Source organism: Hibiscus syriacus, unplaced genomic scaffold, assembly GCF_006381635.1.
Source record: "Hibiscus syriacus cultivar Baekdansim isolate YM2019G1 unplaced genomic scaffold, ASM638163v2 tig00117007_pilon, whole genome shotgun sequence".
In the NCBI taxonomy this organism is placed as follows: domain Eukaryota; kingdom Viridiplantae; phylum Streptophyta; class Magnoliopsida; order Malvales; family Malvaceae; genus Hibiscus; species Hibiscus syriacus.
In genome coordinates this window covers 801,750-873,838 of record NW_024063520.1, presented here as the reverse complement: position 1 = coordinate 873,838, position 72,089 = coordinate 801,750, and the positions used below count along the sequence as shown (strand labels likewise).

At 33.0% G+C, this 72,089-nt stretch overlaps 1 protein-coding gene across 1 annotated transcript; it reads left to right on the top strand.

Moving 5' to 3' along the window:
- Positions 1-59,689: 59,689 nt before the first annotated feature.
- On the top strand, positions 59,690-68,016 carry LOC120195168. The gene is made up of 11 exons (XM_039197259.1): positions 59,690-59,809; positions 59,972-60,058; positions 63,638-63,692; positions 63,972-64,045; positions 64,131-64,190; positions 64,843-64,939; positions 66,157-66,362; positions 66,456-66,611; positions 67,091-67,237; positions 67,453-67,801; positions 67,904-68,016. Exons 1-11 carry the CDS (start codon positions 59,696-59,698, stop codon positions 68,014-68,016), a joined length of 1,458 nt encoding a protein of 485 aa, XP_039053190.1. The 5' UTR covers positions 59,690-59,695.
- Positions 68,017-72,089: the final 4,073 nt, after the last annotated feature.

The following is a 72,089-nucleotide window of genomic DNA, read 5'->3' as shown; positions in this document are numbered from 1 at the left end:
AGCTCTCAAACTACCCATGTCACCATAGTTTTCAAGAACGAGTTTTAGAAGGGTTTAAGAAACCAGATGGTTTCAACCCATTTTTCAGATATTTCTAGCCTTAGAATGTGTTTTAAAACCCTCCTTAATGCCTAGCAACAGTTAGTAACCCTGCATTTGGTTTTGTTTAGTACAAGAGGTTGGAGAAGGCTCAAAACCTAAGGGGAAGGAAAAGTCTACTTTGGGATGAGTCTTTGACGTTTCCAACAGTATAACATCAAAGGTAACTCAATCTTGACTCAACTATACCTTATGTAAGTCATTTAGATGAAATGTAGTAGGTTGCATAAGCTTGAAGCATTCATATGGTAGATTTAATGTTTTAGAGTTATAAACATGTCTAAGGTTTGGTAGAGTAGAATATGAGTTTTTGCACCTATTTTATACTCTTTGCAGGTTGAGTTTCGATACTAGAGGGATAATAACTAAACTTGTTCTTCTTATTAGGCAAACTAGTGTGTTTCTGGGCAAGAGTATCGATACTCTTGGGATAGTATCGATACTTATATAAAGTATCAAGACTTTTGCAGGAGTATTGATACTCTTGGGATAGTATCGATACTTCAGTATATTTTGGACAAAGAGGCCAATTTTTAAGGGAATTAGACTTGAGGTACCCCAACACTTCAGTATATCCTCAAATAAGACTTCATGTGAGAAAAATAATTAATACCAGAATAGTAGAAATAGAAATAACTAAGGTTACATAAAACTAGCATTGGTTGACGCTAGGGAAACAAGCAGGACACCCGAGTTTCTTTTTGCAGAAACACGACAGTCAGTGGATCAAAGTCAATGCCATGAAAATATAGCAGCCGACTGGGTGCAGATGCCCCAAGAGTCGATAGAGTATGTCGGTGGTTTTATGTTCCGATGTAGAATTCTAGATCTCACCCAAGAGTACCCAATGGTGCTTCGGTAGTGCTAGAGGGGTGCGTGAGCTCTGAGATGTATAATCCCTCATTCGCACCATGATGTCATCCATAGATTAGCATATTAGTAGTTGTATACTCAAAACTGTACTACTCGCCATTTCAGTTAGTGAATGCATATAGTATAGTACAATTTTTTGTGAGGCACTGAGCTCGTAAGTTCATTGTTTAGAATGTGTTTTAGTGCATAGGTTCTTAGGGGAAGATTATGGGGAGCTATCATCATTAGATATTCCAGTACAACAAAGAAGATTTCCATAGACTTCTTATAGTACGTATTGAGTCATCTTTGGAGGGCATGTATTGTTATAGACCTTGTTATGTATTCATTTGTAACTCTTTTGAAACCCAATATTTTGTATTATTTTATGGATGTATTTTGGGAGTTCCCCATTATTTTAAAACCCAATTTATTATCATGTTTTTATATTAGATTATGAATCTCTAAATTTTAGAGATTTACAAGTAGTTTTAAAAGAAAATTTTGGGTCACTATTTCGGTAGTCCCGTGTAACATTGTAATCCATGGATCTTCGGGTATAATTGGATCAGGGTATTACATTTAGTGGTATAATATCGTCCAGGTTTAATCATTTATAGGACCTAAGGATTAGAGTCAGTCAGTGTCTATATATGTACATGCCTCTAGAGAGTCCAGAGTACATAAATGACTGTAATGGCAATAATAAACCCCTTTATTTCCTAATTTAAGATAGACTATATGACAGACAACCTATATTATGGACAGGATAAAAGAGACAAGAGTCATGCCCTACCACCACCAAATATCAATGAGGGATTTATCCCCATCAAGATCCAGCAGATGTGGGGTCGAGGAGGGTACCTTATTCAGTAATCTTACCTCCGTACTTAGACAGATAGCTAGGTCACTCCCTAGTTCTTCAGTTGCACCACCTCCCCCACCAGTACCTCTAGCTTAGCCAATGATCATTTCCCAAGAGTCCACAGTAGAGTGACTTCGCTGATATAAGGCCACCTAATTCTTTGGTTTTGAGGATGATGATCCTATTATAGTGGATTAGTGGCTGATAGAGACGCTCTATACCCTTAGACAGTTGTATTTTACCCCAGCGGGTAACTTGGAGTGCATCGCCTCCCTGTTTAAGGGTGATGCGATAGAATGGCGGGAGACTATAGAGTTGGTGATGCAGCCATAGAGGCCTATTTGGGAGTAGCTCACCACCTAGTCTAGAGACAAGTACATCAAACATATTTATATCGAGGACCTGATGTAGAAGTTCCTACACTTGACTCAGGGTGATTGCTTAGTGGGGGAGTACAAGCTAGAGTTTCTCCAGATTAGTAGATATACCATAGAGATGATCTTGATTGAGGAGTGTTGTTGTTTTTGATTTAGAGATGGACTTTGGAGTGACATTTTGACCCATCTTATAGCAGATCCTCCATAGTTTTTGCTCAACTGTCCCACCAGGTGAAGGCAGTTAATAGAGTCCTAGATAGGTAGACTAGGCAATCTAATGATCTTGCATGACAGGTCAAGAGAGCCACTAAGTCAACGAGGCCATCTCAGGCCCCATCCAAGAGGTCTAGAGATAGTCAGGGTTCATTGAGACCCCCAACAATACTATTCTTGAAGGTTGGGCAGAGTTTGAGTCATAGAGGCAAGTTTGATTCGAGGAGGAGGCCATTAAACTTAGCTTCTGGGGTATTGCTAGCGATCCAAGTGGAGGGTTCACCTTTATCCCGTGCTCTAGGTATCAAAAAAGGCACCCATAAGCATATTTGTTGGGGTGTGAAGGTTGTTTTAGTTACAAATTCATGGGCCATTTTGCTAGAGATTGACAGGAGCTCACGGCGGAACATCAGTGACGACTTAGTTATCAACACCATCAGCGTAGAGAGGCTAAGGACCAGCTAGAGGAGGTGACGATATGTCTGGAAAGTAGAGTCATGGGACGGTTAGCTGGAGCCGAGTCAAGAGTGGCCTCCGATAGTATGCGGTGTAAGCCAGAGAGGAGGTTGATCCAGTAAATGTGATTCCAAGTACATTTATAGTATTTTCTCTTACAGTTACCATATTAATAGACCCCTACTCTAACCATTCTTATATATTCTATGACATAGTTCAAGAAATAGAAATTATAGTAGAGGACCTAGAGATAGGTGTTCGAGTCTCAAGCCCTCTAGGTTTAGACATCCTGATAGATAAATTTTTTAGACGATACCGAGTGAGGATCCAGTGTCAGACTTTCCTAGTGGACTTGATGATGTTACCGTTTAGGGAGTTCGCCATGATCTAAGGGATACACTGGTTGATCGAGCACGATGCTAGTTTGTAGTGTAAAACTAGGCGACTTAAACTCAGAATAGTCGATGGAACTAAGATGGTGATGACTAGTGAGAGATCCCGCCAGATGAGGATAGTTTCAATTTTCAAAGCCCAAAGGATGATCGATCGTGAGTGTGAGGTTTTCTTGGCTCACGAAGTCGACACCCAAATCTCAGTTTCACACTCGGGGATATCTGAACAGTGCGAGACTTTGCCGATGTGTTCCCAGATGAGTTATCGGGTTTGCCACTCAAGCACGAATTGGAGTTTGGCATTGAGGTAAAGCCAGGTTAAGCCCCAGTGTCCATTTCTCCTTATCGCATGGAACCAATTGAGATAAAGAAGATGAAGGCCATATTCAAGAGTTTATAGAGAAAGGTTTCATCCGACTGAGTATCTCTCTTTGGGGAGCATCGATCTTTTTTGTTAAGAAAAAAGATGGGTCGATAAGGTTGTGCATCTACTACAAGAAATTAATTAAGATGACCATCAGGAATCATTACCCACTCCCCAAGATTAATGACCTCTTTAACCAGTTTAGAGGGGCATGTATCTTCTCAAAGATTGATCTGCGATAAGGTTACTATCAACTGAAAGTCAAGGACAAGGATATGGTGAAGACATCTTTCAGAATGAGGTACTATCATTATGAGTTCTTAGTACTGCTGTTTGGAGTCACTAACGCCCCGACAATATTCATGGACCTAATGAATAAAGTTTTTCACCTATTCTTGGACCAGGTCATGGTGGTGTTTATAGATGACATACTGGTGTACTCCCGATTGGAGGACGAGCATGATTAGCATCTCCGTATCGTACTTCAAATCCTCAAAGATAGGCAGTTGTATGCCAAGTTTAGGAAGTGTTAATTTTGGCTATCAGAGGTAGCATTCTTAGGGCATGTTGTTATAACTGACGTCATCAGATGCAACACTAAAAAAATTCAGGCTATAGTTGAATGAGAGTTCCCTAAGAATGTATCTGAGGTGCATAGTTTTCTCGGGTTAGCCGGGTACTATCATAGGTTTGTTTAGGTTTCTTAATGATAGCAGCCCCGTTAACCAAATTTCTTCAGAAGAGAGTTCCCTTTATTTCAGATGAGAGGCAATAGAAGAGCTTCGAGTAGTTAAATGTCATCTTGACCCAAGCCCCAGTGTTAACCTAACCAGAGGCTGGTAAAAACTTCACAGTTTTCAGCGATACGTCTTTGAATAGACTTGGATGTTTCTTGATGCAAGAAGGTAAAGTTGTAGTTTATGCGTCTCGTCAGCTTAAGCCTCATGAACGTAATTACCCTACCCATGACCTTGAATTAGTAGTAGTAGTGTTTGCTTTGAATATTTTGTGACACTATCTTTTTGGTGAGAAGTGCCATATCTTTACCAATCACAAGAGCCTCGAGTACCTTCTCACTCAGAAGGAGTTGAACCTCAAACAACACAGATTGATTGAGTTACTGAAGGACTATGATTGCATGATAGATTATCATCTGATAAAGGTGAATGTAGTGGCAGACGCCTTGAGAAAAAAAGTCAGTGACTGAGTTACGAGCCGTCATGCCATGTTTGAGTTTATCCAGTGATAATAGTTTGCTAGCCGAGTTACTAGTCGAGCTAGAGTTTGTAGGTGAAGTCAAGAGGCTACAAAGTTCAGACGATTGGTTTAGAAGTCAGTTCGAGAAGGTTCGCCAAGGCGAGCCCTCAGATTTTGAGCTTCGAGATGGAGATGTGCTATACTTCAAGGGTCCATTGTCCGTACCCACAGATTCCTAGTTGTTCAATAAGATTCTCTATGAACCATACTATAGTCCACTCTTCATACACCCAGACAGTAATAAGAAGTACCAGGAGCTTCGTAAATTGTTCTATTGGCCGGGCATGAAAGGGGAAGTATCAAATTTTATCGCTAGATGTCTAGTGTATCCACTTGTTAAGGCGGAATACCATGTCTCCTTAGGGTTGCTTCAGCCTATTCAGATTCCTTAGTGGAAATGGGACACTGTGACCATGGACTTTGACCGGGTTACTAATGACCAGGTTACTAATGACCAGACAGAGACATGACACAGTTTTGGTCATAGTAGACCACTTAACCAAATCAGCTCACTTCCTCTCGATTAGGATGGATTAATACCTTATAGAGGTTAGCTCAGTTGTATATCCATGAGTTAGTGAGGTTGCATGGTGTACCGACTTCCATCATTTCAGAAAGGGATCTTCATTTCACTTCTCGCTTCTGGGACTCCAACTTTCCATCCTCAGACAGATGGCCAGTCAGAACTAGTTGTCTAGATTCTCGAGGACATGCTCAGGTGTACTATCATCGATCTAGAGAGTAGTTGGGAGGACCACTTGCCATTAGTGGAGTTTTCCTACAATAATAGTTTTTAGTCGAGCATTCAGATAGCTCTGTATGAGGCCCTGTATGGGTGTAAGTTTAGTACTCCACTTTATTGGATCGAGCTCAGTGAGGGTAAGATAGTAAGCCTAAACTTAATCAGAGAGACCGAGGAGAAGGTTTGATTGATTCAGAATCGACTCAAGGAAGCTTGAGACAGACATCGAGTTTGCAGTTGGGGAAAAGATATTCCTCAAGGTTTCCCCTTGGAAAATAGTTCTCCGCTTCGAGCGCAAGGGCAAGTTGACTCCTCTTTTCATAGGACCTTACAAAGTGTTTGAGAGAATTGGATCAGTGGCTTACAAACTAGCTTTACCACCAGAGTTGGAGTGCATTCACAATATATTCCATGTATCTATGCTCAGAAGATACCACTTCAATCCTTCGCACTCCATACCTTTAGAACATGTTAGCTCAGACATGACCTATTCAGAGGAACCAATCAGAATCTTGGCGAGTGAAGTGAATGACTTAAGGAACAAGATAATTTCTTTGGTGAATGTGCTATGGACGAATCATGGAGTCGAAGAAGAAATATGAGAAACTAATGAAGACATGCAACGTCAGTACCGTCACCTCTTATACTAGGTAAATTTCAAGGATGAAATTTTATTTAGGAAAGGAGAGTTGTAACACCCCAAATCCAGGGTTAGAAGTATTGGGCTAACCCGAGATGGGCCTTGGCATAATTTCTTACCTTGTAGGAAGCCTTGACCCAAATCGGAGAGGATTTGGGCTTGAGATAAGCCCAATAGTGAATAAAAGGGTGTTTTTAATATGTAGAGGATTTTGTTCATCTTTGATTTTGGAAGGTGATAAGGTTCATGAGACTTGGTATCAAGGTAAATATCAAGTTTCACTTAGGGTAAATTAATAAAAATAATTTAATTTTAAGGGTAAATTTGTAATTTAACATTTAATGAATTTTAATTCATTATTTTATAAGATGAAGAATTTTCAAGGGAATTTGTTCATCTTCACCAGCTTTTCCATGAACCATGCCAAGATAAGAAAAAAATTTCTTTTCCTTTTTCAAGCCAAATTATTAGGAATTTGGATCATGTTATGAAATAGAAAATTATTCTATTTGAAAAACGCTATCATTTGGTACCATTATTCTTGCTAATTAGTGTTAAAATATCCTAAATTATAGGGTTTATGGAATTGATGATGAATCTTGATGTTTTTTAGGTTGTAGATTCATTTTCAAGCTTCTTTGATGATTAAAACATGTTCAATCTTCCTAAAAATGCTTCTTTCATATTCGACCAAATTATAAGTTGGGTAAACTTTGTGTTGTAGGTATAATGTACGGTTGGATGGAAGTTGATTTCATGCTTGAATCAAATCAAAATAGAGTAAATTCATTAAAAAAACCTAGTTTTGGAACTTTGAACCATTCGACCTTGGTCTTAAAAGATGAGGAAAATTCTACAAAAATTATGCAAGGGATGGAAATGATGTAGGAAGTATTCTACAAGCCTTAAAAAAAATTGGAGACCATTATGTAATTTTTGAAAAGTTAAGGGACCAAATTGGAAATTTTGGAAAAGTTGTGGATTGTTGTGTAATTGATTAATAGTTGACGTGATATGCTGGAAATTAATGTTTGAGTGTTGAAATTGAAGTTAGGATGTGAAATTTGATTATTTTGGAAAGCTTGTAAAATTGATGTTTAAATCACAAATATGAAAAGGTTGAGAGCTTAAGTGAAAATATTTTGAGAAGGGATAAAATGAAATTTTAGTGTTCAATTAGAAGATTAAGGTCAACATTTATGTTTTGACATGGAATTTTTTCAAATGAGCATCAGAACATTTGTTAGGAATTTATTTTCCAAAGTATGCCTATGTTAGTAAGATTCTAACATTTGGTTTGAATTTGTATATGTTTGGTAATGATGTTTATTTAGAGATTGAGTGCTTGAAAGCAAGATCAAATATTATTAAATATAAGGAGAAGCTTAAGGATGAAATGGGAAATTCCAACAAATGTTGTAAGCTAAGGACACCAGGTGAGTACAAATTTACTTTGTACTTATGTTATCGAATAAACATTGGCTTGCGATGAGATAGTGTCGGAGTTAATATGGTAAGGAGTGACTCCTAAAATTTTATGAGATTCGTGATGCATGCATATATGTGCATTTGGTGATCTAGTACAATTAGTGAACAAGTTGAAATTGCAAATTGGTGAAACCTGTTTAAAATTTATGTCCTGGACAGTAAGTTTAGAAAATCAACATAAATTCTATAAAAAATGATTAGAGGATTATTTTTATACTTTTGGATTAGTAAACCAGTCTAGTTTTGTTTACAAGAAACGAAAACTGATTTAGAGGTGTATAAAAAAAGATGAATTTTTAACCGAGGATATGTCAGAAAATGGGGCAGCAGATTCTGCTCAAAACAAATTATGTCGGTCAAATTTGAAAATTCACCATAAATTGTACAACTTGAAATAGAAGGAGTTCTTTATATGGATAGATGTGTATTTGAGTATAGTTTTCATTTTTATAAACAGAATAATTTTTAAAGGTGTATATTAATACATAATAATATTTCTTTAAAGGTAGTGCAAACTGCCAGGATATGAAATTATGACCACTTTTGGGATTTAACCTAATTAGAAGCAAAAGATCAAGTTAAAGATTAAGGAGGCTTATATTTTGACTTTCATATAATTTCAAAGTGAGTGCAATGAATACATAACATTATACATGGATGTTTTATACATCATTGGGTAGGACTTGCGATTAAGTCTATCTTGTTTATGTTAGCATGATATTTATGTCATATATCATATATATTTGACATATTCTAAATATGTCAAAGGTTGAATATAAAATGCATTGATAATTGGTTATTATATATATGATTTTTTATCAAGAATATATATATGACGTTTATTACGAATGTCACTTCGGGTATAAACAGTCCAAAGTTAAAAATATTTTAATATATATATATATATTTCCATGGGAGGAATAAAAATAGACTATATGCCCAAGTAAGTCATTAAGGGACATGGTATAGTTGGCATGCCATAGAGTCCAGCAACAGGTCGCATATTCGAGATTGCACTAAAGTATTAGTGCATATGGTGGGCACGACCTTATGTGTCATACTCAGGTTAGCACTACAGTGCATATATATGACTCGTGTACTCAAGGTCCTCAGGTTTTAAATTGGGCTATGTTTTATTGGTTAATAAATGGTACACATACAAATAAGCTTACGAGCTTATGGGATAAATGAAAAGTATATTGGTAAGAAACTTGATATCTGGTTATATCATTTTAATATATGGTAACATGGTTAAAATATATGGTAACATGGTTAAAATACATGTAAAGTGATCATATTGCATTGAATATAGTTATTCATTTAAATTTATTTGTTTCATAGTTTTAAATATTCATATGATTTCCTCACTAAATGTATACTTAGCGTGTGATGATTTTAACACGTAGGAAAAAGGGAAGAAAAGGAGTAAGGAGCTGAGCTTGGTAACATGGTTACTGTGTTCAAGAAGTCTTAGCTGGCATGTATACGGGAATGAAATGTCTGAAATTTCTTAAAATAGTTACTATTAAATATAATTGATAGTATGAATAAATATTATGATTTTTCTCAGAATAATTATTTTATAATAATTGTTTAATTATTTTATAATATTTGAATGAAACAAAATTTTACTCAGTTCAATTAAGGATATGTTTTGAATTTCTGATGTGACATCATTAACTCGTATTGGTTCGCGTATACGTGTTATGGGTGGTACATTTATTGGTATCAGAGCTACAAGTTTAACCGATTCTAGGACTAAACCGAGCTTGTTTTATGTGAAAATGTGTATGCATGCGACTAGGATGTCATGGTTACTGATTTGGTGATTATAAGGTTCATTGATGCCACTCCTTATTTATAGAGGTGAATAAATATAGTGTATGAAGATGATGTGTGTATTTGAGGGTTTGAAGAACGTGATCGAGAAAAAGGTCTAAAAATAATCTAATAGTGATAGTAATGATTTCAACCATTATTCATATGTTTAATCTAAATAAATTGACGCTTTGGCACAATTGGAAGCGTCAATGTATGTTTAAAAAACCCCTCGTTCATGCAAAAGTATAGCGTGAATTAGAGAATAAAACATTATGATAGAATTGATCTTAAGTGACGTGTGTGCCTAACCCTTTAGGTTTGAAGGCGAGGGTAAGTAGTATTTGTAGACAGTAACTGTTTAGTAAAGATTTAAAGTGTTCAGTTTTAATGGGCTTGATAAAATAACCCTTCAAAGGTAATTTTTTTCAAAATGAATTGATTTCCCCTAGCATGTAATGATGAATTATCGCTTAAAGTGATTGATTTTAAAGAATTCAAAAAGTTTTGAGATATTATTGGTAGGGAAAGAGAGTAAACATGGTCCCTAGTGGGATTTTGGGAGTAACTACTATGAGTTATTGCTATAAGGTTGTTAAGCCTTCTTAGTGGATGAGGTGGATAATTAAACTTTTATAGTTAAGTTGGATGATATTCCAACAGTTCAAGGGTATCCAATTGTGTATATGCAAAAGTTACATGGATTACCTCTAGATTGAGATGTAGAAAGTAAAATAGAGATGATTCTTGGTATTGCGTTTATTTCTATAGGTTGAATCAAATGGCTTCAACTGAGCTTAGAGAATTAAAGGCATAGTTAGTAGAATTATTAAGAACGAGAATTTACAAGACTAAGCGTGTCATTGGGACTCACTAGTGTTATTATGAAAAAGAAAGACGAGTCTATACAATTATGCATGGATTATCGTTCGTTAAATAAGTTAACAAAGAAGAAAAAGTATCCTCTTCCGTCGATTGATAATCTTTTGATCAGTTAAAAGGGTGCATTGGTGTCTCCCAAGTTGGATCTTCCTAAGACAATTTTCAGAATTTGATATGAACACTACAAGTTTACGATACTATCATTTGGTTTAACGAATGTTCCTGCAAGACTTATGGATTAGATAAACCAAGTATTTCAGTTATACTTGGATTAGTTGGTGGTAGTGTTCATCGATGTTATTGTGATATGTTGTAAGACCAGGGAAGAACACGATGTCTGTTTTTGTAAAGCTCTTCCAACTATTCGGGAGAAAAAATTGTATGCTAAGTTGACCAAGTATAAATGTTGGTTATCTAAGGTTGTATTCCTTGGCCATGTTGACCAAGCTAAGGGGATAAGAATATATATATCAAGGAAGCACAAGATATAGTCAAATGTTGAATTCTAAAGAATATTTTTGAATTTCAAAGCTTCTTGGGATTTGTTGGTTACTATCGAAGGTTCATAAAGAAATTTTCAATGATTATATTCCTTCTGACCAAGATACTGAGGAAATACGTGTTAGTCATTTGGAATGTTAAGTTCCAAGAAAAGTTGGAGATATTAAAACTAATACTGACATAAGCTCCAAGGTTAGTATAATTAGAATCTGAAAAGATTATGTGAATTATAGTAATGTGTTTCATAATGGTTTGGGATGCTTATTCGTACAAGAGGAAAAGTTTTGGTTTATGTGTCAAAGCATTTGCAGAATCATGAAAGAAATTATCTGACTCACAATCTCGAGTTGGCAATAGTTGTGTTTACTTTGTTGATATAACATTACTATTTACATGGTGAGGTGACACTATATCTATACAGATCTCAAATGTCAAAACTATGTGTTGACTCGAACGAGTGAAAAGAAAGAAATTGATGGAATTCCTTAAAGAATGATGACATGCTTATTAACTGTAAATAGGAAAGGCTGCCGAAAGACAATTATATTATGAGAGTTTTGAATACGTGACTGTCTTCAAATAAATATGTTATTTTCAATGTAGAATTAAAGTTAAAGTGTAACACCCATCTCCCGTATACCCTTCCGTATATGAAATACAGATGTCACATCACTATTATTATTGTTCCTCATTCGAAATCCAATAAAATTTTGTTTCATTTTATAAAATATTTAATACACTTAAAATAAAACATACATTAACTTAAATAGACGAACAAAAAGAGATGTTCAAACACCTCATCATTTTACAACAATTTAATCCAAACACTATTCAGAGCATTTTTACTAAACCCTATTACATGCCAGCTAAAATATAACAAAAGTAGATAGGTATGTCATATGGCTACTGATGAGACGACTCTGGCTTCAATGTCCAACGATCTCCTTACTCAACCTGTATTCAACCTACGCATGAAATAAACACACGTTAAGTATTACTTAGTGAGGCAAAAACTAATCATACAATGGAATCAATATATATATATATATATATATATATATATATCATCATTCTTTATCGATGAAATATCAATTCATTATTTCCATTCATTATCATTTCTTTGTAATGCACCCGTAGTGCCCATAAGGTCATTCATAAACATATAATGAATTCTTTGTTTTACACACACTGTGCCGAAATGGTTATTCATCCACATAGGATGAATTTCGTGAAATGCACACTTAGGTGCCGAAACAATTATTCATCCACATAGGATGAATTCCGTGAAATGCACACTTAGTGCCAAAACGGTTATTCATCCACATAAGATGAATTCCGTGAAATGCACACTTAGCGCTGAAACGATTATTCATCCACATAGGATGAATTCCGTGAAATGCACACTTAGTGCCGAAACAGTAATTCATCCACATAGGATGAATTCCGAGAAATGCACACTTAGTGTCGAAATGGTTATTTATCCACATAGGATGAATTCTGTGAAATGCACACTTAGTGCCGAAACGGTTATTCATCCACATAGGATGAATTCTGTGAAATGCACACTCAGTGCCTATTTTGTAATCACCACATACATTTTTAACAGTAATACATATATGATCAATACATCATACAGTTACACAATTAAATGCACTAACCTGGCTTGCCTAGCTACCTTATCCAAAATGCAACGTGAATCACTCAGGTAATTTGCCCTTTCCCTTCATTTTACTTGACTCGGGAACTTGATTTCGATCTACTCAAGCATCCATTAAATACACATACAATATCAATTATTAGTATATTTCCTAACAATTACCCTTAAACATTACTCAATAGAACCTATAATTAGCTTTTCTACAATATTATCAGCCTATATTACAATTTCTGGCTCCTCAGTATCGATACCCATACCATGGTATTGATACTACTATACTATGGTACCGATACTATGCTATGGTATCGATACCATTTTTGCATTCTGTTTTGAAATGGTATCGATACCTTCCCCTCGGTATCAATACTCACCATTCGGTATCGATACCGATTGAATCAGTATCGATACTACTTAGGAGATTCATCCCATTTTAGCCTATAATATCGGTATTGTTCTGTCATTACCGATAATCGTGCCCATAATTTCTAAATTTTAACCCGATTTTCACCCAAATGGGGTTAAAGTTCGTTATATTTACACCATACAATACTATTAAACTCTTCTTTAACTATCCATACTAATATTACTTCATTTAGCTACTCAAAACATCTAGTAACCCTCTAGATCCTTTGATTCTAAGAATCACACCACAATTTCTAACTTGTTTTTAAACTCATCCAATGCTTCGAATCTCTTATTTACTACTTTGACAAGTCAAAACTATTAATAACCATCAATAAACATCAATATACATCAATATACTAACATATAATTTCAAAACACATTTTATAAAATCTTCATTTTTCTTTTATCTCATCATTTTAATCCCATCAAATCCTTCTTTAAGCTTCTATCATGCTCAAAGCTTCAATAACCAAACAAAAATGAAAGAATAAACTAGCTGTTTGAAATCTCACCTTTGAGTTATGGGGAGAGCTTTTTTCCATGGCAAGAAGAAGAAGATAGAGATATAACTTTGTATCTCATTTTTCTCTTTTGCTTATTTAAATACTTTATTAAAATAATTATTAAATATATTTCCCCTTTAAAGTACTAAAATGCCCTCTCTATTCATCTATGGTTGCTATCTAGTCTAAAACATTATTCCAATATTTACCCATCTTTTATCATTTAATCACTTAAATCCTCCATTTTTAAACCTTTTCAATAAATTCCCTAATTTGACATTTGGGGCATTACAATTCTCCCCCTCTGAAAATTTGTCATCGAATTTAAAAAAGTACCTGAACCAAAGAGATATGGAAACTGCTTTTTCATATCCTCCTCTCTCTCCCATGTAGCCACTTCCACCTTATGATTATTGCAAAGTACTTTAATCAACGGAATCCTTTTGTTACGCAATTCCTTGGTTTCCTTAGCCAAGATATGTACCGGTTCTTCCTCATAAGTAAAATCTGGTCGGATCTCTATTTCTTCAAGAGTGATATCACACGAGGGATCTGATATGTACCTCCTAAGCATCGATACATGAAAAACATTATGGATCTTGTCCATATCTGGAGGCAAAGCTAACTGATATGCTACGGGTCCAACCCTTTTTAATATTTCATATGGTTCAATGAACCTCGGATTCAACTTTCCTTTTCACCCAAAACATAATACCTTCTTCCAAGGCTATACTTTCAAAAATACTTTGTCTCCCTCTGGGTATTCTATTTCTTTTTTTTCAAATCTGCATAGGACTTCTGTTAATTTGAGGCTATCTTTAGATTGCTCTAGATAAACTTCACTTTATCCTCCATATCTTTTATCAAATCTGGGCCAACCAAATCCCTATCTTTTAATTCAAACCAATTTAATGGTGTTATGCATTTCACCCATATAGAGCTACATACGGGGCAATCTTAATACTTGATTAGCTCACTCTGACTGCTCATTTTTCTACGGATGAAAAGCTATACTAAAGTTCAATTGAGTACCCAATGCCTCATACAAAGAGTTCCAAAATCTTGAAGTAAACCTTGGGTCTCAATAAGACACTATCAATATTGGTACTCCTTGAAGTCTAACTATCTCTTTTATATACAACTCTGCAAGTTTATCCATCGAGTAATCTACTCGAACTGGAATAAAATGAGCCCTCTTGGTCAATCTGTCTACTATTACCCAAATATATTCCTTTTTACCCAATGATAATGGTAGCCCCGAAGCAAAATCCATTGTGACTCACTCCCACTTCCACTCAGGAATAGATATAGGCTGCAGTAACCCGGATGACACCTGATGTTCAGCTTTCACTTGCTGAAATGTCAAACATTTGGAAACAAACTCTGTGACAGCTCTTTTCATGCCAGGCCACCAGTAACAACTTTTTAAATCATGATAAATCTTATTTCCACCTGGGTGCATCGTCAAAGGGCTATAATGTGCTTCACCAAGAATATCTTTCATCAATTCATCATCATCAAGAATGCAAAGTCTTCCACGGTAATATAAACATCCATTATCCCTTATTTTAAAATCTTCGGCCTCTTCTTTTCCGGCTTGAGCAAATCTCATCAAGCATTTCTCATCTCGACCTTACAACAGTCAAAGCACTATCTTCCTTCAAAGACATACGTGCATATAAAGCCCTTAAATCTTAAAAGTTTTTCGACTGAGCGCATCTGCTACCACACTAGCCTTTCCCTGATAATAGTCAATAACCAAATCATAATCTTTCAGGATCTCAATCCATCTTCTATACCTTAATTTTAGCTCTTTCTAAGTCAACAAATACTTTAGATTACTCAATAGAACCTATTATTAACTTTTCCATAACATTATCAGCCTATATTACAATTTCTTGCTTCTCAATATCGATATCCATACCATGGTATCGATACTACTATACTATGGTACTGATACTCTTCTATGGTATCGATACCATTTTTTGCATTATGTTTTGAAATGGTATCGATACTACTTAGCTTATTCATACCATTTTAGCCTATAATATCAGTATTGTTCTATCAGTACCGATACCCGTGCCTATAATTTGCAATTTTCAACCTGATTTTCACCCAAATGGTGTTAAATTTCGTTATATTTACACCATACAATACTATTAAACTATTCTTTAACTATCCATACTAACATTCCTTCATTTAACTACTCAAAACATCTAGTAACCCTTTAGATCCTTTGATTATAAGAATCACAACACAATTTCTAACTTGTTTTTAAACTCATCCAATGCTTCTAATCTCTTATTTACTACTTTGACTAGTCAAAACTACTAATAATCATCAATAAACACTAATATACTAGCATATCATTTCAAAACTCATTTTCTAAAATCTCAATTTTTTCTCTTATCTCATTGTTTTAATCCCATCTATTCATTCCTTAAGCTTCTATCATACTGAAAGCTTCAATAACCAACCAAAAACAAAAGAATAAACTAGACATTTGAAATCTTACCTTTGAGCTATGGGGAGAGTTTTTTTCCACGACAAGAAGAAGAAGATAGAGATATAACTTTGTATCTCATTTTCCCCTTTTCCTTATTTAATTACCTTATTAAAATAATTATTAAATTTATTTCCCCTTTAAAGTACTAAAATTCCCTATCTATTCATCTATGGTTGCAATATAGTCCAAGATACTATTCTAATCATTAACCCATCTTTTATCATTTAATCACTTAAATCCTCATTTTTTAAATCTTTTCAATAAAGTCCCTAATTCGACATTTGCGGTATTACATAAAGTCTTTGTTTCTAGATAGAATAAAGGATATTCAGAGAATAGATGATAATTGTTGTGCTTGTCAAAGATAGAACAAGCATAAAAAGGGGAAACTAAAGACTTTAAGGTTAAGTTTGATGAATGTTTATATTATCGAGGAAAAAGTTATGAAAAGTGTTATCATAGAGCTTGTTTCTAAATGGATGACATGTCAGTGAGTTAAAGTAAAGCATCAAGTGCCTTCTGAATTATTGTAACCGATTTCTACCACTTAGTGGGAGTAGGAACGAGTTACAATGGACCTTGTAGTGGGAAAAATTATTTAAGTGATGACAAAACTCATGCGCATACTTGAAAAGAAAATAGATTGAATACTAGGAAGGTGATAAAGAAGTATTTCATAAATTATCACCTTGGGAAAAATATTGCAGTTGTGACACAAAGAAAAGTCAAGTATGAGATTTATTGGACCTTATAATATTATATATAAAAAAAAGAAAGTTGGATATGTGACTTATCAACTAAAAGTGCCTCCGAAAATGGACATGATCCATAATGTTTTTCATGTGTCGATGCTCAAGAGGTATCGATAAGATTCTTCGAATATTATCACCCCAGAGGAAATAGAGATTTGGCTAAATTTGACTTTTGGAAAAAAATCAGTACTTATTAAAGTTCTACAAAGAAATCAAAGCATGAAAAAGCTGCATCGTTGTCTATTTACATCAGGTACGTATTAAAAATTTGAGGATGAATTTTCTTAAGGAAAAGAATGTAATACCCTAAAATTTTGGTTAGTGACGAAAATGTAAATTTTTAAAGTTTGATGGACAAAGTAGAAAATTAGGAAAAGTTTAAGGACCTAAGTGGAAATTTTCCCAAAAAGAATTTTTATTTCCATAAATGGATTTGGTTAGGACCAAAATGTAATTTTTAAAAGTTTAATGGCCAAAGTATAAACTTTGAGGATTTAATTCCATGTTAAATTTGGATCGTTGTATTAAAATGGCAAGATTGTAGTTTTTGGGAAATTGTAGGGCAAAAAGGTAAAGTGAGAAATATTTTGTTCATCTTTGACTTTTGAAGATGATAAGGTTTATGAGACTTGGTATTAAGTTAATTATAAAGTTTCGTTAAGGGTAAATTAGTAAAGATATTTTAATTTTAAGGGTAAATTGGTAATTTAGCATTTAATGAATTTTTAATTTATTATTTTATAAAGAAAGATGAAGAATTTTAAAGGGAATTTCTTCATCTTCACCAACATTGCCGTGAGCCTTGCCAAGGTAAGAAAAAAAATTTCTTTTGCTTTTCCAAGCCAATTTATTAGGAATTTGGATCATGTTATGAAATAGAAAATTGTTCTATTTGAAAAATGCTATCATTTGGTACCATTATTGCTTGCTAATTTGGTTGGTGTTCTAAGATCCCAAATTCTAGGGTTTATGTTCACATTAGGGTTTATGGAATTGATGACGAATCTTGATGTTTTTAAGATTGTAGATTCATTTTCAAGCTTGTTTGATGATTAAAACATGTTCAATCTTCCTAGAAATGTTTCTTTGATATTTGACCATATTATAAGTTGGGGAAATTTTTGTTTTGATGAAATTTTATTAGGGCTTTGATTGTAGAGATGATGTAAGGTTGGATGAAAGTTGATTTCATGCTTCAATCGAATCAAAATCGAGAAAAATCATAAAAAAACATAGTTTTGGAACTTTGAACCATTCGACCTTGGTCTTAAATGATGAGGAAAATTCTAAAAAAATTATATAAGGGCTGGAAATAATGTATGAAGTATTCTACAAGCCTTAGAAAAATTTGGGGACCATTTTATAATTTTTGAAAAGTTTGGGGACCAAATCGACAATTTTCAAAAAGTTGTAGATTGTTATGTAATTGTTTAATAGTTGATGTGATATGCTAGAAATTAATATTTTAGTGTTGAAATTGAAGTTAGGATGTGAAATTTGATTATTTTGGAAAGCTTGTAAAAGTTGAGGTTTAAATCACAAATATAGAAAGGTTGGGAGCTTAAGTGAAAATATTTTGTGAAGTTGGGATAAAATGGAACTTGAGTGGTCAATTAGAAGTATTAAGGTCAACTTTTATGTTGTGACATGGAAATTGTATCAAATGAGCATCGGAAAATTTGTTAGGATTTTATTTTCCAAAGTATGCCTATGTTAGTAAGATTCAAACATTTGGTTTGAATTTGTATATGTTTGGTAATGATATTTATTTAGAGATTGAGTGCTTGAAAGTAAGATCAAATATTATTAAACCTAAGGAAAAGCTTAAGGATGAAATGGGAAATTCCAAGGAATGTTGCAAGCTAAGGACACCATGTGAGTGCAAATTTAATTTGTACTTATGTTATCGAACAAACATTAGCTTGCGATGAGCCAGTGACGAAGTTACTGTGGTAACGAGTGACTCCTAAAATGCTATGAGATTTGCGATGCATGCATATATGTGCATTTGGTGATCTAATAGAATTAGTGAAAAAGTTGAAAATGCAAATTGGTTAAACATGCTTAGAAATTTATGTTCTGGATAATATGTTTATAAAATCACCATAAATTCTAAAAAGATATTAGAGGATTTTTATAATTTTGGATTATTATATCAGTCTAGTTTTTTTAGAAGAAATGGAAACTGATTTCAAGGTGTATAAAAAAAGATATGAATTTTTAACAGAGGATATGTCAGAAAATTGGGCAACAGATTAGGCTCAAAACGGATTCTGTCGGTCATCTTTGAAAATTCACCATAAATTGTACAAATTAAACTAGAAAGAGTACCTTATATGGATATATTTTTATTTGAGTCTAGTTTCCAGTGGTGTAAATGGAATAATTTTAAAATGTGTATATTAATACAGAATAATATTTCTTTAAAGATAGTGCAAACTGCCAAGATATGAAATTATGACCATTTTTGGGATTTAACCTAAATAGAAGCAAATGATCAAGTTAAAGCTTAGTGATGCTTATATTTTGACTTGAATATAATGTCAAAGTGAGTTCCATGCATGCATAATATTATACATGGATGTTTTATACATCATTGGGTAGGACTTGCAATACATTTATCTTGTTTATGTTGGCATGATATTTATGTCATATATCATATATTTGACATATTCTAAATATGTCAAAGGTTGAATATAAAATGCATTGATCACTGGTTATTATATATATGTTTTTATCATGAATATATATATGATGTTTATTACGAATGTTACTTCGGGTATAAATTGCCCAAAGTTAAAAATATATTAATATATATATTGCCATGGGAGGAATAAAAATAGACTATATGCCCAAGTAAGTCATTGAGGGATAGGTTATAGTTGGCATGCCATAGAGTCTAGCAGCAGGCTGAATATTCGAGATTGCACTAAATAATTAGTGCATATGGTGGCCATATCCTTATGTTTCATATTCGGGACTGTACTAAAGTATAACTAGTGCAAATGGTGGGCACGACCTTATATGTCATACTCGACTTAGCACTACGGTGCATATATTTGACTCGTGTACCCAGGGTCCTCAGGTTTTAAATTGGGCTATGGTTTATTGGTTAATAAATGGTAAACATGGAAATAAGCTTATGAGTGTATGGGATAAATGGAAAGTATATTGGTAAGAAACTTGATATCTAATTATATCAGGTTAATATATGATAACATGGTTGGAATATAGGTAAAGTGATCATATTGCATTGAATATGATTATTCATTTAAATTTATTTGTTGTATTGCTTTAAATATTCATATGATTGCTTCACTAAGTGTATACTTAGCGTGTGATGATTTGCATGCGTAGGAAAAAGGGAAGAAAATGAGTAAGGAGCTGTGGCATCTGTAACACCTGTATACATATATACATTTCTGTATACGTATACAAGTCTCACATTACTTTTAAAACGGTTTACTAATTTTTGTAAAGTCTTTAAAATTTTGTTGCAACTTAATTTCCACATAATTAAACATAATAAATAAGTTTTCATTAAAACACATTACAAAATGTTATGTTAAATTTAATTACATGCCAACAAGTTTACAAAAGGATTTCTACCGTCATATTGTTAGTGGTGAGTCAACCTTGGTGAATGATATCTGCTGCTACGACTTCACCCCTTACTTGATTAATTCTGTTGTTACCTACTCGTGGAAATACACAATTTAAGTATATCTTAGTGAGTCATAATATAATAAATAACCTTTGTGTATCCATACATAATATATTCCCCATTTCTTATAATCATTTTTCATGATTCCTTTCTTTTTATTTGTAATTTCCAATTCTGTTTATACTTCACCATTATGCATTTTAAAATATATCATATTTTCTATTGATAATGCACCCATATGCATTTCAACTATAGTATACTTTTCTGTTTATAATGTACCCACATACATTTCAACGTAGTATACTTTTCTATTGATAATGTACCCATATACATTTCAACTTTAGCATGCTCTTCTGTTGATAATGCACCCATATGCATTTCAACTCTAGCATACTTTTCTGTTGATAATGCACCCATATGCATTTCAACTCTAGCATACTTTTCTGTTGATAATGTACCCATATACATTTCAACGATAACATTCTTTCATGCCAATAGTGCACCCATATGCATTAGTATTTTCATTTCTTTTAGAGCAATTCATACTCTAACCCATACACAATATCATTTTCATATATTCAATAAAACATAATATTTACAATAAAACATACTTTAACAATTAAACAATTCATATTAAATAATTGCTAATCATTTTCATTTAGATTGCATACCATAAAATTTACTCACCTGGCTATCCTCGCTAAGTGTCCAAAAGTAACGATGATTACTCCTGAACTTTACCCTTGCCTTTTGCCTTACTCGCCTCGGGAGCTTGATTTTGATCTAAACCAACATTCATTAAATACATGCATAATATCAATTGTTCGTGTGTTTCCTAACAATTATAACTTAACATTAATCAAACTATTGATTATTAACTTTCTACAATAATATCAGCCCCAATTTAAAATTTCTAGCCCTTCAGTATCGATACCCCTACTATGGTATCGATACTGCCCTATTAGGGTATTGATACCCCCTTCCAGTATTGATACCAAAATTAGCTTCGAAGTAGCCTGGTATCGATACCCTCACCATGGTATTGATAATACTATGCTATGGTACCGATACCCTCATTCGATATCGATACCAAAATTAGATTTGATGTTTCCTGGTATCGATACCCTTACCATGGTATCGATACTACATTGCTTGGGTACCGATACTGATTGAATCAATATCGATACTTCTCGTATAATTTTGCCTAATTTTTGCCTGTGGTATCGGTACTGTTCTATCAGTACCGATACCCTGAACAAAATTTATAGTTTTCAACCCGAAATTTACCCAACTTTGGTCAATTTTCATCTCATTTACCCCTAACAATACTATATAACACTTCTCTTCTTAACTTTACTAACTTTCCTTTATTTAAACACTTAAAACATCTAATATTCCTCAAGAGCAGTTGATTCTAAGAATGACACCATAATTTCTAACTTGTTGTTTCACTCAACCAATACTTCTAGTCTTTCATTTACCTTATTTACAAGTCAATTTTACCAACAAACATTAATAAACCTTTATATATTAACATATCCTTATAAAACCCATTTTCTTTAATCTATAAGATCTCTTTATAACTTAGTTTTAATCTCCTCTAAACCTTCATTAAGCTTCTATCATATACAATGATTAGATAACCAACAAAAATTGAAGGAATAAATCATTAACTTGAGAGCTTACCTTTGAGCTATGGAGGAGATTGGTTACGGGAAAGAGTAAGAAAAGAGAGAAAGAAGACTTTTGTAACTTAACCCCCTTTTACATTTTCTTTAATATCTATATAAATACATTTTAATTTTTTTAATTAAAAGACCAAAATGCCCTCTTAACACTCCATTATCGTAATTTAGTATAAATTATTAATCCTAATCATTCTTATCTTTTATTATTTAAAAGAATAAATCCCTATATTTTTGAATTATTTCATTATAGTTATTAAATTGATATTTGGGGCATTACAACATCAATCACAAAGGAAATATTTACAGGTAACAACGTTTACATCATACTGTGTTCTAAAAGTCTTAGATGGAATGTATACGAGAATGAAATATTTGAAATTCTTAAAATAGTTAGTATTAAATATAATTGATAGTATGAATAAATATTATAATTTTCCTCTAAATAATTACTTTATAATATTTGTTCAAGTTATGAAACTTGAGATACTTGAATGAAACAAAATTTTACTCAATTCAATTAAGAAAATGTTTTGAATTTCTGATGTGACATCAGTAACTCGTATTGATTCACGTGTATAAGTTTTGGGTGTTACATTGACAATGCTAGAGGGGCGCTTGAGCTCCGAGATACTGAATCCCTAAGCCACACCATGATGCCAGCCACAGATTAGCAGATTAGTAGTTGTATACTCAGACCTGTGCCACTCACCATTTCATTTAGTGAATGCATATAGTATAATACAATTTTTAGTGAGGTACTGAGCTCATAAGCTCATCGTTCATAATGTGTTTATGTGTGCAGGTTCTTAGGGGTAGATTATGGAGAGCCATCTTCATTAGATATTGTAGTGTAGCATAGCGGATTTTCAGAGACTTATCATAGTATGTATTGAGTCATCTTTAGAGGGCATGTATTGTTATGGACTTTTTTATGTATTCAGTCATAACTCTTTTGAAACCCAGTGTTTTGTATTATTTTGTGGATTTATTTTGGGAGCTCCCTATTATTTGTAAACCCAGTTTATTATCATGTTTTTATATTACATTATGACTGTCTAAATTTCAAAAAATTTACAAGCAGTTTAAAAGAAAATTTTGGGTCACTATTTATGTAATCTCGAGTAACATTGTAATCCATGGATTTTCGGGTCTAATTGGATTAGGTTTTTACAGGGAGCATCCTCATTGTAAGGACCGTCATAAGAAATTCCTATGTCATCGGCTATAGATTGAATAATAAGCACGATTATTTATCCCATGAGATAGGATTTGATACTTATGATCTTTAGGGTTCGACGTTAAGGGGGAAGATTTAGATTAGGTTCTTCTTGAATAAGAAGGGCAATACAGAAGAAAGCTCAAAATATATTATGATAGACGACATTTGGAATTCGCATAAGATCAAGCCACTTCCAAGTGGTAAAGAGCTGAAGAAAACTGAAGTTATAAACGTTTGAGAAAAGAAATTCCTTATCAAATTTACGTTCCGATCGAATTCGTCTATTATGAAAATGTTAGCAGAACCTACGATGATCCTTGTCTAATTCAAAACAGAGGGACTCAAAGGATTTGGACGAAGAAGATGATGTACTGACCCTAGGACGTTTGTAGAAATTTGGGAGCCTTTTTAGGTAATAAAATTGTGGGAAATGATAGACAAATTTGGTTTAGGATTTTTATCAAACATTTTGTGGGTAGACTTAAAATGATGGTTCTAAGAAAAATTAAGAAAGGGGTAGACCACCTACATGATACACACAAACATAGCACCAATTAACAACCCAATTGCAGCAAATCTCATGTAATTTTTACATAGTTTTAAAAATTTCAAGACACTAACTTTGAAGATTTTTCAAAAACTTCAATCGAAAATTTGAAAATAGATGAACATCACAAGTTTGATATACTTGAAGAAGATGTTAGAAATCAAATGTAGCATGAAACTTGAATAGGAAATCAAATACCACATAATATGAAAAAATTAGTGTTCCATTCAAAATTACCTTAAAATAAAGAAATATGAAGCAAGGAGGGTAATGAGAGATGGCAAGAGTGAACAAAGACAACCGAAGAACTGAATAGAGATCGACAGAGTTACACGCGAACGATTTGGTTGAGAGGTTTGGGGTGGTTTTTGAATGACTGGGTAAAAGGATATAAGAAAAAGTTTGGAAAATAGGTTGAAAACCTATTTTAAAATGGAACTATACGACAAGTTTCGATGCTCTTCAGGAGTTTCGAAACTTTGGCCTTAGTTTCGAAACTTTTGAAAAGTTTTTATACTTTTTAGCAATATATTTTGGTCACTTTCAATACTCTTCAATAGTTTCGATACTTTATGAAAAGTTTTAAAACTAAAAAAATACAATTTTACTAATTTAAAGTCCTAAAATCAGCTAAAATAAAATTTTAAAATATATGGAAGCATTAAACACTTGAATGCATAATATAACAAGATTGAAATAATGTGCCAAAAAAAATTGAGAACTATTTCTTTATGTATAAACACATAGAATCAAAATTTTTGCATGCATAGTTAGACTTAAAGAGTATAAAACAAGTCAAAAAAGTCATTAAATGACGTACATATCTTCTCCTTAATTTTTTTTCACTGGATAACCATAGAGAATCACTCAAGCATGTATAATAAGAAATATTAATCAAAAAACTTAATTAAAATTATAAAACTCAAAAATTTGGACTAAGGCCTATGGAATGCTAGAAAATCCTAGCTCTCTCCTAAGTGTCCAAAATCTTTCTTTATCTAAAGCCTTGGTGAAAATATAAGCTATTTGATGCAAAGTATCAACATATTCTAGAACTACATCTTCATTAAGGATATGGCCCCTAATGAAATGATGCCAAATTTCAATGTGTTTAGTTATAGAGTGTTGGATGGGATTCTTAGTGAGACAAATTACACTAGTATTGGCACACTTAATTGGAATGGTAGCGACATCAATTCTATAGTCTAAAAGTTTTTGTTTCATCCATAAAACTTATGCATAACAACTACCGGCCAAAATGTATTCTACCTCGATGGTTGATAACACAACATTATTTTGTTTCTTAGAAAACCTTGAAAATATCATATTTACTAGGAATTGACATGTATGAGAGGTTCTTTTTCTATCCAATTTGCAACCTCCAAAATCCGCATTTGAGAAGGCATGCAAGCTAAAGTTTGAGTCTCTAGGATACCAATATCCTAAACTAGGAGTATCTCTAAGGTATCTAAAGATCCTGTTAATGGCCAGAGTGAACAAAGACAACCGAAGAACTGAATAGAGATCGACAGAGTTACATGCGAACGATTTGGTTGAGAGGTTTGGGGTGGTTTTTGAATGACTGGGTAAAAGGATATAAGAAAAAGTTTGGAAAATAGGTTGAAAACCTATTTTAAAATGGAACTATACGACAAGTTTCGATGCTCTTCATGAGTTTCGAAACTTTGGCCTTAGTTTCGAAACTTTTGAAAAGTTTTTATACTTTTTAGCAATATATTTTGGTCACTTTCAATTCTCTTAAATAGTTTCGATACTTTATGAAAAGTTTTAAAACTAAAAAAAATACAATTTTACTAATTTAAAGTCCTAAAATCAGCTAAAATAAAATTTTAAAATATATGGAAGCATTAAACACTTGAATGCATAATATAACAAGATTGAAATAATGTGCCAAAAAAATTGAGAACTATTTCTTTATGTATAAACACATAGAATCAAAATTTTTGCATGCATAGTTAGACTTAAAGAGTATAAAACAAGTCAAAAAAGTCATTAAATGACGTACATATCTTCTCCTTAATTTTTTTTCACTGGATAACCATAGAGAATCACTCAAGCATGTATAATAAGAAATATTAATCAAAAAACTTAATTAAAATTATAAAACTCAAAAATTTGGACTAAGGCCTATGGAATGCTAGAAAATCCTAGCTCTCTCCTAAGTGTCCAAAATCTTTCTTTATCTAAAGCCTTGGTGAAAATATAAGCTATTTGATGCAAAGTATCAACATATTCTAGAACTACATCTTCATTAAGGATATGGCCCCTAATGAAATGATGCCAAATTTTAATGTGTTTAGTTATATTGTGTTGGATGGGATTCTTAGTGAGACAAATTACACTAGTATTGGCACACTTAATTGGAATGGTAGCGACATCAATTCTATAGTCTAAAAGTTTTTGTTTCATCCATAAAACTTATGCATAACAACTACCGGCCAAAATGTATTCTACCTCGATGGTTGATAACACAACATTATTTTGTTTCTTAGAAAACCTTGAAAATATCATATTTACTAGGAATTGACATGTATGAGAGGTTCTTTTTCTATCCAATTTGCAACCTCCAAAATCCGCATTTGAGAAGGCATGCAAGCTAAAGTTTGAGTCTCTAGGATACCAATATCCTAAACTAGGAGTATCTCTAAGGTATCTAAAGATCCTGTTAATGGCATGTAAATGAGATTCCTTAGGACAAGATCGATATCTAGCACATAATCAAACACTAACATAATATCCGATCTACTTGCGTTAAAATAAAGCAAAGAACCAATCATTGGCCTATATAATTTAACATCTATATATTTACCTTTCTAATCTTTGTCAAGCTTTGTTGAAGTGCTCATAGATGTGGCTTTAGGTTTCACATTCTCTAAGCCAAACTTCTTGAGCATGTCCCTTATGTATTTAGTTTGATTGATGAAGATGTAATACTTCATTTGCTTGATTTGGAGTCCCAAGAAAAATGAGATCTCCCCTATCATGCTCTTCTCAAATTCACCTTGCATCAACTTAGAGAATCCTTGACAAAGAATATCATTAGTAGCACCAAATATAATGTCATCAACATAAATTTGTACTACTAACATGTCATTCTGTTTTCTTTTAATGAAAAGTGTAGCATCAACCTTCCCTTTAGAAAAACTTTTTTCAATTAAAAAGTTGGATAATCTTTCATACCAAGCTCTAGGAGTTTATTTCAAACCATATAATTCTTTTGAATGTCTAAAAACATGGTTTAGAAATTTTGAATCTTCAAAATTGGGAGGTTGTTCAACATACACTTCTTCATTAATAAATCCATTTATAAAAGTACTTTTGACATCCATTTGATAAAGCTTAAAATCATTAAAGCATGCAAAAGTAAGTAATCATCTAATGGCTTCCATTCCAGCTATGGGAGCATATATCTCATCAAAATCAATTCATTCTTCTTAAGTGTAACCTTTAGAAACTCTTTATTTCTCACTATGTTACCACTCTCATCTAGTTTGTTTCTATAAACCCATTTAGTACCTATATCAGATTTATTACTAGGCCTTTCAACCAATGTCCATAACTTACTTCTCTAAATTTGATTTAACTATTCTTGTATAACCATAATCTCATGTTCATCATTTAATGCTTATTTAACATTCTTAGGCTCTATGCATGAGATAAATGTAACATAATTATAAATATTCTTATGAGAAGATCTAGTGGTTACCCCTTTGGATAGATCCCCAAAATTTCACCATCTTTGACATAGTTGTATTCCCTTGGGAATGAGACCTCCCTTTCATCTAGAGTTAGAATTTGAAAGCATCTTGAATTTCCTCCTTTTTTATTTATTTCAATGATAATTCACCAACTTTATTTGAATTTAAGATACCTACATCATCATCAACACAAGAATCCTTCCTTAGAAGGGATTCTAATCGAAAACAACATGTATCGAAAACAACAATTTGAATTTTGACAAGCTTTTGAATTTGAAGAATAACCAAGAAAAATTCTTTCATCACTTTTTGCATCAAATTTGCCAAGATTATATTTTTATTATTTAAAATGAAACACTTGCATCCAAAAGGATGGAAATAACTAATGTTAGGTTTTTTATTTTTGAAAAGTTCATATGGAGTTTTCTTTAAAATGGGCCTACTCATTACTCTATTAATCACATAACAAGCGACATTTGTTGCTTCCGCTCAAAAATACTTTGGGAAATTGTTTTCACAAAGCATGGTTCTAGCCATTTCTTATAAAGTTATATTTCCCCCCTCAACAACTCCATTTTGTTGAGAGGTTCTAGGGGTAAAAATTATGGCTAATTCTATTAGAATTACAAAATCCACCAAAACCAAGATTTTCAAATTCAGTTCCATGATCACTCCTAACACTTGAAATTGAGTAACCTTTTTCTTAAAAAGTTATGAAATTTTCCAATGCTTCATATTTTTTACTTAAGAAAAGAACCCAAGTAAATCTAGAATAGTCATATACCAAGACAAAATTATATTGTTTTCCACCCAAGCTAGTAGTTCTAATAGGCCCAAAAAGATCTATATGGATCAATTTTAATACTCTACTGGATGATACATCATTAATAGGTTTAAAAGAAGTTTTTTTTGTTTGCCCTTAGCACATGCATCACAAATTTTATTAAGATCAAATTTTATCTTAGGCAAACCTCTTACTAGATTTCCTTGAACAAGTTTTTGTAAACCACTCATGCTAGCATGTTCTAGTTTTCTATGACATAACCAACAATCATACTCATCCTTAGCAACCAAACAAATATTTGAAATATCAATATTATCTAAATGCACCATGTATATATTTACTATCCTAGGACCATAAGCATAATCATATTAGATGCAATGTCAACAATTTTGGCACCATTAGAATTAAATAAGACATTGTATCCCTGATCACATTAATGAATAATACTAAGTAGATTATGCTTTAGCCCATTTACATACGGAACCTTTTCAATAAGTATGGAAGAGATATTACCAATAGAACCAATTCTTTCAATGTGAACTTTTGAGTTGTCACCAAAGGTTACTATTCCTCCACTTTTAACTTTAAGCTCTAATAACCGGCTCTTATCATTGGTCATGTGTCTTGAGCATCCACTATCAAGGTACTATGAATTTGAACTTTTGCTTTGTTCCTTGTAGCAATGCTCCACCTACAAACATAGATTAAGTGTTGATTTTTGGTACCCAAATTCTTTTGGGTCCATTGAAATTAGTTACCAATAATCTTCCCCCTTTGGTATCCATTTTCAAGGATATCCTTATCATTAGTAGTAACGAGTTCTTTGGGGACCCATATGCTTCTAATAACTTTTATATATGAGGCTCTTTGGAGACCTCTATGCTTGTAATAATTAAAGCTATTTTTAACATAGTTGGGTTTTGAATGTTCACATTTTTTCAAATTTTTTGTCCCAACATGGTTAAAGAAGATTTAAGATCAACAATCTTCTTTTGACGATCATCATAAATTTTTTGAAAGTAATTTATGCAAGTCTTGAGTTTTCTTTTCAAACTCTTCAAGTTTTGACTTGTATATCTTTGACGTTCAAGTTCAAAATTAGTTTTAGAAAGGAAAACATTTTCATCTTTCAATTTTGAAATATTTTTTTATGCTTTGAAATCATGTTCTCAAATTCTAAGGCTAATTCATCATAAGCCTTTTGTAATTCATCGAAGGAATAATCATTTGAAATAGATGAATTAGAGGTTACATTTGTGTTATCCTCTATGGCCATAAGACACAAGATGGCTACTTCTTGCACTTCATCATTGGAGGACTCATCATCACACCATGTAGCTACATGTTCCTTGTGTTTCTTTTCGTATGATCTCTTCTTCTTCAATTGTGGGCATCCAAGCTTGACATGCCCGGGCTTTTTCCACTCATAGCAAATAATAAGATTATTCTCTTTCGATTCATTTTTGAAGCCCACTTTCCTTAAGAATCCCCTTCATTTGTTGGACCTTATGAGCCTCTTGAATATTTTGGCAAACATTTTCATTTCTTCATCTTCATTTGAGTCGCTCTATTCTTTTTGTAGACTTGAGAGCAACACCAGCCTTTTTATTCTTTTCAACTTTCTTCTTTTTCTCATCTTTATTCTCTTGTTCTTCTTCTTCTTCCTCTTTCACCATCATCTTATGAGTGAGAAAATACCTAATGAACTCATCTAGATTGAGAGTCTTTAGATTATTTGCTTCTACAATGGCAATCTCTTACTCGTTGCATCGGGTCAAAGATGTTCGCATAGAAATTCTTGATGAGAGAAACATTTACCTTTCGACCTTTGATTCTATGGAAGTGTTCTTCTGAACAAGATCACACCATGCTTGCTTGAGTGGACGAAGAACAAAGTAAAAAATGGAAGCTTCAACCTTGAGAGAGAGAAAATTGGAAGTAAAAAGATGGGTGATTTTAATTAGTGGTAACGTGTGGTGGGGGTTTTGAGAAGATAAAAAGATGAAAGGTAATAAAAGGGAGATGAATAGTTAGAGAGAGAAAATAATAAAAATAAATATGGGCATTTGAAAATTGGAGAAAAATAACTCCCTCATTCCCTTTTTCTTTTGCAGCCCAAAAGCTAAAAAGTAGGGTGTTGCCATTTGTTTCTCCATACTCTCCTAAGCGCCTATCATGGACTTAATAAAATATTGCCCTTAAAACATGAGAAATAGTTAAAATAATTGAAACATTCACATAAAAAAATTGCATGGAAACAGACTCAGACATCCTACAACTATAGCGTCGACTTGTCAAGAAATATATGGGCTCCATTTTTTGCCTTAAACCACTGGACATTAACCTTGAAAATGGTCCCATCATCCAATTGTTTAATGTCTACAACTATGTGGGGGGTATACTTGGTGCACCTCAAATGGTCCAGACCACATCAATTTAAGCTTGCCAGGAAAAAGCCTTAGCCTTGAATTATAGATGAGCACTTGCGGACCATTATGAAAATACAGCGACAAAAGATTTTGGTCATGCCATTTTTTTTTTCTTTGTACAAATGGTATTTTCATAAGCTTGGGCTCAAAACTCTTCCATCTCGTTCAACTCCAGCAGTCTTCTTTCACCAGCTAAGTGGGCATCAAAATTAAGCTTTTTGATAGCTCAACATGCTTTGTTTTCCAGCTACACAGGAAGATGGCATGCCTTTCTATATAACAACTTGAAGGGTGACATGCAGGGTGGGGTCTTAAACGCTGTGTGATATGCCCAGAGCGCTTCATCAAGCTGAAGGGACTAGTCTTTTCTCTTGGGGTTCACCACCTTTTTAAGGATTTACTTAATCTCACAACTGGATACTTTAGCTTGTCCATTTTTCTGGGGGTGATATATTATGGATATTTTGTGTCACACCCCATACCTTTTCAATTCCCTTGCAATTAACTTGTTATCGAAGTGGGTGTCTTTGTCACTGATGATGGCTCTAGGTACTCCAAATCTAGTGAATATATTTTTGTGAAGGAACCTGAGCACGGTCTTAGAGTCATTCATCAATGTTATAATTTCCTCGACCCACTTAGATACGTAGTCCACTCCTAGAAAATTTAAAGGTCTCCAAATGAAGATGGAAAGGGTCTCATAAAGTATATGCCCCACACATAAAAAAGTTCTATCTCCAAAAATGTTTTGCAATGACATTTCATGTTGCCTGGAGATTTTCCTTGTGCACTGACATCTGTCACAAGCTTTTCAAAATTAGCATCCTTGAAGAGAGTGGGCCAATGGAAACCTAATTAAAGGACCTTGGCAGCAATCCTTACACCTCCAAAATGGCCGCCACAAGGAGCTCTATGATAGTGTTGTAAAATGCCTTTTTACTCTTCCTCGGGGACACATCTCTGTATCATTTGATCTACATATTGCTTAAATATATGTGTCTCATCCCAAAAACTAAAACCGTGCATCATTCTTGAATTTCTTCTTGGCCTGGCTACTCAAACATAAGGAAAAATTCCACTAACAAGGAAGTTAACAATGTCAACGTACCATGGAATTACCACGACAAATAAAATATTTTTGTTTGGGAATTCTTCTTTGATTTCTAAATTTCTCTGACATTCTAAATTGTTCTCTAGCCTAGAAAGATGGTCTGCAACTTAGTTCTCAGTACCTTTCCTATACTTAACCTCTAAGTTAAATTCTTGCAAGAGTAGTATCCACATAATAAGTCTAGGTTTGGCATCATTTTTATTCACTAGGTATTTGATAGCTGAGTGATCAATGTGAACAATGACTTTGGTGCCTATCAAGTATGCCCTAAAATTCTCAAACGTAAATACCATGACAATTAATTCTTTCTTAGTGGTTGTATAGTTAATTTTTGCATCATTCAAGGTACGGATGGCATAATAAATAACATGAAAAATCTTACCTCAACACTTCCTAAGCACTGCTCCCATGGTATAGTCATTTGCATCATACATTAGCTCGAATGGTGAAGTCCAACAAGGGGAACAACTATGGGTTCTGAGAAAAGCCTTTGCTTTAGCTATATGAATGCGCCATGAAAAAATTTATCGAACACGAAGGGTTGATTTTGTTGAAGCAAATTGCATAAGTGCTTGGAGATTTTTGAGAAGTCTTTAATAAATCTCCTATAGAAGTTAGCATGTCCAAGAAAGCTTCTAATACCCTTCACAGTGGTTAATAGAGGTAGCTTCTCTATCACCTCGACCTACGCCTTGCCCACCTCGATGCCCTTGTATGAAATTTTGTTGCATAGAACAATGCCTTTAGTCACCATGGAGTGATACTTTTCCCAGTTTAGCACAAGGTCAACCTCTTCCCATCACTTAAGTACCCTAGCCAGATTGCCAAGGCAATTTTGAAGCTGTCTCCGGAGGTGAAGAAATCATCCATGAATATTTCTAGGAAATCATCAACCATGTCTAAGAAAATGGCTTGCATGAATCTTTGAAAAGTTATCGGAGTATTGCAGAGTCCAAAGGGCATCCTCCTAAAGGCATAAATACCATAAGAACATGCGAATGTTGTTTTCTCCTTGTCCTTAGGCAATATGGAAATTTGATTATACCTAGAATATCCAACTATAAAGCAATAATATGCATGGCTTGCCAATCTATCTAGCATTTGATCGATGAAAGGTAGTGAAAAATGGTCATTTTTGGTCAACTTTTTGAGCTTGCGGTAATCTATGCAAATCATCCATCCGGTGACAGTGCATGTGGGTAGGAGCTCAATATCCTCATTGCTCACCATGGTCATACCTCCTTTCTTGGGGACGCATTACACCGGGCTCACCCATGAGCTATTGGATATTAGGTAAACACCATCATCAAGCCACTTTATGAGCTCTTTCATCACCACCTTCTTTATAAGAGGGTTAAAACTTTTTTATGGCTTAATTGAATTGTTGTGGTATTCATCCAGTGACATTTTGAGAATGCAAATAGTAGGGCTTACCCCTTTCAAATTAGCCTTTGTACAGCCTAACGCTTTCTTATATTGTGATAAAACATTTAGTGGACTGCATTCCTGGTCAGGCTTAAGACTAGAAGAAATAATCATAGGTAAAGTGTCATAATCACCTACGTAAGCATATTTAAGATGCGGTGAAAATGTTTTTATTTCCAAGTTGGGTGCATACTATAATGAGAGTTTTAGAGGAATAAATTCATCAAAATTAAGAGGTTCAAATTGCATACCTGGTCTAGCTAAGAGTAAGCTAATTTTTTGCACCTCTATAGGAAATTCCTCGAGCTCCTCTATGGTTTACTCTTCAGTGAGCTTCTCATAGTATGCCAACTGTATGAAATTACTGCAATAAAGTTGTTTTGTTTCCTCTTTTATCATTGAGTATGTTTTCAGAAGACTATGAAATTCTTCAAAATCATCCACATACTTGAGAAAACGAAAAACAAATCACAGTCACACTTTGATCAGCTACTCGCATAGTGAGTTCACCATTCTCACAATCATTGAGGATGTGACCCATGGCTAGGAAAGGTCTCCCCAAAATTATGGGTGCATTACGGGAATAAAAATTTATCCACCCTCACTATGTCATCTTCGATCCTTACCTCGAAACGAAAATAGGAACGGTCAGCTAGTGCAAAATAACGGAGTTAGGTCTTCCATCTGCCATCCCAAGCTTCAAAAATATTATCTTGGGCATTAGTTTCACACTTGATCTAAGGTCACAAAGTGCATTCCCAACATAGTTATCTCCTATAGAGCAGGAAATAATAAAGTTGTCAGGATCTTTTTTATTTGGTGGCAGCTTGCTCAGTACAGAGTAGAATTATTTTATCATGGAAAGTGTCTCATACTTCTCAATTTTTTTTCTTCTTGATGACAAATTTCCTTGAGAAATTAGGCATATGTGGGCATTTGTTCAATGGCCTTCAAGAGTGGGATATTACTATATAGCATTCAAGGATGTCTACAAACATCTTGAACTGAATGTCATCATTATACTTATTCAGTCTTTGAGGAAAGGGTGGTGGGGTCTGACTTCTTCTACTAATAGTGTGGGAACAACTTTTGCTATGGCTTTTGTATTTGCTTCCTCAGTAGGTGCACTAGTTGAACCCTCATCCTCTTCCTTCTCCAAGAGTATCTCTTCTTGTAATTCAGATTCCACTGGCTCAATCATAGGGTTGGAATCTTTAGTCTTTTTTCCTGTAAAATTATCTTGTTGGTTGATTTGGGTTTCACTCCTTAGTGTGAATTCACTACATTGCTCAATTCTATGAGATTTAGTGACTTCAATGTAACTATGCAGATGACCTGGTTGACATTCTTGTAATGCTACGATAAATTTTCCTACCTAACTCTCTAAAGCTCTCAGGGACGAGCTATAACTTTGTTGTAATATTTCGTAAGTGTGTAATAAAACGACTTGATTCTTGATAGATGTAGAATGTTTTTGCAGCATAGTCCTTATGCTTACTATAAAATCTTGCATGGTAGTCTCCAACGAGTCGATATTATATGAAGATGCTACCCACTTGTTAGAATTTTGCCACATCATATTCATTTGAAAACCTAGGGTCTCATCTACATTTTGCTACCGAGTGGAGTGATTAGAATTAGTAGCTAATTTATTTCGACATGATAAATTAGGATGCTAGAGCTATCTTGGGTTATACGTATTGGAGTAGAGGTTGTTGTTACTGTCTCAGTTGAAATTCCCCACATAGTTGATGAATTCTTGATTATTCAGGCATTCACTTTCATGGTGATTACCACGAAATAAAAAACATGCTGAGTTGGCCACCTTTACTTCTATCACCTATTTGGAACATTGTAAGTTCATCAACATATTTTTGATAGAGAAGAATGGGTGGAGACTGAATCCTTACCATCTAGCTCAAATGTCCTTGGGGCCTTCCTCCCTGTTCCAAGCCTTGAAGGATGAAACTGGTAACCATTGTTTGCTATCATGTCAAGAACGTCAAGAGCCTCTTCAGGTGATTTTTTCAGCAAAGTGCCATTTCCCGAGGCATCCAACATCATCCTGGTGATGCATTGACTATATTGTAAAACATCATGTCTTGAGACCAATCATGGAATACATTATTATTATTCTTGTGAAGCAATCCCTTATATTGGTCCCAACACTCATACATAGACTCGTCATCAGGTTGACGAAAAGATGCTATGTTATTTATGAGTTGAGTGTTTATGTTAGGCGGATTATACCACAAAAAAAAAACTTTTACATAGATCTGACCATGAAACTCCACTCAACCAAGCCCTCGCTCAGTTATACAAATAATAAGTAAAAAATTTAAACTTTAACACACCTTCATGCTCTCCTTAATATCTAAATAATTCACAAACTTCCAGGAAAGAATGAATGTGTTGCTTTGCATCTTCATGAGACACGCCACCAAGTTGTCCTATCGAGTTCAACAAATTGAACATGATTGGTTTAAGTTCGAAATGGGCTACCTGGATCTCGGTGTTAGAGTATACCCAAAGATCAATCATAAGATGATTGTTATGAGACATTTCATTTACCAATTTTATTGAATAAAGGACAAAAGGATATAATACATAAAAGATTTAGTCACAAATATGTTATGTCAAATCATGACTTCTTGTAACTTTGGTGACAATGATATATTGCTAGTTGTCACTCATTGTTTGTAATATTATAATGGTTCAAATAATTACTACTAATGTTACAGGAACCCACAGGGTCGTACCGCAGGGTTAAAATGAGTAGATATTTAAAGAATTGTAATTTTACAATTTAATTATACATTAATGTAAATGTATATAATTAAAGTTAATATATATTTGATATATATGTAACTTTAATAATCCCGAATATATATGGATATTAAAGATAATATAATTATTATATTTCTTTTAATAAATATTAAATTTGGAATAATCATTTAATACGGAATAAACCTAAGGGTTAAGGTTTTATTTTTCGTACAAAAAAATTATAATGGTCTAGCATCCGTTCTATTTTTTGGATATATTTCTTAGTACAGTTAGGGAAAAAGGAAAAACTGCTCAAAATCGGGTGAACTACGTAGAGGCTGAGACGATTTCGTGGAGGCTTTGGATTCATATTGTTCGTGAGTACGTTGTTGTAATGCTATTTTTTTGAGGAACTCAATGTATGTGTATCACTTCCTCTTGATTTTGATTTCATCGTACATGGATCACTAGTGAGACAATCATATTTGTTTCACTGATCCATAGGGTGCGCCAACGATCCCAAAACTTGGTTACTAAAATGACAGTGTTGAGATCATCCAAGATAGGAGCTAAGTGATCTCTAATAAATCTTGGTCGAGGTACACGTCCATAATTTTGAAATGCTACAATATTTGGGTCTATAAGATATTGAACTCGCTGAATACCTTGGTTTTTATCATTGTTCATGGTTCTTTTAACACGTTGAGCATGTCGTCTTTGACATAATAAGTGTTGAATCTCAGGAACCTAAGGATACAGTGGTTCATCAACATTCCTTTTTGTCATGGAATAGTAAAAAAATGAAAAAGAAAAACAAAGAAAATAACATGTAAAGCTATACAAAAATAAAGAAGTAAAATAAAAATGCTATAACAAAAATGTTAGACTTTCATTGTCAATCCCTGAAAACGATGCCAAAAACTTGGTCTTGCGCGTAGGTGTACTAATTTGATGGTCAAATTATGCAAGCATACCTGTCGAACAAGTAATAAAGTCATCAGTGAGTATCGTTCTCACATGGATTTGAGGAAATTACAAGTTAAGTTATAGCACTAGTATAAATTATCTAAGTATAGTTAGCATGATGGTCTGAACAGATAACTATGTTATGGTAAGATAAAATGTATAGAGGTGGAATCTCAATGGTAGTGTGGATGAGTGGCAAACATAAATGTTATGGCAAAATGAATTGTATGAAGTTTGACCAATTAAAAATTTCTAATTGAGAATTCAAGAATGAGTAAGATAAGTTGATAATCCTCACACAAACAAGCTACAATGGGAATTAATGGTGGGGTTACTAAGGAATCTTAAGTCTTGCCTTCTAGAATGATTCAAACTTCTATGGTATATTTGCTCGATAGAGTTTAATACGAGTGCCCCCATTCTATCTATAGTCGTTGAAGAATAACATAAAACCTAAATCCTATCCTTATCTCTAAAGTCGATTATGTCTTAGTTAGCTGCTAAAACCCATTGCTCACGTTAATCTTCCATTATTTTCTCTCGACCACTAAGGATCTTCGTATAGTTTCTCTTTAACACTAAGTATTGTACCTAAGAAGTGGATTCTCTCATAGCTCTTACAATACTAAGTAATTAAATACAATGAGCAAAGAAAATAATAAGCATAAAAGATTAAAACATTCATTAAAAAAAACACTTAATCATCCATAACAATATACACAAAATAAGGTTTAGTTCATGGTGGGGTTCGAATCATCGAAGAAAATAACTCGATCCATAACAACCCACAATAGAAATTAAATAAAACACAACGGTAGAGGAAAAACTCTCAACGTGCACTGCTGTGAGCTCCCTCTATTAGAGTATGCCTAAAGACCAATCATATGATGATTCTAATAATATATTTATTTACCGATTTTATTGAATAAAGAAATTGCCACTATTATTTTCAGTTATGTGTTTGTGTTTAACATAAACTGAAAGATAATAAAGTCCATATAATAACATTATCAAAAGATCTATAGTCAAGTATTATTATGGGCATGGACAATAATAATATGCTTAAGACTAACATGGTATTGATTGATGACAAGGAGTTTTCATTGATATAGAGATGTCAGAATTGATACATGAATATATTGTTAGAGAACAATGTATTGGATTGACCCATCATGAGCATATGTCTTGGATTATTATGTAACGGTCATAACATTTCTCATGGTGATGACAATATGTATGATCCTCAGACTTGAGATCAATGTCATCCCAACATATATTGTTGTATGTTTTGATAAAATTAAACATGCTCTGTAACTGGTTGCAATATAAAGACTGTTATTGAATATATTTCGATATATGTAGTGGGGTATATATGGTTAAGACAGGATTTGTCCTTACTACATAATAGGAAATATATCACAGGCCACTTGATTGAGTGAGACTAGAAATGCATGGCCATGCTCTAATAAGTTGATATGTGATATCATATTCGTTAATTATAGTCTACTCTAGATATCAAGAAACAATAGATGGGCTATACAAGTTTGACTATTAAAATACTTGTGCCTATTCTAGATATAAAGGACAAAAGGATGTAATACATAAAAGAGTTAATCACGAAGATGATATGTCGAATCATAATTTCTTGTAACTTAGGTGACAATGGTATATTACTAGATGTCACTCATTGTATGTAATATTATAATTGTTCTAATAATTACTACTAACGTTACAAGAACCTACAGGGTCACACCCTAAGATTGAAATGAGCAAAAATGTACAATTTGTTGTATGCTACTAAAATATATCTAGAGTTATGATATGCATATTTGATATACATATGATTTTAATTATCCCGATATAGTAAGTAAGCATTAAAAGCATATAATTTAGATTACAACTCTTTTAATTGGTATATATAATTCGGAATAATTAAATAAGTTTTTAAATAAACATTAAAGATTATAATTCAGATTATAAGTCTTTAATGTATATTTAATTGAATTAATTAAATAATATTTTATTGTTAATTCCAAATAACTTTGAAAACCCTAAGATGTTAGGGTAATGGTTATAAAAGGGTGTGTTAGGTCTAGCAGCCGTTTAAAAAAAACACACACATAAACCTTTAGCCATTTTTCTCTCAAAACAGTTTTGAGGAAAACAAATATTGCTATCAATCGGGTGAACTGAGTAGAGGCCGAGACGTGATTTCGTGGAGGCTTACGATTTGAATTGATCTACACCACTAGTATTCACTGTTGTTCTTATTGTTTTTCAAGAAACCCGCTGTAAGTATTCGCATCCCTTCCTCTTGATTTTGATTTTACGTACTTGGATCGCTGGTGAGACCGTCGAGTTTTGTTTCCGCTACACCGTGGGGTGCGTTGACGGTCCCAACAGTGGTATCAGACCCACTTGTACGATCCGAATTCAGGTTAAATTCTTGGATAATGCGATATGTATAAGATGAATGTTCTAGTTTTATCAATTTTGATAAATATGTTGATATCATTGTTCGAATCGATAACCACAATGATTAATATGTTAATTTGTTAATATGTTTTCAATTGATTTGTTGCTATAAGGATTTTACAAAATTCATATGTCAATCGTTGACATGATGATCCGTGGGAGTGCGATAGCAAATCGCATTTGGCAGTGGAACAAAGGTTGTTCCGATTTAGAAATCCTTTGGGATTGAAAATCCCAAAAGCATGATTCTGTTGTTAAATGTTATCAAATCATGAGGTTTTTCTATAGAAGCTTAAGTATTATTTTTCAAAAAAAAATTTGTTTGTTTTGCACGGTGTTTGACATGCATGGTTATAGCCGTTGACCCCTCATCAGCAGTACAAATTGAAGGCTCATATTAATTTTTTTAACTAAGGCGTAAGAATGTGTGTATATATATATATATATGATATGTTTGTTTTGCACGGTGTTTGACATACATGGTTATACCCCTTGTTCACTTTATAATGGTTTAATGTGAAATACGGTCTGCGAGCCGTGCCTTTCTATATCTCGGTTGTATTTCTCTTCTCATCTTACTCCCTCATATGTAAAACGAGTTTCTTTTAAAATTGTAAACCTATGAAGATTCACAAGGAGCAGAAGAATGGCGATAATATACCAAGAGAGCATTCTTAGGTTTTAAGGTTCTTAGTTCTCCCACTGGCTTGGGATGGGCCACCTTAGTCATTATTTTGGGATATAACCACTGCATCTTATTTATTTCTATATTTTTTATGTATGCAATACAACAAATGATAAAATAAGAATGATTATTGATGAGATCAATAAGGGCCTAATCTTAAAACGAACAATGATGAGATAATTACGCAAATCCCTCTTTATAATCTAAGTTAACTTAACCGTCCAATATTTACCCTCGTTAAGGCTTCGATCGATATTGTGTGGGCTTTGCCAAAGCATTGACACATAAATCTATCTTTGTTAAACGCAAAGAATAAGCAAGTGATATTCACCGGTTGAAATATTGGTAATAACTTAGCTAGGTTATTCTAATAGGATTAGAAACCTAGAGGTTAAATATTTGGATAAGTTATGAGATGACATGAACAAAAGTTGTTCACCAAAATAAGGAGTTACATGAGATGTAACTAGTAAAGTGTTACTTACCTAAATAATCATTATCCTAAATGAAAAGCCAAAGCTGATTTAGGAAATTGATGTATTATGGATCCTCACCCACTAGAAAAATTTTCGTTGAATTTTTTCGAAATTAAAACAGAGAGGGTTTTTAATTTTGAATAAAAATAGTAGGAGCAATTTGTAAATAAAGTCCTATTTATAAATTTTAATTCAGTAAATTTACTTACTTTAATATTTCCATTGTTGTAGATTTAATGGCAAACAACACTTTATCACTGTGATCACTCCTTGAGAAGGATAAACTTAATGGCATAAACTTCCTTGATTGGTTTCGTAATTTGAGAATTGTTCTCAAATAGGAAAGGAATGAATATGTCATTGAGGAACCTGTTCCTGATGAACCGACAGCTAATGCTTCAAGAGCTAACAAAGACAAATTCAAGAAACATATGGATGATATATTAGATGTTGGATGTCTAATGCTTGCCACCATGACTCATGAGCTTCAGAAGCAACATGAGGACATGGTTGCATATGAGATGATTCAAAATCTCAAAGAAATATATGAAGGGAAAGCATGTCAAGAGAGATATGAGACCTCTAAAGCACTATTTCAATGCAAAATGGCAGAGGGAACTTCGCAGGAGCTCATGTCATCAAGATGATGGGCTACATCCAAACGTTGGAAAAGTTGGGATTTCCTCTCAAAGATGAATTGGCTACCGATGTTATCCTACAATCGTTGCCAGATAGCTTTAGCCAATTTGTCCTTAATTTCAACATGAATGAAATTAACAAGACTTTTCCATAGTTACTTGGCATGTTATGAACTGCTGAAAGTAATATGAAAAAGGTTGGACCTAAGCCCATTCTGATAGTCCAAAAGGACAAAGGAAAGGGAAAAAAAGGTAGAGGCAAAGTCTAAGGGCAATGGTAAGACCAAGCCAAAAGGGAAAAATGTATTGAAACCCAAAGGGGGACTTAGCAAAGAAGGAAAATCTTTCCATTGCGATAAGACCGGACACTGGAAGAGAAATTGTCATGTTTACCTTGAAGAGGTCAAAAAAGGCAAAAAAAAAATGGAACGTTTGTTTCAGGTATTTATGTTATTGATGTTAATTTGTCAACATCTACTTCTTGGGTATTAGATACCAGTTGTGGTTCTCATAATTGTACTTCTGTACAGGGACTGCAAAAGAGAAGGAATCTGGCTAAAGGAGACATGGACCTACGAGTGGTAAATGGAGCAAGAGTTGTTGCATTAGCTATAGGGACATATGTTTTATCTTTGCATAGTGGACTTGATTTAAATTTATAGGATTGTTATTATGTGTCTAGTTTGACTAAGAACATTATTTCTATTTCTTGTTTGGACAAGATTAGTTTTGAGATTATTATTAAGAATAATTGTTGTTCTTTTTATCTCGATAGTGTTTTTTATGGTTCGACACAATTGGTTAATGATCTCTATATTTTGGATCAAGAAAACACCATTTATAACATAAATACTAAGAGATCAAAAACAAATGACTCAAATCAACTTATCTTTGGCATTGTCGTTTAGGCCATATAAGTGAGAAACGCATATCATAACTCCATAAATATGGATTCTTAGATTCATTTTTTTCGAACAATATGATGTATGCGAATCTTGCTTGTTGGGAAAAATGACTAAAGCTCTTTTTAATATTAAAGGTGAGCGAGCAAGTGATTTATTGGGGTTAATACATAGTGATGTATGTGGACCAATGAATACACAAGCCAGAGGTGGATTCCATTACTTCATTACTTTTACCGATAACTTCAATCGGTATGGGTATATTTATCTTATGCGCCATAAATCTGAAGCCCTTGAAAAGTTTAAGGAATTCAAAAATGAAGTACAAAATCAACTAGGCAAGAGTATTAAGGCACTTCGATCAGATCGAGGTGGAGAATACTTAAGCATAGAGTTTGATGAACTACTAAAAGAATATGGGATTGTCTCACAGCTTAAATCACCTGGTACACCACACTGGAATGGAGTTTCTGAAAAAATGAATCGAACATTGTTAGACATGGTTCGATCGATGATGAGTCATACTGATCTTCTGACTTCTTTTTCGGGACATGCACTTGAAACAACCACTTTCACACTAAATTGTGTTCCATCTAAATCGGTTTAAAAGACAGCATCCGAGATATGGATTGGGAAACGTCCTAATATGTCTTTTATGAGGATTTGGAGTTGTGAAGCTTATATAAGACATCATATGTCTACAAAGCTCGAACCTAAATCTCATAAGTGTATATTTGTTGGATATCCTAAAGAAACTAAGGGATACTATTTCTTCAACCCTAACGAGAACAAAGTGTTTGTTGCTCGAACAAGAGTTTTTCTCGAAAGAGAATTTCTCTCAAAGAAAGGGAAGGGTAGAAATATTGAACTTGGAGAAGTTCATGAACAAAAAATAAATGAACATAAAGTTGAGTATGTTTCACAAGTTTTTAAGGAGCATTCAATAGATTTAGAAACACAACCACTGCGTAGATCCACAACAAAATGATGTGCACCTAAGAGATTTGGATTTCTCGTTATGACACATAGAGATTTTCTTCTTATGGATCAAGATAAGCCGAGGACTTATCAAGAGGCAGTGTCTAGCCCAGACTCTGAGAAATGGCTTGAAGCCATGAGATCATAAATGGATTCCATGTCAGTAAACCAAGTATGGACTTTGGTTAAACCACCTGAAGGGGTCAAACTTATAGGGTGTAAATGGGTTTTCAAGAAGAAAACCGACATGGATGGTAATGCACAAACATATAAGGGGCGATTAGTCGCTAAAGGTTTTTGACAAGTTCATGGTGTAGACTATGACAAAACATTCTGCCCTGTAGCTATGTTTAAGTTCATCCGGATCTTGCTCGCAATAGCTACATTCCATGATTATGGAATCTGGAAAATAGACGTCAAAACCGCTTTCCTTAATGGAAAACTTGAAGAAGATGTGTATATGAAACAAACAGAAGGTTTTGTCATTCCAGGAAATGCTGGAAAGGTTTGTAAGCTACAAAGGTCCATTTATGGACTAAAGCAAGCTTCTTGAAGCTGGAATCTTCATTTCAATGATGCAATCAAAGGGTTTGGTTTTATCAGAAATGAAGATGAGCCTTGTGTTTATAAGAAGGCTAGTGGGGGCATTGTTTCTTTCCTAATCTTGTATGTAGACGACATACTAATCATAGGAAATGATATACCTACTTTACAGTCTATTAAGACTTGGTTAGGTAGTTATTTTTCTATGAAATATTTGGGTGAGGCAGCATATATCTTAGGAGTTAAGATCTATAGAGATAGATCAATACGACTTCTAGGTTCGAGTCAAAGTATATATATAGACAAAGTACAAAAAATGCTCAGTATGGAAGAATCCAAGAAAGGATTTTTGCCTATGAGACATGGCATTTCTCTTTCGAAGAAAATGTTTCCTTCAACTCCACAAGAAAGAGAAAGGATGAATAAGATTTCATATGCTTCGGCTATTGGTTCTATCATGTATGTCATGATATGTACTCGACTAGATGTATCGTAGGCTTTAAGCATGATGAGTTGGTATCAAGCGAAACCAGGTGAAAATCATTGGGTTGCGGTTAAAAATATCCTTAAGTACTTAAGAAGAACTAAGGATAAATTTCTTACCTATGGAGGGGATGAAGAGCTTAGTATAAAAGGTTATACTAATGTCAGCTTCCAAACTGACAAGGATAACTCACGATCGGAATCGGGTTTTGTTTTTTGTCTTAATGGAGGTGTTGTTAGCTGGAAAAGTTCAAAGCAAGACACAATACTTGATTCTACAACAGAGGCTAAATACATTGTAGCCAGTGAAACAACAAAAGAGGTTGTTTGGACCAAGAAGTTCATATAGGAATTAGGGGTTGTTCCAAATATATCAGATGATGTAGAACTCCGTTATGACAATAATGGAGCCATTGCACAAGCAAAGGAACCCATATCTCACCAACGATCCAAACATATTCTTAGGCGCTTTCATCTCATTCGAGAGATCATAGATCGAGGAGATGCAGAAATATGGAAAGTACACACGGATGACAACATTGTTGATCCCTTGACGAAGCCTCATACATAACAGAGGCATGATCGTCACACTGAGTCATTCGATATTAGATATATGAGTGATTGGTCTTAGTGCTAGTGGGAGATTGTTAGAGTATTCAAAAAGACCAATCATATGATGACTGTAATAATATATTTATTTACCGATTTTATTGAATAAAGGCATTTCCACTATTATTTTCAGTTATGTGTATGTGTTTAATATAAATTGAAAGATAATAAAGTCCATATAATAATATTATTAAAATATCTATAGTCAAGTATTATTATGGGCATGGACAATAATAATATCCTTAAGACTAACATGGTATTGATTGATGACAAGGAGTTGTCATTGACATAGAGATGTCAGAATTGATACATGATTATATTGTTAGAGAACAATGTATTGGATTGACCCATCATGAGCATATGTCTTGGATTATTATGTAACATTCATAACGTTTCTCATGGTGATGACTATATGTATGATCCTCAGACTTGAGATCAATATCATCCCAACATATATTGTTGTATGTTTTGATAAAATTAAACATGCTCTGTAACTGGTTGCACTATAAAGACTGTTATTGAATATATTTCGATATATGTAGTGGGGTGTATATGGTTAAGACAGGATTTGTCCTTACTACATAATAGGAAATATATCACAGGCCACTTGATTGAGTGAGACTAGAAATGCATGGCCATGCTCTAATAAGTTGATATGTGATATCATATTCGTTAATTATAGTCTACTCTAGATATCAAAAAATAATAGATGGGGTACACAAGTGTGACTATTCAAAGACTTGTCCCTATTCTAGATATAAAGGACAAAAGGATGTAATACATAAAAGAGTTAATCACAAAGAAGATATTTCGAATCATAATTTCTTGTAACTTAGGTGACAATGATATATTGCTAGATGTCACTCATTGTATGTAATACTAGAATTGTTCTAATAATTACTACTAACGTTACAAGAACCTACAGGGTCACACCATTGGATTGAAATGAGAAAAAATGTACAATTTGTTGTATGCTACTAAAATATATCTAGAGTTATGATATGTATACTTGATATACATATGATTTTATTTATCCCGAATCTAGTAAGTAAGCATTAAGATTACAACTCTTTTAATTGGTATATATAATTCGGAATAATTAAATAAGTTTTTAAATAAACATTAAAGATTATAATTTAGATTATAAGTCTTTAATGTATATTTAATTGAATTAATTAAATAATATTTTATTGTTAATTTGAAATAACTTTGAAGACCCTAAGATGTTAGGGTAATAGATATAAAAGGGTGTGTTAGGTCTAGCAACCGTTTAAAAAAACACAGATAAACCTTTATCTATTTTTCTCTCTAAACAGTTTTGGGGAAAACAACTATTGCTCTCAATCGGGTGAACTGAGGAGAGGCCGAAACGTGATTTCGTGGAGGCTTACGATTCGAACCGATCTACACCACCAGTATTTGCTGTTGTTCTTGCTGTTTTTCAAGGAACACGCTGTAAGTATTCGCATCACTTCCTCTCGATTTCGGTTTTACGTACTTGGATCGCTGGTGAGACCATCGAGTTTTATTACCGCTGCGCCATGGGGTGCGCCAACGATCCCAACACCCTCGAGTACCACGAACTAACTCAACGACGTCAACTCCTCTCGAATGCTTAATTTTCTGCTCCATTGAGTTTGAAAATGGATGACACCACTGAAAAGGTGAAAAGATAAAGAAAAATGAAAGATTTTAGTCGTTTGCCACTCTTCCCAAAGATGAAAAATTCCAAGCTCTTCCCTTCTTTTAGTGGCTTCGTGTTTTATTTATACTATGAGAATATCCTAGGTTTTTGTGCCAAAATTTCTTTAGTACCCTAGGGTACATTCCCCACATGTGAAAGTGGGTACAAAGGTGCTAGTGACCCATCCTAGGTGGCTTGTAGCAAAAATCACGTGAAGTCTGGACAACTGACATTTTGAATAAAAAATATCTTCAACTCTTTTGTCTTTTTCTGCACCCAAAAATGATGTCCAAAATACCACGACATTTAAAGTTGCCTAGTCATCTCAATTTTCCACGGCAATTCTCCTAGCACATCTGATAACTCGTTCGAAAAAAACAGACCATTCGTTAAAAAAAGGAAGGAAAAATTGATCGTTTCAATTGCCTTTCATTTATCATTTTCCTTGTTTTTCATTGAGCTTCATGTTAATTCGTGGATTGTTCTTAATTATTTTGATATCTTGTTTTGGTATTTTAAACCTTTCTTTTTTGTCTTTTCCCTACTCTAACCTAAGCCCCGTTACACCTTGTTTAAGACATATTGATTATTACATTATGTTCATTTTTTCGTAGTGGAGACATGATTGAATTCCAAGCCTATGGTAATATTTTGGTTAGTTTTGGTTTGAGCGATTTCATTCATCCCAAACACTTTGAGCAGATATGTGTGAATCTTTGTGAGGTATTGAGTCGTGTTTCATTGAAATTGGCAATTAATTGAGATGTCATTCTTGCTTCAAATTTTATTAGTTGTGTCTTTGCTTGATTGTAACTTGAATTCGACAAATGTCATGGACTTAGTTCAATTGGAAGTTTGAGGAATAAATTGAAATTGAAGATGGCAACTTATGATTTTGATATGTTAATTGAGAAATGCTTTAGGACAAGCATTGAATAAGTGAGGGGGAATTTAATAAGTGCTTAATTTAGTTAATATTTTACTTTTAAATTACTCGTTAAGCATTGGTTTTCGTGGCTTATTTGTTCGTTTTAATTCATTTTATGTGCAGGACGTTAGATTTTAGAAATTGCACTAAAAGGAAGGCATTCTGCAATTTTTTAATTATTTGGTCACGGCAGGAGACACGGGCAAGACTCTGGGCATGACACAGTTTGACGTGGCAGTTTCTAGAAGCTCCAGTCAGCGCTTCTAGAAGAATGAATAGATCAGCCGCACATTTCTGCAATTCGGATTTGAATTAAACTCATGTTTTATGATATTATTTTAATTTTATCTTTAGGAATTTTAGTTTAAATAGTTTTAAGTATTTTAATTAGGATTTAGGATATTATTTTTAATATATTTTATATTTTCTTTGTTTTAGAAATTTTAGTTTAAATACTTTTAAGTGTTTTGATTAGGATTTAAGATATTATTTTATGAATTATCTTTAGCTTGTTTTTAGGAATTTGAAGGCTATAAATATCCTCTCAGGGTAAGCCTAGAAACATATCTCTCTCATCTGAGAATAAAATCTTCTTTTTCTCTCTAGATTTGTCTATATTTTTCGCATATCATCTTTATTTCCCTTTAAAATTTTGTTTTCAAATAGCTAAGTATGACTTTGGTCATGCTTAGCTAAGTTTCTTTTAAGGCAAGGGCTAAAGCGAAGGCTCAATTTCAAATGTGAGAATTGTAAGGTACTTAAATCGCTTCAGATTTTTCTCTTTGTTTTTTGGGCTTATTTTTTCAAATCAAAACGATTTTCAACATTGGTTTGGATATTGTTACGGTTAACGTTGGAAGAAGGATTGGATTATTGAAGAACATTCAACTTCCCGAGAACACACTTAGCAAATTTTTTTGCTAAGAGGAAACGGTGATCAGAATTAGTTATTGTTGAAACAACATAATCCGAGTCGGCAGCGAGGAATTATTCTTATAGTAACCGACGTGAATCCTAAAGTAAAAATTAGTTTCGATGATCCAAGGAATTTGAGGCAAAGCTAGAGTCTGAGGCTGTTTTTACAATAAGTTTTCTTTATCTCTATCTCTTTTATTTATTTTTAATCTTTATCTTTTATTTCTTTAAATAATTTGAAACCCCCTTTTATATTTATTACTATTAATATTTATTATTTTATTATTTTCCTTTTTTATTATTTATTTTATTTTAACATATCTTTTCAACTTTACTTGATATTATATCTTATTCTAAAATCAAGAAAGAGTTTTATTAAATTAGAAACACCACAGTCCCTGTAGATCGACCCTGCTTATCTATACTATCTTTTCCTTTTTATTTATTAAGAAGCCAAGAATTATTTTGATAACAAAATGACGGTTATCAAATTTAATCATTGAAATCCTATCCTTGTCTCTAAAGTGGATTAGGTCTTAGTGATAACTCCGTAAAAAGACTTAATTTCTAGTCTTTTCACTTAAGTCATTGCTCGTCTAAACAAAGTATGCATAGCATTTTAGCTGCATATAGGTTATATTAGCTTGTAGTGGATAAATTTTGCTTAGGCAATATTTATTTGGTTTGACTGATGCTGCTGAGGAGAAAGGGTTGTTTGGATTGTGTTTGTGCAGGAAACTTATAGAGGAAGAACATTTCAGTCGTGACAACGTAAATTTGCAAAAGCCAACAGAACAGATGAGAACGTGAGTAGCAGATTTATCTCGCCGAGGCAAGGTTTATCTGAAGAAGTCTGAAGAAGGTGTGATGAAACCGCCTATGTCACAAGCCAGTTGGATGACCTACTTCACGTGCAAGCAAGCCTTAATTATTCTGACAGCCTCCTTTTCATTTTAGTCTGGACATTTAATAATGGTCATTTAAGGAAACTCCAAAAGCATGTAAAGCCCTAGGAGATTTTTCCTTATAAATAACTAACCATAGCCACCAAAGAGAGAGGCAAGGAAGAAGAGAGAATAGCTTTACCCAAGGCGTGAATAAGCAACTGCAGTGCTTCTCACCGTCTACCCACCGACCTTCCTTGGTGTCCTCCATAGCCAGACCTTAGTAGAGCGGTGATCAGGTCTCCAGAGAGACTGTTCACCAAGGCAGGCGTAGTGATGATCAGAATCATCACGACAGAGCCCCCAATTTTAGGGGTCGTTCTTCCTTTGTTCTTAACTCTTTATCTATTTAGGGATTTATTAAACGTTGAATCTTGGATGACTTTTGATAGCATCATGACTGTCTTACTTGATGTTAAACTTTGTTTTGCCTGAACAATATTCTTAAGTCTATGAATGATGAATTATGTTTTGCATATGACTGTTTTTTTTTTCATCGTTTAAATATTTTACCTTGCGCTATAAGACCATCGATAGATCACCTGGGGTTTTGGTAAAACATGTCTTGGCAATGTAAGAGCATCGAGAGATAGTCTTTTGTCTAGATAGTGATTCTTAGATTTGAGAGAATTAAGATAGATCCACATGAGCAATGGAATGAATCCAGGATGGTGAAGTTCTAACTTGTTACCTTGGAGATAAGGAGTGAGTTTCAATCGACTAAAAGGGATAGACACTAGAGTAGGATAGACAACACCTATAGTTTACGCTAAGAGGTATTGCTACAACAACAGTTTGACAAACCAAGGTTTTGTATTTAACGTTGAGGAGTATTGCCATAGCAACAATCTTAGAATACCTAGTAATCCTTTCGAGCAACTTTCGTAAGTCATAATACTTCATTTTAGACTCAGGATAATTGTTGTCACAACAAAAGTTTAACATCAGTGCTCTGTGATATGTCTGAATATGTGAGGTTGTTGCATTATATTTGAATCAACACTTGTCTTGTTTTATTTTATTATTATGCATACTTATTTTGCCTCGACCAAACTTTCCTACAATCGTTAAATCACTTCTTTGTTTTATTCGTTCTTAAACTAACAATCTAGTAGGACTTAGTTTGTGACACTAGTTCTAGTTGTGGTGAAAATATATTTCTCGACCAATCCCTGTGGAGACAATAATCACTTACCCTATATTACTTGAATCGATTGTGTATACTTGCACAGATTTTCTTGCCTTAACTTATACATTTACAAATGATCACTTAGTTAGCAACTAAAACCCATTGCTCACGTTGATCTTCCATTATTTTCTCTCGACCACTAAGGATCTTCGCTTAGTTTCTCTTTAACACTAAGTATTGTACCTAAGAAGTGACTATTTTCAGAGCTCTTACAATCCTAAGTAATTAAATACAATGAGCAAAGAAAATAATAAACATAAAAACTTAAAACATTCATTAAAACAAACACTTAATCATTCATAACAATCTACACAAAATAAGGTTTAGTTCAAGGCGGGGTTCGAATAATCCAAGAAAATAACTTGATCCATAACAACCCTCAAAAAAATGAAATAAAACACAATGGTAGAGGAAAAACCTCAACATGCACTGATGTGAGCTCCCTTGACTACCACGAACCAACTCAACGACGTGGACTCCTCTAGGATGCTCAACTCGCCACTCCATTGAGTTTAAAAATGGATGACACCACTAAAAAGGTGAAAAGATAAAGAAAAATGAAAGCTTTCAATTGCCTCCCACTATTCCCAACCTTGACAAATTCCAAGCTCTCTCATTCTTTTAGTGGCTTCGTGTTCTATTTGTACTAGGAGAATATCCTAGGTTTTTTTGCCAAAATTCCTTTAGTTCCCTAGGGTACATTCGCCTCATGTGAAAGTGGGTACAAAGGTGCTAGTGACCCATCCTAGGTAGCTTGTAGCAAAAATCACTTGAAGTTTGAAAAACTGGCATTTTGAATAAAAAATATGTTAATCTCTTTTGTCTTTTTCTGCGCCCAGAAATGCTGTCCAAAATGCCACGACATTTAAAGCTGCATAGTAATCTCAATTTTCCACGACAGTTGCACATCATTGTCTCCATAAACCTGCACATCATCAGCTAACACTACCTTCCTCGTCAAGTACAATCATTTTCAAAATAAAATGTAATGGAAATTAAAATTCACCAAACGCAATAATATACCCCTAAATGCATCTATATAAAAACCTACATGTTCCTTAAGATCGATAATAAATTAAGTGAAAAGTCTATAAACATTTCCTTTTTACGAATTTATCATCGGACCTGACCTGATAAAACCTATACTTGATTTGACCTGACATGACAAGATCCGACTGAAACTTGAACTATTATCTGATTTCACATCCTTAATTTGTAAAGAAGATAGTCATGGAGAATGAAGGAGACAATTTAGTGTTGTGAAGGTTCCAACCTTTTTCAGTCTTAGTTTTGGTATTTATAGTGATCTTTAGTGTGTATGTTAACCTTAAAGTCAATATGACTATTTGTAGACTAACTTCATGATTTTTCAATCTATTTTTTTATATAAATAATATTGAAGTTAATATTAAATCATTATAATAAATTAGGAAAAATCTAAAATAGTTTCAAAGTATTTGTAGAAAATTTTAAAATAATTAAACAGGTAACATAAAAAAAGAAAATATATATGTAACACATGTATCCAAACATACTAAATGTAGCATTCGAATTCGATCCAACCTGAAATCCAGAAGAATTAGATATTACACTGGACCTCCAAAGTGACAAACCACTTTTTCCTTTTTCAAATAGTTATTATTTACAGTAAACCATTCCTAGATTAAATAAAATGTTTAAGTTTTACAAAAATGGGGAGCTCCTAAAAATAAGTCTCCAAATACATCAAGTTTATTAAAAGAGCTTCAACTCAATATAAAAAATGTCTATGATATATATGCCACTAAAATAACTGAGACGTGCAATGAACTTGATTGGATCTGGTATTCTGCACGCTGGTGATAGGCTCCTCCAAAAGATAACTAGGGACATGAAAACAGAAACAATTTCGAACGCTGAGCTACGACGCTCAGTGCCACACAATTAACGCAACGGTACTGCATGAAATCATTATTGTATATAATAACCAGTGTAGTCTTAAATAGCATGGTGCTTCAATCATCATTCACAATTAACATTCCTTTCATGATCAAGGTTTATGTATAAGGGAGTTGCCCTCGAATAGCTAAAGTTTCGTAGCACTAGTACGAAAGTTCCTTAGCACTGATACTGAAGTACATTCGCACAATACTAAAGCACTTTATCACTGCTAAGATTATATCCTTATATTTACGAACATATAAGGTATACTGTCATCATACACTCAAATAACCCGGGTATCCGCGACGTTTCCCCGAGTATCAAACAAGGTATAAGTCTTATGTTATCACGCGATTATTAAGATTCTTTGTTGTAAGCTTATTACAAAGTCACCCAATCCTATAATCCTTTTTTTGGCTCTCTAAGTTAGACAATGATTATAGCTTAAATCTTTACGATGGTACCGATTCTTGCCTTTCAGTATCGATACCAAAATTTTATTTTATATTTGAAAAATAGTGTAAGTATCAATATTTTCATTTGGGGTATCGATATTCTCCTCTCATGGTATCGATACTACCCTAGTATAGTTAAAAAAATTGCATTTGATGTTTGAAAAAAATATTTGAGTATCGATACTCTTACCTAGAGTATCGATACTGACCTCTATAGTATTAGTACTTGCTTGAGTACCAATTCCAAAATTGCCTACTGGAATCTGAAATAGTTTACCAGTATCGATACTCCTTGAATAGTATTGATACTCCCTTACAAAATCCCTCATATATTTTACCCTTTTTACGATCAGTATATGTACTGTTCATACAATACCAATATTGTTAACCTAGAAAACCATGTTTCTCTCATGGATAACTCCCCAAACCACTACTAAGACCCTCCAAAAGTCCCCAAAAGTTATTTAAAGCTTATGTGGGTTTAAAGTATCATAAAAGGTCGAATCTTTATACATGAACAACATAAAAATATCCAATTCATGCTAAAACCCAAATGCACCCAAAAGCTCTATAGATCACATTGAAGCAAGAAAAACATTAAGAACCTACAAGTGGTATGGATGAGTTAAGTGTGTATTACTTTAGCACTAACTGATGAAGAGTTTTTAGAAGATCACCCAAGCATTAACTTCTCATTGTTCTTTCCTTTTGAGCTTTCATCATCTTCCATCATTAGCCAAAACAATTAAAAATAAATACTAAATAACTTAAAGGGTTTAAATGAGTTAAAATATGATTCTAAACCCTTAGGGATGGATTTGAAACATCCTAAGGTTTCAAAACTCTAAAACCTCTTTTAAACCTCACTTTGGGTACCATCACCAACCTTCACAATTTAAGACTTAAAATGAAGCCCTAGATGGAGAGATGAGGATTCTTACCTTTTCAAGTTTAGCCTAGATTATAAGAACAACAAAGTTCACACATTTGGGTTTTATTACAAAGGGACGATAAAGAGAGAAAAGAGAGAAGAAAGAAGAATGATACAAGGAAACACGTTCCCCTCTCCAGGTGACCTCATCCTATTTAATGAAAAATCAACCTTTTTATGGTTCCACAAACCCAAGTAACAGACCCGAAACTGTTTTTAATCCTTCCTAAATTGTTTTTAATCCAAAAATGGCATTCCTCATCTCACTTGGGCCCAAGACAAACCCAAATCCTAGGTTATTCTTAGCCCAAATATCCCACAATGTTTTTTATGGTTCCACAAACCCAAGTAACAGACCCGAAACTATTACCCATATTTTGGGGTGTTACACTGAAGGTTTTTCGAGTAGCCTAAGTGGTTAAAGGAAAGTTATTCTTTCTTGAGGTCTTAGATTTGAGCAATTGCGTTTACAGAGTGTCTGTTGTCATTGGTTAAAAAGATTATGAACAAATATTACCTTGTGATTGGATCACACATTCTCAAATTATTACCCTCATTCTGTAATCTCTAAAATATAAATATTTTAATTATATTCTCAAATTATGAAACTTATTATAAATTAGTCCTCAAACTTTTGAAAATTCCAAATCCATCCTAAACTATGACCATTATTCTAATTTGGTCCCAATAATTTTAATGTTCCAATAATGCTCCTCAAAATAATTAAAAATTTGAGGATAAAATTAAAATATTTAAAAGTTTAACAACTAATATAGAATAAAAATTATAGTTTTAGAATGAATTTAGAATGTTCAAAAGTTGGAAATAATTTAAAACGAGAATAATAATTTATTGATAAAATTAAAATATTCAAATTTTTATGAATTAATTTAAAATGGGTCTTAATTTAACAATGTTTAAAGTAATAAACTTTGAAATATAATATGAACATGTCATTATATATGAATACGTTAAATTTTATGTAAAGTGAATTATTAACATATAAAATTCACCTAATATGAATTATTGCGTGCTTTCAGTGGTTAAAAGAAGTGTTGTTATTTATTGAGATCATGAATTCGAGCAGATGCATTTGCAGGAAGTGTGTGCATTTTAGATGATTAAACAAATTATGAACATATACTATTTTGAAATCAAGTCAAACTATTAAAAAATTAATACCTTCAAAAATTCAATACATAAAATAATATAAACACAATAAACTAATATCATGGTAACAAAATCAAAATACATTTATTGTTTACTTGCTTAAATTTTCCTCAAAATGAAAACATAAATTCAATACATAAAATAATATAAACACAATAAACTAATATCATGAATTGGGACGTATGCTGACGTTATTCCCTTTTTACACAAATTGAGTCGCAACAAATAATATACTTTAGTATGCTTATTACAGAATGATTTCTTAATATCAGAGTTCTGGCTCATAGAGTACGACCATAATCTAGAGGCATGTACAAACCAGACATCTTTTGACAATCGACTGGCCTGTCTATCCAAAAAAACTCGACTCAACCTAAGATCTGATACCACTAAATGTAGCACCCACTGATCGACGTGGATGACCCAATCCGATCTGAGGTGTCACATTAGGGCCACCGGAGCGACCCACATTAAAATTCTTAAATTTTTTTAAATATTTCTATTAAAACGCGTAAAATTATAAAATAATTTATAACTAAAATACAAGTTCATACTCATTATAAAAAAATCTACTGTGACATACATACCTCATAATTACATATTGTATCGTACTCTGCAAGCAAAGCAGAATGGAACTCCCAATACTAAAATTGATAGCTGCATTGGATCAATTTTTTAACCTGAAATGGAGAGTAGAAGAGTGAACTTTGGGAAGCTTGGTAATACAAAACTACCAAGTGATGCTGAAGGACATGCAGATATATGGAAAAGTATAAATTTTCCTTGTTGATTCAGATGTTTACAGGTTTTCTGGATGAGCTGAGGTTCCACTGATATTTCTTTGAGTAAAAGATAGAAAACTTATAGTTCAGAGGAAACATTCAGAGGACCAGGTTCAGGAGATCAGAATAGGTGTCTAGTGTGTTCCCATAAAACCAGTGACAAGGTATTGATCATTTTAAAACAGTAACAATTTAAAACCTATTTTTAAATCCATAGTAAAACCCTTCAACCAAACACCAATATCCAATTCTGCAGAACTGCATCCATATGGACTTACCCTTAGCACACAACAAATGAACCACCTCAAGGGAATACCTTGGGGCCTATCACCCAAGGGAATCCTTAGGTCTGTAAGAAATTACCAGATTGATCAGAGTTGAACCTCCACACTCTAGAATCCTACCCATACAGTATATAATAGAAATAAGATTTAACAGTAAATAGTAATATCAAGATCGTGATCCAATAAAATATCGTAAGAGTGACCATGAAATAAACCACATAACTGCCCTTCACCCGTACTGTATATGCAATCCCATGATTTACCTTAGGAAGTGCCTTTGGGCCTTAAAGCCTACCCAATGTTAACTTAGGTCCGTAAGAAATTACCAGCTTGATCAGAGTTGAATCTCCAGACTCCTACCCATACAATATCTAGTAGAAATTAGATTTAATAGTAAACAATAATATCAGGTCGTGATCCAGTAAAATCTCGTAAGAGTGATCGTGAAATAAACCACATAACTTCCCTCCACCCGTACATCATATGCAGTTCAATGGTTTACCCAAGGGAGTGCCTTGGGGACTTAAAGCCTACCAAAGTTCACCTTAGGTCCGTATGGAATTACCAGCTTGATAAGAGTTGAACCTCCATACTCCAGCCTACCCAAATGATACCCCAATAATCGGGTCATACAATAAACAGTAGATTTCATGATCCATAAATCATGAACGATTATATTTTTCAGTGAAAACAGGTAACCAAAGAACATATACTATGTAGCCATAGTTCATAAGCCAGTTAATCAATAAAACAGTAATTTTGGAAAATCACATTTTAAAACAGGTAAAACATTTACATGTTACATAAGGAACACGCTAGAGAATCCAGATATTCTTTAAAGACACTTGGTATTTATCAGGTAGGGAACCATGTAACTTTTGCAATTTAATAAGATTTTAGAATCAAGATCCCTACAAAAAAAGGGTTTGATAGCTAACAGAGTCATCAATTATACAAAAAGTGATTTATCAAGATCATATAGTATTCATATATTTTTGGAGGCACTAAGTAATCAAAAAGGTACTCATAATCTTTTGCATCAGAGTTACTTAAGATTTCAAATATGACAGGAGTGAATCCATTATTCAGAAAATCAGGGGCATTTTGGACATTTGGTTCTTGGATAATTCTTAGTAATTTGATATAATAAGTGTTAAATGATGATTCATGGTGTTTAAGATTCATGGTGATTTATCAGGATATCGAGTTAGCTCGAACAGAATAAATCCCAGCAGTGTGATACCTGTCAACCGATCAAATCGATGTACTTTAAAGGTTTTACATTATAATATTGACAACTCTTGTCGAACCGATCATATTCATAATCATCGTTGAATGGATCTTAGGGAGACGAACAAGTATTCCAACGGTATTTATTTCATTTATGTATTGCAACAATATCAAGAAATGTCGATGTGTTTGATTCGTGGTTCATAACCCTTATAGGCAGTACAACAGGTTCATTAGTATTTCCAGACTTATCTAAGTCCTTCACTTAATTCTATGTCATTGAGGGTACTTAGGTTATTTAGTAGTCAAGTTTACCCCGGTCACTTCAGAGTTTCCAAAGAAATTCAGTCGTTTCTACAATTCAGATACCTACAATACTTCCATCTTGTTCAACTTGGTCATATAATATAGTCATTTTGCACTTCAAGCGTATTTTGGTCATTTTATACTTCAGGGGCAATTCCATAATTTCATAATTAGGTATTTCGGTATTAAATTTTTTAACGAGGATAAATAAAATTTAGAGATTCTAAGGTTATTTGCTTTTCCGAATAATCGATGAACTTGAAATCATTCTTATTAGTCTTCTTGTGTCTATACAGGTAGTCTGAGCCTTATTCAGTTTAATTTATTTTATTTTGAAATCGAGTTTAGAAATTTATTAATTACACACACATAACCAAACTTAATTATATGCATCAACTAATGCCCCCATGTTCTATAAAGTATATGTAAGGTAGTAATATATTTCCTCGATTTTCGTGCTCCATTGATCGAACATTTAAACTCCATGTAATCGCCCTCAAACTTTAATTCCACGTCCCATAATGTCTCAGATATATAGCAAATGAATTTACGTCAGAAACTGGACTTAATCGAAAAAACAGATTGAATCCGAAGATAAAACACTAAAAAGGATTATCGAGTACGAATTTGGCGAAACGAACTTCAGATTCAAACTCAAGACATCAAAAAACATAAAATACGACTTTTTCAAAAATTTTAACTTTTCGGTCAAAATCAACGTGTAAAAGTCAATGGTTGAAAGTCAACTAGTTGACTCAAACGTGTTGACTCAGAAGAGTTGACTCAGTTCGAGTTGACTCGGTCGGGTCAAATAAACCTTGTTCAGACCGGTTTGACTGGACCAATTCGGTCTGGTTGGATCGGTTCCAGAAGCTTCCTAGATCGGCCGACGAATCCCACGCACACTATCGGCACGTGGCGGCGTGTGCGGTGGTGATGGGGGCTATTTTGAACGGTCGAACTCTCCCCGACCAACTACATATTTGAATTTAGCCAAAATCAATCCAAACATCAACCAAAATCATGCAAAAATATCTGGAATATAACCGGAGCTTCCCAAAACGTCGATCGATGACGAAACTGATTCGAATGATGAACCCGGTTGGGTTTTGGTCGGACGGCAATGAGGAGTTTAAATAGAGTGGCGGTGAGGCGAGCTGACGTCTCGATCGATAGAATTTAGAAAATAATATGGTGACGGCGCTTGGGATTCGAAAAACCTTGGCGAGCTCCCCTACGGCAAAGGACAACATCTTTTGACAACCGACCTTAGGGGTTTTGGTCGGACGGTCACGGTGCTTCAACTGGAGGTGGCGGTGACACTCACTGGAGGCCGAAGCAAGGCTTATCGAATGAGGGAATGTGAAAGTGGTTTTGGTAATTTCTCCTAATTTACGACAGACGACGGCCGATTTGGGCTATCTAAGGGTTGGGTTGAGGTCATTGGTTAATGGCGAGCTTGGAGGGCATGAATTAATTTGTATTTTGAAATAAGGTCTAAATTTGTTATTATCCTTGTTAAAAACTATAAACTAATTCATTTTAGGGCTGAATTGATTGTGTGTGTAATTAATGAGGATCAAATGTTTTATTATACAATTTTGCTTATCTCTCACTTTAATAGTTCATTAGGCGTTAGCAATAATGGTTGGTAGCTTGATTAAAACTAAATTAAAAGTTTAGTTTAGTGATCTAATTGAAAAAATATTTAATATAATGGTCAAAATAGAACCCAGCCAATAGTGTATTGATCAGATGGGTAGTTCATTCTCTATTATACTCTATATAGATGGTATTAAAAATATACATAGATTAGCATTTATTTTGGCAGCAATTTATTTCTAATTAAATCACATTACCATTTAATTTTTGGATTCTCAAGAAAAATTATTAACTTATATAAATGTGAAATCCATAACATTGTTCCATGTATTTAAATTAATGGTCAGACATTGCAATCTGAACTTCCATTGTTTGTTTGAATTGTAGAAAATTTCTGACAGAACATGGCAACTAGGATCATGATAATGCCTGCAAGAAGATCCACAAATTTTATTTTACTTTTAATTTCGATTCAGATAATGTTTGGTCTTTTATACTCTGTTGAAGACTGGCAAACAATATCAGAAGAAGAAAACCTGGAGATGGAAAGACAACTCCAAGTTATCAACAAACCTCCCGTCGTGAGTTTCAAGGTAATCTTGAAATGAAAATCCAAATTATTTTTTTGGTTGCATTTCGTTATCACCATGAATATTGCAGTGATGCAATAATGGTTTCGGATGATAACATTATCATTATATAACGGTCGTTATTATGATAGTTTACCATTGACTTTTGTGTTCATGCGAAAACAGACTGATTATGGTGATATCTTGGACTGCATCGACATTTACAAACAACATGCTTTCGACCACCCTTTGCTGAAGGATCACAAAGTGCAGGTCAACAATATTTTCCTTCACTACAAGAAATTTCTACTATTGTGACAAATATAATTTTCTCAAAATTAATTTTGTCACTATTAGTAGTTTTTTGGTGACAAAATAAATAATCGTCGCATTAGATTAAAAAAATATATACAATTACGATAAAAGCTAAAATTATCATAATAATTTGTCACAATTAACAAACATGTGTAACATATGGTGACAAAAAAAATTTTATTACTAATTTTTGTCACAAATGTTTCCCTCCAAATTTTTGGCACAAAATTGAAGGCATATAGTGACAACTTTTGTAACTAAAAGTTTTAGAAACTATGACAGAAATTTTGTCACAACAAATAATGAGACTTAGATTTGTTGTGATAAATTTTGTTTGTAATTATATATTTTAATTATAGTGACAAAATGTACAACCACAAATGATTATCTCCAATTTTTGGTACAAAAATAAATCATATAGTGACATGTTTTGTAACTATAAGATATAATTATTGTTACAAAAAAAATTATCACAACAAATAATGAGATTCAAGTTTTTAGTAAAAAACAATGTTTGTCGTTATATGTTTTAATTATAGTGACAAAATATATTGTCACAAAGATTTCCCTCCATATTGTTTTGCGCCAAAAAAGTCATATAGTGACAAATTTTGTAACTATAAGTGTTAATAATTATTACAAAAAACATTGTCAAAAAAATAATAATATTCATGTTTTTGTGACAAATTATATTTTTAGTTATAAATTTTAACTATAGTAATAGCATATATTAATTGTCATAAATATTTTTCTCCAATTTTTTGTTTCAAAAGTTATATTGACAATTTTTATAATTATAATTTATAGTTATTGTTATAAAAAAAGTTATCACATTAAATAAAAAATTCAAGTTTTTTGTAATAAATTATTATTTTTACTTATATATTTTAATCATTATGAAAAATTATACTATCAAAACCATTTCACCGTATTTTTTAGTGTCAAAAATGTTATATAGTAACAAAATATATTGTAATTAATAAAATTTAAGTTTTTTGTAATTAATTATTTTTGTAGTTATATATTTTAATTATTATGAAAACTTATACTATTAGAAATATTTCTCCCTATTTTTTGGTGCAAAAATGTTATATAGTGACAAGTTTTGTAACTATATGTAATAGTTATTGTAATAGAAAAATTATCACAACAAAATTTCCATTTTTTAAAAATTAATAAAAGATTCAAGTTTTTTATAAAAAAAATTATGTTTGCAATTATATATTTAATTATAATGATAAAATATAATTATTATTATAAAAAAATAAAATGTTCAAAAAATTTAATTTTTACTGATAATAATATATATATATATATATAATTAAATGGCATTTTCAAATAAAATATAATAACAAAAATATATTATCAAAAAGTTCAGGGGCTTGTTTATTTATTAAAAAATCATTATTCTAAATTTAAAATCTAAAACACACAAATTATAAAATATAAAAAATAGTAAAAGTGAAAATTAAATTGCTAAAAAAAATTGAACTATATATATATATTGAGTTGGGGAATGAACAAGCTAACTTAAGCCCTCAGGTATATATATATATATATATATATATATATTATTAAATGGTATTTTCAAATAAAATATAATAACAAAAATATATTATCAAAAAGTTCAGGAGCTTATTTATTTATTAAAAAATCATTATTCTAAATTTAAAATCTAAAACACACAAAAAATAAAATAGTAAAAATGAAAATTAAATTACTAAAAAATTGAACAATATATATATTGAGTTGGGAATGAACAAGCTAACTTAAGCCCTCAGGTAAAGCGGTTCGTGTAAATTTTGAACAACATATATTAACCATAGTTGGGCAAATTTCGTATTAAATTTTTTTACATTAAGTTTAGGTAGAGTTTACTTCCGTTTATCATGTTATATTCACTACAATACTATTCTTAGTTGTATAACTATTTTTAATATTTTTTATTATATAGTTTCATGATGGTTAATAATAGAAGTTGTTGGTTAAAGGGTCATGTTAATTGTTTTTTTTCTAAGTTTGAGGGTCGCATTGAATGTAACACTAATTTGATGGCCAAATTGATTTTTTTTTGAAAATGTACAAGATCCTTAGGCATCTTTTATCTTAAAATTAATATAAATTAAATAAATATTTAATTGGGTATCGATGACCCGAAAATACGGGTACCTAAGTTTTATATAGGAGGGAAATTTCCCTCTATTTTATTCTAAAGGAAATTGATTTTGAAAGGGAAACTGGTTTTTAGAGAAATTTATTTGTATTTATTTTATAAATACTTTTTTAAAACCCTTAGTTTAATTGTGTCAGTCCATTATTCCAAAATTATATTTCTTCTTTCATCGTGAAGAAAAAAATAAAATGAGTTTTTTCTTTGATATTATGTCTAATTACTCTAGTGGGGATTTATTTAAAAGAAATTTAAACCTAAGGATTTGATCTAAAATTAGAAAGGAATATAAATTATCCAACAAAATTAAATGTAAATAAAAAGAACCAATGGATTAAAATGCAATAAAATAAAAAGACAATAGTTAATTAAAAATAAAACATAATAGCATAAAATGATGACTAAATTGTACTAAAATGAAACAGTGAGCCACGATCAGAAATAGTAAAGAAACATTCAGTGACTAAATTAGAAGAAAAAGAAAAAAAGGAACCAATATAAAAATACGCAATAATATAAGAACCCATTTTCTAATTTGACCAAAACTTTTAGGAGAACAAAAAAACCTAGCCTTTCACGCGTGTTGTTTTCAATTGGCCATTTCTCGTCTTTGTGCGCCGCATCTCTCTCCTCCCTTTTCTTTTTTACCATTTGCAAATCCTAACACCCCAAAAAGATTAGAACGTCACTTGTAATAGGTAGAATGCAGCGATCGGTTCAAGCTTTTTCGGTGCATGGAAACACCGTGAAAAATGCGGTCTTGCATTGCATTCGGGTTGTCAATCAGGTTATGCGACCCGTTATGTTTTCCAGATGTTTTGAAAGCCAAAGGTAAAGTTGTTGCTAAAAACTGAAACAAGAACACATTGATATTAGTTTTAGCTCAGAAATCGGTAATCAACAATGTGTTTAAAGATATCTTGAAAAACATACTTGTGATTTGACAACATCAGCAGTTTCGGCTCGAACCTTCAGTTCTTGCATTTCATGGAAATCGTCTTCAACTTTAACAATGTGTATAGCTGCACCATATAGGATATAACCAACTAATAAGCAGATGACAAAGAATAAGAATTCAATGGTCAGCGTTGTCCATGAAGTCGGTGCCTTATGATGATATCCGCTCGAAAAAGCCAACGGCTAATTTATAAAATCAACAGCTTTCATTCCGTAAACCGTGTGAATAAGTAACCAGTTTTGCACTCACCGACATATCGTTGTATGCTTCTTGAACGGATCTCCGAAATCGAGCTTGCTTTCATACAACAGAGCCAAGTCACCACCTTGATCTTGGTGACCATACATGATCAGGTGATCAGAAGAGTTAGTAATGTCATATACGTGCACTAGAATCGCTTGATTTCCAGCAAGTTGCCCGAGAAGATTCTCCACAAGAGACTCCACATCAAAGGCTCCACCAAGGTATCTGTTTTAGAACTTATTTTTTACGTGTAAGGAAATCAAAATTTGCAAATAAAGAAATGATCTAACAGAAGCCATTAGCCCCATTTTTTAGTGCATAAGGTATATATTTTCGCCAAGACTATACTTTCGGATTTACTTGTCTACCTTCAAATTACTAACATCATCGGCATTGATCACATTAACAAAAGTCTAAACTTTTTTCCCATTCGAAGTGTCCATTCTAATACAATTGCAATAGACGTTTTGAAAGCACAACTATTTCCGACGTTTTGAAAGCCAAAGGTAAAGCTGCAGATGACTCCTGGCTTTGGTGCACTACAGATGACACTGTTTACGATGCCGTGAAGTCGGTATGCGTATTTATAATTTTCGTAGATTCTCAGCTTCTTCATTGAATACTTGATTTGCATGCTTATTGAGTTCAATCTTTTTCAGATGACTCAACAAAATGTTGGTTCCCTGGTGGTGGTAAAACCTGGAGAGCATAAATCAATTGTCGGTATCATCACAGAGCGAGGTAGTTAACTAGTACACCTTGAAAAAATAAATTTGGAACCAAGATATTAAATTTTTAACGAATGATGGATTTAGTATACTTATGCTAGGACTTTTGTGTTATTTGTCGCGTATTTGTTGATCTGAATCAAGCAAAACTAAGTTATGTAAGATTGAAGTAGATTTTAGAACCTATAAGTTAAAGCATGTTGATAGTTAAGGTTGTTCCATCCCAATGTCACCCTTCACCTTTTCCATTGAATGCAGTTATCAACTTTGGTGTAGATTTTTCTTCTAGCTCTTTCATGTCAAACAATCACATACTATTCTTTTCTTGACCATTGCACATACCAAATGTAGGGCGCTCATCAAATTCTTCTGCTCTGCTAAGACTATAAAACATCATGACTGGAGGTATTGGGTTTTCAAGTACATTCATAGGTTTACTTCCATCGTATATGGTTGTTGTATTCCTTTCTGTTTTAATCAAGGGAGAGCCTACTCCTTTGCATGCATTTCGGAGGAGGTTTTATAGAACCCCTCAATATTACAAAAAATCAAATAATGAAATGAAAAATCTTTTTTTCTTCCTCTGACTTGCTTCTCTTTGTTCTGCTCTTTTCTAGTTTGCTTGTGAGAAACTTGCTTACAGGTACGGCGAGAGCATGGTCACCAGCAACAAAGGGCATGGGCACTAGCATGGGATGCACCTGCTGTTAAGGCAGATAAGGACTGTTGTTGCTTGCGTGGTAAGGAGGGGAAGATATTTGGTGTGCTTCTCAGTTGTTGGGGTTGCTCATGAGTCATTTTTGGGACTATTACTGGCCATTAAATGTCCCAAATTTGTATTGGATTTCTTTTCTTTTTAATGTATATATGGATAAAAATGTTGATTTTAGTCACAATAACATATTAAATTTAATCAAAAATATATTAAATTTAATCAAAATAAAAATTTATTTTAAATTTATTTCGTCATAATATTTTCTCAAAATAACTATTATGTTATTTTTTGACAATTTTGTTTAGTCATGATAACAATTTATAACAAATATTAATTTCTCAAATATAAAAAATTATGACAAATAACATTCTTTCACTATCACAATAATAAATTGTAACAAATTTATTTAGTTACAATAACACGGTAAATTTAGTTAAAATAAAAAGTTATGTCAAATTTATTTTGTCACAATATTTTGTTAAAATAAAAATTGTGACAAATTTATTTAATCAAAATAACAATTTATAACAAATATTAATTTCTCAATTAAAAAAATTATAACGAAGTAATATTATTTCACTATAACAAATTGCAACAAAATTATTTAGTCACAGAAAAAATTATAGAAAATATTTAGTAACAAAATAAAAGTAGTGAGAAGTTAAATTTTGTTGTGACATGTCTTTTTGACACGAAAACCTTTTTTATTTGATGTCATAATCTAAGTTAATTGTGACAAAATTTATTTTTTGTGATAAAATGAATATTTTGTTTTAAAAAATATTTTGTCTCTGTATTTTACATTTAGTGACGAAATAACAACTGCAACAAAATAATTTTTGTTGCCTTACGTATATTCATCACAAAAACTCTTTATATTTAATGTTAAAATATAAGTTAGTTATAACAAAATGTAGTTCTCGTGACGAAATGGTTAATTGATTGTGACAAATATTTTATTGCAATAAGTTAATTATAGTAACGAAATTTCATTGTTACAATAAATACTATAAAATGGTAACGAACAGAATTTTGTCACAATATACTTTACATGACAAGGTTGTTCTAACAAACATGGTAACAAATAAAATTAGTCAGAATAAATATACTGTGACAAATTTAGTACTTTTAGTGATAAATAATTTTGTTGAAATAATATAAATTTCTTGCCGTGCTTCTTCGATTTGGATTGTTATATAACTGCCGCTATTCTATTCTGATGGTTTAATGTTGATTTTTTAGTACATATGCAGCCAAAAAACATTCCAAAGTCGATGATGGAAGGCGAAATTCCAAGCTTTTTGCCCAGCAACATAAAATGCCCACCAGGAACAGTTCTCATCAAAAGGAGTACAAAAGAAGATCTAATCATGACCAAGAGATTAAAAGCTTTAGGGTTGCATTATCCAACAACTTCCAATTTTCCCACCGCCGATCCTAATATAGCCGTAAGAAAATCCGCCATGAAAGTTTTGTTTATATATAAACACACACATATATGTATATATGTACAATTTCTTATATGGTTTTTGTTTGTACAGTTTGCTACAGTTCAATATAATAGGCACAATTTTGGAGCAAAAACAACCATGAACGTTTGGGGGCCAAGTACATCAGCTGATCAGGCCAGCTTTGGCAATCTCTGGATTACTAATGGCCCTACGAATGACATCAATGTTCTGCAAGCCGGTTGGGGTGTAAGTAATTGTTGCCAACTCTTTATATTTACTCATCGATTTAAATTACGGATGTGGACATAATATATACAATTACGGTAAGTACAGTTATTGTGGTGGGTTGCCTCTACTAATTAAATTGTGACCGTGATTCATCACTATTTACGTGTTTCCGCTTAACACTGCTATTTACTACAATAGTTGTTTTACACACCGTCCTACGGTTATATAGCGGCTACTATTATACGATTCAACTGTTGTTTAAATCCCTGGTTGTAGCCAAAATTTAGGTCTTTAAAGCTCTTAGATTATTATTAAGCAACACACATCAGAGTTTATTTTTCCCCCTACAGATTATGCCACCGCTATTTTCGAGCAACTTGACCAGGCTCTTAATTTACTGGACTGTAAGTTTTTTAACTATACTACAATCATCTGGATCCAATTTAAACTCCTTTTTTAGCTAACAATGTAATTGTTTTTGGTGTTTATTCCAACAGGCAGATGGCCATAAATTCACAGGCTGCTATAATTATCTTTGTCCAGGATTCGTTCATGTTCACCGTCAAATAACCATTGGTCTCGTTCTAAACCAGCTTTCCGTTTACAATGGCACACAAAAGGACATAGAAATCGGCATATTTAGGGTAATCTTTCTCGATCTTTTAGTAGTGAAATTTGAAGAAATTTTTCTGAAAATCTTTCTTAATTGTCTAGTGATCACAAGATAGTATTAGTAACCTATACCTTGCAGATGTAGCTGCTTGAACATGAGATAATAATACTCCTTTTGGTCGGTCATTGAGATTGCTCTATAATTTCTTTGAAAATCTTTAGTAACCAATTGATTTGATTTTGATAGGATGGAGAATGGTGGCTCAAGTATTTCAACCAATTCGTTGGTTATTGGCCACAAAAGTTGTTCGTTTACATGTACGGTGGTGCTAATAACGTTGTGTGGGGAGGTAAGGTTTTCAGCCTTGCAAATAAGCGGAGTCCTGCAATGGGGAGTGGCCATTTCCCTAAAGACGGTCTTCAAAATAAAGTTGCCTACTGTAAGGGCACTCAGATCTGGGACAATGTGAACTTGTTTTATCCACCGCCGGATCAACTTGTGGTGTCTACCAGTATGCCTGATTGTTACGAGGCTCAGCTTGTTGATGGTGCTGCCCCTAATACCAAGGACCTTTTCTATGGGGGTCCCGGCCAATGTAAAATTCAAGGCTAGAATCAAGTGTAGTTTTATTAATGTTTTCATGCATGCGTACATCTATTTTGTTGAGAATAAGTATGGTGGTGGGTTGTTTTTTCAGTGTTGGAACTTGTAATCTTCACTTTCATGGAAACACATGTTCTGTCTGGTTCAGTGTTGATAGTACTGGGATCGTTGAATCTTGATATGGAACATGTGATTTTTGGGAAGTGAGGGAGTGAAGGAAAATGAATAAAATAAAGGAAAGATAGATGAGAATAACACTCCGATTTTACTTTGTTAAAAGAAATAAAGTGACGAACATATAATTATTTTACGTTAGGAGTGAATGTATAATATTTTAAAAATAAATTTTTAAAATTTGAAAGAATAAAAATATATTACCAATAAAAAATATTCATATGATAATTTAAAATTTTCAATAATTCATTGCTCTGTCAATTCCTTTCGGTCCATCTCTATATATAATATAATTCAGATTTTATATATAATTAAAATTTGATATTATTGATTAATTGATTATGAAAATTGGGTAAACTACATCATTTGTCATTAATGTTTAAGTAAGTTTTTATTTTTTCTATTGAAGTTTCAGAAGTTACAAATCAGTCACTAACGTTATCGATTGGTTACAAAATGGTCACTCACAGTTAACCGTTGTTAATAGGCTATGACGAAAAACATAGCTGGTGCGTTAGCTGTTTACATGGACTCGGTTGACTAGGTTGACCGCTACACTAGAGACCCAAATATCTCCCAACAGTCACAACCTTTTCTTCCTTAAATAAAAAACCAATTCCTTAAATTAAAAATTAGGCTTTTTCATTCATCTTTAAAAATTGTCTGAAAATTGTAAGAGCAATCTCTAAACCCAATCCTATGAAGATGGAAAACTCCATGTATGTCTGCTTTGCAACTGTGGATGCCCAGCTAAGGTTAACAAAAAGAAGAATCTATTATGTGGGCTTAAACACTAGATTTCCTTCATGGGATTTGTTCTACTGTAAGTTTTAGATTTGGGTTTTTCTTTTTGTTTGATATAGTCATCTCTTTATTTGTTTCATTTTATGAAGTTTTTTTCTTGCTTGTTGCTTTGTTCAATTTCTCACCTAGCTTAAAAAAAAATCGATTTGCATATATTAATCTGTGCATTTATTCTCTATTATCTAATTAATTATGGTTTGTCTTTTTTACCTATGGGATTTTGTCACTTTCTTGAGAGTTTTGGTAGTCGATGGTGTTCCCACAAAGTCTCAAAGATCAATAATTTCACTTCTCTGGGTTTACCCACATAAAATAACGCTCAACCATGGACTTTGGTTGAGCAGCATCTTTCCTTACGGATTATATTCTTTGCTTTCTTTGATGAACCAAAACGCACATGCTTCAAATAGACTACTTCCCTTTCACATAAAATAACATTCTTTCGTTGTCTGATCTTCTTCATCTCTCTCAATTGGTTCTTTCTTCAAACTCTTCTTATTATCATCTCATCTTCTTTATTCTCTCTATTATTGTTACAGCTTACAAATGAACGAAGATGTGACTAGGATATTGTAACATCCAAAAGTCCGGGTTAGTAGTTTGGATCAGTTTTCGTTCGGATTCTAGATTTTTTGATAAATGAAAATAATATTAAAAATTTTGATTTTGATCTTAGAAATCTCTTTGAGGGATTTTAAATGATTATTAGTTATTGAATTTTATTTTAGAGTTTAATTAGATTTTCGATTTGTTAATTAAATTGAATTATTTGGAAATTGTAATTTTAGTGACTATTTTGTAAATTATCACAAATCCAAAGTCTATGAAGTTATCTTACCAAGGCAAGTGTTTAGAGTTTTTCCCTCCTAAATAAACCATATTTTTAATCTTCCCTTTTTACTAAAATTCTATCTAGATTCATCTTTTAATTAAAATCCATTTTCACTCTTGATTTTCATTTCACGTAACTTTCATTTTCTTCTCTTCAACTGTTTGTAACTTCTCATCAATATTTCATTTTTCTCTCCTTTTGCTGAGCATTTTCTTCCTCTTTTCTTCTCTTTGATTCCTAATAATCTTTTCTTTAAACTTAATTTCAATTCTCAAAGGTTTCTCTTTACTCCTAATTATCGATTTTATTCTTGATCATGATGGAGTGCCATTGTTAATCTCTTTCTTCTCTTTTCAATCTTTAGCAGCAAGGTAATGTTCCTTTCCTTGGGTTTCTTTCATGCTTCGAGGGCAAGTGATTTTTTTAATGGCTTCTTTGATTTATCAATCTATTGAAAAAGATTTAATGAGTTGAAATTGATTTTTGAAGTTAATTATTGCGATAATTTTATGGAGGTGTTTATGAAGTTTTCTTAATGAAATTGAGATATTTTTCGGATGATTATTACCACATTAAAATAGTTTTTCATGTGCTTTTGATTTGGATATCAATTTATTGAAAATAAGCTTAATTTTGACATTTTCGGGAATCCGAGAATTAAGAGTTGTAGAGGTTCAATTGTGGGGTTCTATTTGGATTGGATATTTATTATATTTTTTATCAAATTTCACTGAGGATAAGTGATACAAATCGGATCGGAGGTTTCGGAGAGTTACTTCGGCAATTTCGACGTTTTCCCTCTGTTTAATAAATATAAAATCCTGCTCTGTTTTAGCATTAGTTTTGATGTGTTGTTTTTCTCGCCAAGGTGTTTGATGTGTTAAATTTTGAGGTGGAGTTTTTCTTTGTGTTTTGGTGAGCGTTTGAGTAGACTTTTCAGTTACCGGGAAGCAAGGTCAGTGACTTTCATTCTTTGAGAATAGATGTGTTCAAGGTTGAGGAAAGTGTAGGTTGGTTTGATACTTGATCTTAGCTCTGATTTTGTGACTCAAATAATGATGCTATTGATAATTTGAATTGTGTTATATTGTATGTGATGCAACATATGTCGGAGATGAGAATGTGAAATGTGAATGTAATGTGTTACAAATGATGCATAGGATTTTGAAAAATGTTTTCAAAAATCTATATATAATGTGAATGAGTGTTTGGACTAGTCGAACATTCTCACTATCCATAATGTGGGTTGATCATGACAACTAATTGTGATTGGGTTTCTAAATGAGTTTGAATCAGTGTATGTGAAAAACACTATGCGTCATTAACAACCACTTTTGATGAACTTGGATTAATTAGCTATTTGTTCTTAATGGGACCTTTGGATATGAAAGACATTCTTAGGAAAGAGCTCTTTATGCATTTTATACGTGCATGTGATCAGTTTATATGGGGTTCGGTTGGCGTGTTGAGCTATGCTCTGAGAAGTCACGGGGTAAGGTTGGGCATTGAGATTTGCACTGTAATTTCTTGGTTTGGGACCTATATGAGTCCATAAATAAAATGGGAGTTGTGTGGAGTTTGTTTATCCAATGATTGAGTTGTGTTTTGAACAACGACCATTGATCTTTTAATGGAAAATATGTGTGCATTGTGTGTGCGTTGCCGAAAAAGGTAATTGTGCATGATTGTTTGTGGTTATCGTTGAACTATGTGAACAAATGACACCTAAATAATTTGGAAATTGTGTGCATTTAGTGTACGATAGATTATCATCCGAGCATGATATGACTTTTCAATTGTTGAGGTAAAAACAAGTAAGGTATGTGCATATAGGGCTTTAATTCATATTGGCTATATGCATCATCTTAGAATGATTGCTATTTATTAGGCTTTTCAGCTCACACTCGTTTAACATTTTTCAGAGGAATAGAATCGACACAGAGGTGAGGGGCTAGCATCAAAATTAATATAGCAAGCAAAAAGTTAAAGAGAAGTGTATGTGGTTTTCGAAAAATAAATGGTGACAATGTGGGATACATTTCGAGACTTAGAAAATTGTAGTTATGTTGATTTGTAATAATTTCACTTATGTTGTGGTGTTTGATTTTGTGTTTGGAGATTTATCGATGATTTGATTTGTTATTTTGGAGTTGATATCCATGAACTTAGTTAATTGATGCATGTGAATGCTGAAATGGTGACTTGAACCTTAAATAAGTGTTTGAAGTGTGATGCAGGGGGATTCGAGACAGATGATGCTGAGCTTTCAGATTGCACCTTGATGGCGCTGAGATACCATGAGTTGGCATATCAGCGCAAAGACTGGAATTGATTGTGATATGTTTCCTCATTGGGGTCGTTTTGAGTGTGCTTCAGTCTTTTGGCCATAACTTTGGCTACGGGTGTCAGAATCGCGCATAAGACCCCAATCCAGAAAGTTCTTTTCGACGCGTACGCTTTCCACATCGAG

Excerpts from the sequence above, each read along its gene's own strand:
- LOC120195168 (XM_039197259.1), top strand. The coding sequence starts at position 59,696 with ATGTTTGGTCTTTTATACTCTGTTGAAGACTGGCAAACAATATCAGAA. Across the intron at positions 64,046-64,130 it reads TTTACGATGCCGTGAAGTCG|ATGACTCAACAAAATGTTGG; the intron begins GTATGCGTATTT and ends AATCTTTTTCAG. Across the intron at positions 66,363-66,455 it reads CCGCCGATCCTAATATAGCC|TTTGCTACAGTTCAATATAA; the intron begins GTAAGAAAATCC and ends TTGTTTGTACAG.